General features: G+C 39.3%; 2 protein-coding genes and 2 long non-coding RNA genes across 4 annotated transcripts; all 4 read right to left on the bottom strand.

The window, feature by feature from the left end:
- Positions 1-39,709: 39,709 nt before the first annotated feature.
- LOC122009139 (glucose-6-phosphate/phosphate translocator 1, chloroplastic-like) lies at positions 39,710-44,095 on the bottom strand. Its single transcript, XM_042565158.1, has 5 exons — positions 43,186-44,095; positions 42,840-43,065; positions 42,116-42,338; positions 41,517-41,730; positions 39,710-40,044 (listed from the first exon to the last, which is right to left on the bottom strand). Exons 1-5 carry the CDS (start codon positions 43,714-43,716, stop codon positions 40,033-40,035), a joined length of 1,206 nt encoding a protein of 401 aa, XP_042421092.1. The 5' UTR covers positions 43,717-44,095; the 3' UTR covers positions 39,710-40,032.
- An 8,740-nt stretch (positions 44,096-52,835) lies between these two features.
- On the bottom strand, positions 52,836-60,019 carry LOC122010823. The gene is made up of 4 exons (XM_042567297.1): positions 59,898-60,019; positions 59,059-59,111; positions 53,095-53,136; positions 52,836-53,022 (listed from the first exon to the last, which is right to left on the bottom strand). Exons 1-4 carry the CDS (start codon positions 60,017-60,019, stop codon positions 52,925-52,927), a joined length of 315 nt encoding a protein of 104 aa, XP_042423231.1. The 3' UTR covers positions 52,836-52,924.
- Positions 54,867-55,241, bottom strand: LOC122009137. Its single transcript, XR_006119476.1, has 3 exons — positions 55,189-55,241; positions 54,995-55,058; positions 54,867-54,918 (listed from the first exon to the last, which is right to left on the bottom strand). It is a non-coding gene; the product is annotated as an uncharacterized LOC122009137 (long non-coding RNA).
- On the bottom strand, positions 55,758-56,242 carry LOC122009136. Its single transcript, XR_006119475.1, has 3 exons — positions 56,148-56,242; positions 55,994-56,081; positions 55,758-55,911 (listed from the first exon to the last, which is right to left on the bottom strand). It is a non-coding gene; the product is annotated as an uncharacterized LOC122009136 (long non-coding RNA).
- Positions 60,020-72,089: the final 12,070 nt, after the last annotated feature.

Raw genomic sequence — 72,089 nt, 5'->3', positions numbered from 1 at the left:
TTCCCACATATATCCATTTGTTACTAGTGTTGATGCAGTTTGCACTAACGGTCTAACTCAAATTTTGATGAATGACAAATGAGTTAAGTTAGGTGTATCTATGTACTAAGTACTTTATCAAGTGTGCAGGAATTGACGGGTCTGAAGGACCTAACCCCAGGCTGAAATCCAGCTAGGTCCGAAATACTAGATAGTTGGTGCGAAGTCCAGATAGGTCAGCAGGCCAACCTGATATCTAGTAGAAAGTCCGGTTGGGTCTGCGGGATTTGACAGCCTGCAGAAGTCTAGTTGGGTACGCAGACCTGACAATTGGCATGAAGACCTAGTGGGTCAAGAGGCTAGTCAACCGACTATAAATTGGTAAGTAAAGGTAAGTCACTAGAGGAGAGTGACTCGGTGAGAACACGTTCCGATTAAGAGATAGTAGGCGTCGATTCAGTTTAGGTCCATTTCAGATCCATAAACTGAGATCTTGACTAGATCCTGATCTCGAGGAGACGAGATCTAATTACTACTTAGAATGACTGTGCTAACACTTGTCTTGCAGGTTATTATTTGGTTTTTGGACTAACACACTTTGCAGGGCAAGAAGAGCTCAAAAAGCCTGGGATGAACAGTATCCGAGGCGCATTCCAGGGGATGGAAGGCGCCTTCAAGCAATGGAAGGCGCCTTAGCACTGTTTATAGAAGGCACCTTTAGTGCATGGAAGGCGCTTTCCAGGATAAAGTTTAGACCTCGTCGCAGATAAGGGCTAGCTTGTTCGGAATCAGGATTGACGCATTGGAGGTGCTTTCAAGGCCTCTGAAGGCGCCTTCCATGGCCTTTATAAGGGCTTCTCGACCTAAGCTACTCCAACAACTTCCATACAAGCTTCTACGTGTCCATTTGAGGTTCTGACTGCTCCGACTTCCTGCTGTGACTCTGCTATGACACTGTTGCGCCCGACTACTGTTGAGGAGCCGACTAACACGAGCCTAAGCTGACAATTTTCGAAGGTGTTGGGTAACGAATTTGTAATTTGTGTACCTAACTATTTGCAAAAGGACAAGTGCAAGGTATTGCACTTGTTCCGTCCTACTGTGTGCTCGATTCCCTTTTTCGAAGGTACCAGAAAATGTATTTTAGTGAATCACCCGTCGATAGGTCCGCAGGACCTAGGTCTTGGAGTAGGAGTCGTCGAAGGCTCCGAACTAAGTAAACCGATCGTGTCTGATTTTATCTTCTAACTTGTGTTTTTTTTTGTGTTTTCCACTGCGCACTTTGCTTTTAAAAGAAAAGAAAAGTTTTAAAAAATCACGTGATTCATCCCCCCTTCTCACGTGCGACTTGATCCAACAGTTAGATGGTACCCAACAATACTCCACGTATGTAGCTCAATCACGAGCTGCATGGTTCATTACTCATGAATCTATAATCCATAAAGAAAAAGAATAAGCAAAGAATACAGAACTAGCAACATAATGTTCACTAAAAGAAGATAAATATGGATCTAACTTTTTTGGCTCGGTACATTCCTGAGCATAATAGCCCTTCTTGCCACAATTATAGCAAGTCAGTTTACTTTTATGTTTCTGTCCATACTTTTTTTCTTTCTTCTTGATTGGGCCTTGTCCAATAGTAGCACCAGCTTCTTTTCCCTTTCCCTTTCCTTTCTTAAATCATCTTTTCTTATTCTTGAAACCAGAACCTTCAGCTGCAAAAGTTAGACTAGAAATCCTTGTCAATTCTATTCTCTCCGCCTCCAGTTCTATATGGCGTGAGACATCAGTGAAAGTCTTGATAGTTTCATTGTTAGTCAGATTTTGTTTCATTATTTCCCAAGAATCAGGAAGGGAATAGATTACTGCTTAAACTTGTTGTTCATTAGTCAACTTATGACCAGTAGTCTTTAGGTCCCGAATCATATTCATCATTTCCCTCAAATATTGGATTATAATAACATTCGAGCACTTTTTGTAGCTGTCAAACTTTATTATTAGCTGACGAAGTTTGCTAAAACTTACTCCACTATACTTCTCTCTAAGAATAAGCCGGACTACATGAGTAGATTGTAATAACTCATACTCAAATACCAGGTCATCTACTATTAAACTAATCAATATTTCCATAGTAGTGGGCATCAAGGTCACATTTGACAACTACAAAAACATTCCCTTTTCTAGTTTGTTAATATATAACATAACATTTCATAAAGTAGTACTGTTCGTACATAACAACAGTTTCTACTACATGATTTTATTAAACTTAATGGGTTAATACTGTTCATACCTAACGGCAGTAACAACAACAATACTCTAATAAGCCAGATAAGTTAATATCACTACCACTAGGTCAAACACTAGTGAAGAGGTCAACACTATCCCTTTCATCTTAGACTCAATTAGGACAATCTCAGATAGACCAATTTCAGGATTCTCTATTGGATCTACATTCAAATTCTCTTGTAGCCCCTCCTCAAATTTTTCAGAATTCTCTTGATCCACATGGTGAAGTAATTCCACATACAGCTGTGCATATGAGTTTCACCCTTTGGAGTGCCCCCATAAATGGTGTGCTACTTTATTGAGGTATATCAATAGCGATCAGACTAAAATTACAAATCCTATAATTATACAAGATTGGAAACTCTTTCTGCTCGAGCTTCTAGAATAGTCGATCGAGCCGTCCAATATGTCCTCTGAGTCTGTAAATCGAGTCATACTAAATCTCCTCACTAAACTCATTGTGTCGCATATTGCGACCGATCATCATGTATATATATCATCCTTGGCATCTAGAATTGAAAATAACAATGTTAGTACAAAACCGACAAACCAATAACAAAATCAGTTCATTTCAATTCACACATATACATAGAACCAATACACAGAATAACTAAGCAAATAAGAAAAATAAATTTTCTTTATTTGAGGAACTTTAGTTGACTAACACATTAGACCAGTTGACTAGGTAATTAGATCCTAAGTCCTCTACCCTCATTAGAATTAATCTAATTGGGATGTTTAGTTGTTATTGTTTAACCTAAGCCCATTTAAGTCTAAACCATATTTCTTGATCAAATCAATGTTTATTTGATCAATCCTAGCCCATTGGACAATTTGGCCTAATTTTGATCAAATCTGACCTAGTAGAACAAATCTAGTCCACTTGATCAAATTTGGAAAGGTCAGTCCAATTAGATTTAATTCGGTCTGATTGAATCAAAGTGATCTGGTTAAATCAACCAATGGTTTGAACCAGATCAGGGTCCAAAAGGACTAACCTGATCTAGTTAAACCAACAAATGGTTTGAACTAGACTGGGGTCTCAATGACCTAATTATTCAAGTACATGCCTAATTAATTGAAATATTAAAAAATAAAATTCAATTTCTAATTTAATTGAACCATGAATTTTAAACCATTTTCTAATTAATTGCAACATACATTAATTAAAAAATTACACTAACCCTATCAGCGTTGGCATTAATTTCAACATGCATAAGTTTCAAAAATTTTTTTTTCATGTATTAATAAACCTTAGTTTAATACATTAATAATAAAATTAATGGTTGCCAAAAAAAAATTTGTTGAAACATATGCACGAAACTTAATGCTTAGTACAAAACCTAATGCTTTGGTTTTTGTTCGTAATCACCCATGACACTTTTCTCTTCTCCATCACCAGTACCTATGCTGCCAGCACCTCCGACCCCCTTTGGCCGCTGATCATAATCGAAGGACTGACCTCCTAATCATCCACCAACCAGAAATGGAGACAAACTTTATGGTTATTATTTGCTACTCTCGGGGTTCGGCGATGGGTGCAGATCGCGATTGTGCCCAACGACGGACCCAACGACAGAAGAATCCAATAGAGTAAACTCTGTCGATGATTCCTCCAGCGATGAATATGTGCATACCATTCAAATAGATCTACTAGCATATCTTGCACAGATCCTTTTATAGAAACATGATCTACAAGCATAAGAGATCTCATGCTTTCGCGGTAACATGATCATATAGCAAGCAGAAAGATCTATCATGCATTCAGCGTCTGCTCTAATACCAATGTTGATCTAAATGCATGAAATACAAAAATATTAAATTTGTAAAACTCACAGTGATCTTCCATAGTAGATGTTGATCTTCGCTTGTCGTCGGAAGAATGATTACGAATGAATTGAAAAGCTCTTCAAAATTCCACGCACCAAAGACCTCTATGAATGGATGAACCAAGATATGTTCTTCTCATTTTCTCCTATCTTTTAGATTGCTTTGGATGACCTTATATAGGTGTAGAAGGTCTCTTCCCCTCTCTCCGGAGACATCCGAAAAAATTGGAACGCTACAGAGAAGGTCTCTTCCCCTTCCTTCATTGATGGAGGAAGGTGAATGGAGGGGAAGGGGCACCTTCTCACCTTCCTAACTCCAACACGGCCGGTCATAAGGTCATCTGAGAATATATTCGTCCGAATCTCAATGATCTAACATTCCACTCAGAGCATAACTTAATATACAGTTGGTCAGACTATGTATGGGCGGACGAGTATTAAGATGATCGAAGTTACAGGGCTCCATATTCTCCTTGCAAGGTAAACACATCTCGGAAGAAAGCCGACCAAGTTCATACAACTCAGGGCATTGCTTTAGGGATCAGGGATGGGCCTCTAGATATAAGGATGATCGACTAAAAGCACCAATCAAGTCTCTCGGGGTTCAGCTCTCCATTATTAATCAGGAATAGTATCCCTACATATGGCTGGTCGGTCAGATAACCTCTTAGACCTAGGGGACTTGGTTTTCTGAACTTCACAATTAGACCTCCTGCGTCACACGATATCTACCAAGGCATCCTTAAAAGTCGAGCGTCCCTACGGGACCCAATATCTTGTTGAGTTTTTCGAGCCGCGAAAGCCGCTTTTCCGCGTCGCGAAAACCCTGAAACTCCCTAGCCAACGGGTCCGTGCGAAGAAAATTTTGAAAAACATACGAGTACGAGTTTCTACCTAGATCTACTCCTAGATCTACATGAAGAGATTTATTACCCTCGTTGCGTGCCTTTCGCGAATCCCGCTGGTCTAAGGTGCCGGATTTCGAGAGTGTCAAAGTAGACACTCCTCTAGAAGTATCCACACAAACAAGTAGGTGGAGAAAAACCACACAAAAGGTGTGCTAGCACCTTTGGATGGTTCGACCAAGAGAGGAGAGGGAGAGCAAAATTGGAGCAAGGAAGAAGATGAAGGAATGAATGAGATTAGTTCACAAAATGAAACTCTTCAACCCATTCATGTGGCCGACCACATTAAGAGGGTGTGTAACTCCCATGGAATGCCAAGAGTCACAACTCTTGGTAACTCCCATGAGGTGGCATCCCACTTAAGTAACCATGATGATGTGGAGCATCATCATTGGCCCACTCAATGCCAACTCACCAATGAGGTGGCATAAAGTCAAGTCAAACTTGACTCTTCATCTTCCTCTCAAGTCAAGTCAAACTTGACTTAATCTCTCTCATGGTTGATCTAATCCAATCATTTAATTCAAGCCAATTTAATATAATGAATCTAATTCATTTAATTAAATTGATTCAATGAGTCATAATCCAAATTAGACTCATTAAACACATGAATCAACTTGAGTCTAACTCAATTAGCCCAATTAGGATTACTCTTAATCCAATTTGATTCATCAAATGAATCTAATCCTCTTGGTTCATCATATGAACCTAATCTCCATCTAATTGTCCTTAGTGTGTGACCTTATAGGTTAACGTTGGCAATGCCCCTAAACCCATTTAGGAGCATAAGTAATGAGCGGTATCTAGCAACACATCATTACTACCTAATGTTACAAGAATGTTGAGATCCAACATCACCTTGTGACTACTAATTGTGACTCCTCACAAAATATGACAAGTGTCCTTCTATCTTAGACATCTAGATTGATCAATCTGAGGCATAGATCGTGTCATCCTCTAATAAATCTAAATCTTGAACTCCAAGTAGACTCACTCAATCAAATGAGCTCAATATCTCATATTGACTCATTTGGGCATGACCATGCACTTCGTGGTCTCACTCTATCAAGAATATCGATGTCTCTCTCATCATATAGGAGGGATAGATCCCATCTACATCACTCACATCCCTCTGCATAATTTGTTACATACCCAATAATCGTCTTTATAGTCCACCCAGTTACGGGTGACGTTTGACGAAACCAAAGTACATAACTCCTTATGTAGGGATCCATGGTGACTTCAGGTCCAAGGACTAGTAGTCATACTAATAGTCACATGAGAAAGTATATGACACTCATATAACGATCCATGATACTTTCTCATGGCGGGTCATTCAGTATACATTCTCTAATGCATACCCATGTGTCAACTTGATATCTCTATATCCATAACTTGTGAGATCAAGTCATCGAGTTGACCTACATGCTAGTCTTATTGCATTAACATTGTCCCTGAATGTTAATACTCGACTAGGAATGATTAAGAGTAGTGTTCCCTATATCATCTCACTATCGATTCAACTAATCGATTGATATAGGTAAGAACCTTCTACTCAAGGACGTTATTATACTTAGTTTATCTGGCACTAATACAAGTAAACATAATAACCAAAAACCAAATGCCTTTATTTATATAGAATATGATACAACAAGTCCAAAATATAATTATCAAATCATTGACTCTAGGACTCTAGCTAACAATCTCCCACTAGCACTAGTGCCAATCAGTGTAGGCTCTAAGCCCCAATGACCTAGTGTGACCATCATGCTTCCTCTGTGCCAAAGCCTTGGTCAAGGGATCTGCGATGTTAGCCTCTGTAGGTACTCTGCAAATCTTCACATCTCCTCTCTCGATGATCTCTCGAATGAGATGGAAGCGCCGTAGTATGTGTTTGGTCCGCTAGTGTGAGCGAGGTTCCTTCGCCTGTGCTATAGCTCTATTGTTGTCACAATAGAGCTCAATAGGGTCAGCAATGCTAGGAACCACCCCAAGTTCAGTGATGAACTTGCGAATCCAAACTGCCTCCTTTGCTGCCTCTAATGCAGTAATATACTCGGCCTCTGTCGTAGAATCTGTTACTGTGTCCTGCTTCGAACTCTTCCAGCTCACAGCACCACCATTAATGCAAAACACGAACCTCGACTGCGATCTATAGTCATCCTGGTCGGTCTGGAAGCTAGCATCACTGTAACCCTTTACAGCTAGCTCATCATTGCCTCCATATATCAATAAATATTCTTTAGTCCTTCTTAAGTACTTAAGAATATTCTTGACCGCTATCCAGTGACTTTCACCTGGATTTGATTGGTATCTGCTCGTCATGCTCAAAGCATACAAGACATCAGGTCGAGTACATAACATGGCGTACATGATAGATCCTATGGCTGAGGCATAAGGGATCTGATCCATGCGGTCTCTCTCCTCTCTAGAAGAGGGACCTTGAGTTTTTGAAAGACTCACGCTATGTGACATCGACAGAAATCCCTTCTTGGAGTTCTGCATGGCAAACCGAAGGAGTACCTTGTCAATATATGTACTCTAACTTAGGCCAAGCAATCTCTTAGATCTATCTCTATAGATCTGTATCCCTAGAATGCGGGATGCCTCACCTAACTCCTTCATTGAGAAACATGTCCCTAGCCAAGTCTTGACAGACTGTAGCAAAGGGATGTCTTTCCCAATGAGAAGTATGTCATCCACATATAATATGAGGAAGACAACTATATCCCCTACAACCTTCTTGTAGACACAAGGCTCATCTTCGTTCTTGATGAAACCAAACTGCTTGATTGCATCATCGAATCAAAGATTTCAGCTCCGAGAAGCTTGCTTTAGTCCATAAATGGACCTATGCAGCTTGCATACTCTGCTAGTATGCTGTGGATCTACAAAATCCTCAGGTTGTGTCATGTACACATCCTCAAGCAGGTTTCCATTCAGAAACACGGTTTTGACATCCATCTGCCATATCTCATAGTCATGGTATGCTGCAATAGCAAGCATGATCCGAATAGACTTAAACATCGCTACTGGAGAAAATGTTTCATTATAGTCAATACCATGAATCTGCTTGAAACCTTTAGCTACAAAGCGTCCCTTATAGATAAGTCCATCCATGTCAGTCTTTCTCTTAAAGACCCACTTACACCCTATGGGTTTTACCCCTTCAGGTGGATCAACCAAAGTCCATACTTGGTTGGTGTACATGGATTCCATTTCGGATCTCATGACCTCTAGCCATTTCTCGGAATCTGGTCTCATCACAGCTTCCTGATAGGTGGTAGGCTCATCATCTATGAGCACAACGCCATCATGGTCAGACAAGAGAAATGAGTATCTCTCAGGCTGACGACGTACCCTATCAGACCTGCGAAGAGGTATGTCTACTTGAACTGGTTGTTGTTCCTCAACTCCTTGTGGAACAACATCATTCACAACACTTTGTGGTTCCAGTTCAACTTCCATCGAGGCTTCAGTGCTATTGTTCTCATCTTGAACTTCTTCAAGATCGAACATGCTCCCACTAGTCTTTCTAGAAATAAAGTCCCTTTCTAGAAAGATCCCAGTCTTTGCGACAACTACCTTGTGCTGACTGGGAATGTAGAAGTAATATCCCTTATTTTCCTTGAGATATCCAATGAAATAGAACTTGTCGGATTTAGGTCCTAACTTGTCTGAGACTTGACGTCGAACGTAAGCCTCACAACCCCAAATCCTCATGAAAGACACCTGGGCATCTCTCCCAGTCCATATCCTATATGATGTCTTTATCACGGCCTTGGATGGAACTCGGTTGAATATAAAAGCTGCCGTGTCTAGAGCATAGCCCCAAAGGTATGTCGGAAGATCTGTGTGACTCATCATAGATCGTACCATATCTAATAGGGTATGATTCCTCCTTTCGGATACACCATTCCACTGTGGTGTTCCAGGAGGAGCGAATTGGGATAGAATCCCACACTCAGCTAGATAGTCACGGAACTCATGGCTAAGGTATTCTCCACCTCGATCGGATCGAAGTATCTTAATACTCTTGCCAAGCTGGTTCTGTACTTCATTCTTGAATTCTTTGAACTTTTCAAAGGATTCTTACTTATGTGTCATCAAGTACACATAACCATATCTACTGAAGTCATCAGTAAATGTGATGAAGTACCTATAACCGCCTCTAGCAGTGACATTGAAAGGGTCACATACATCACTATGTATAAGTCCTAACAAATTAGTCGCACTCTCGCTGTGCCCACTAAAGGGAGTCTTGGTCATCTTGCCTCGTAGGCATGACTCGCATATCTCATATGATTCTAAATCAAATGAGTCCAGCAAACCATCCTTATGGAGCTGGGATAAGCGCTTGTCATTTATATGACCTAAACGACAGTGCCAGAGATAGGTTTAGTTCAGGTCATTTGACTTGAACCTCTTGGTATTTATGTTATAGATAGGGCTTTCAAGGTCTAGAATATAGAGTCCGTTTATCAGAGGTGCACTACAATAGAACATATCGTTAAAATAGACGGAACAACATATGTTCTTTATTGTAAACGAGAAACCTTTCTTGTCCAAACAAGAAACTGATATAATGTTCTTAGTTAATGCAGGCACATAACAACAATCGACTAACTCTAGTACAAGCCCAGAGGGCAGAGATAGAAAGTAAGTCCCTACAGCAACAGTAGCAACCCGTGCTCCATTGCCTACTCGTAGGTCCACCTCACCCTTTGTCAATGTCCTGCTATTTCTCAGCGCCTGCACATCAGTACAAATGTGAGAAGCACATCCAGTATCTAATACCCATGATGTAGAAATAGATAGATTGACTTCTATAACATATATACCTGAAGTGGAAGTCTCACTTCGCTTCTTCTTAAGATCCTCCAAGTATACCTTGCAATTCCTCTTCCAATGCCCGGTCTGACCGCAGTGGATGCAGGTAGCATCCTTGGCGACCCCTCCTTTAGGCTTCAGTGCCTTGCCTTTGCCCTTGGCTTAGGACTTTCCCTTGCCTTTGGGCTTGCCTTTGCCCTTATGTTTCTGAACCATCAGAACAGTATTGGGCTTAGCCTTCTTAAGGTTCAGCTCAGCAGTTCGTAACATACTAAGCAGCTCGGGCAGTGACTTGTCAATCTCGTTCATATTGTAGTTTAGAACGAATTGACTGTAGCTATCCGGCAAGGATTGCAAGATCATGTCAGTGGCCAGCTCTTAGCCAAGTGGGAACCCCAACCTTTGTAGGTTCTCTATGTACCCAATCATTTTGAGTACATATGGGCCTACAGGAGCCCCGTCTGACATCTTGCACCGAAATAGTGCCCTTGAGATCTCAAATCTCTCATGCCTCACTTGACCTTGATACAGTTGACGAAGATGTTCAACCATATCGTAAGCGCCCATTAACTCGTGTTGCTTCTGAAGCTCAGAGTTCATGGTCGCGAGCATTAGACAAGACACATCTAATACATCATCTTGATGCTTCTTGAAAGCATCTCGGTCAGCTTGCGAGGCAGTGGAAGGAGGAGCCTCCGGAATGGGCTGCTCCAGAACGTACAGTTTACGTTCCTGAGTGAGAACTATTCTCAGGTTCCTGTACCAGTCCAGGAAGTTTGCTCCGTTGAGCTTGTCCTTCTCGAGGACAGATCGCAGGGAGAAGGTGTTCGTATTCGATGTCATGGTAATCTACAACAGAAATAAATGCAGAAATAAATATCATATTCTTAATCATTTAATTAGGCCTTTAACTAAATGATGCTCCCACTGAATTCTATAATTCATGTGGGACAAGATCCACATCATACTAACCCTTGAGTTAGCTTTGGCTAATACGCCCAAGACTTAGTATGATCGGTAGGTAACTAATTACCAATTACATCTCTATGTAACTCTTGTTTATAGGAGCAAAAATCTACATTTATATTAAAACTCGAGTTAGCTTTGGCTAATACGCCCAAGAGTTAATATAAACGTGATTTTGACCTATCTACCAACCATTGGATAATGCCTATAGTTAAACTCGATCCAATTGAGTTAACTAGTTACTCAATCTAATTGAGTTATACTCACCCATGCGTTGATAGGCGGGACCAAGATTGTCCCTCCGTAGCCTACCAAGATAGTATGTGTTGCTCTGCTTTGGCAGATTCAACAACAACATGCGATCGAGGTAGTGGTAGGTATCACGACATGGTAGGTATTACGAGTTGTCACGATTTAGATCTAATCTAAATGATGATGTGTATCATATACTCGATAGATCTAATCTAATCGAAGGGTGCATCATGTGCACGACTTAGATCTAATCTAATCGTTAGGCACTAATTAATTACTTAATTAACTAGCATGCATCACATACACACAAAAGAAATTAATTAAATAATTTTGTGATTATGTCATGGCCCTACTACGATCTTCTCAAGCCAATGAGAAGATCGGATGGTCAACCTAAGGTCAACAGGTTCTCAAGCACCTTCCTTTTGACCACCTTGTGTTGCTCGCGCCTTCCTCGTAACTCCGTCTTGAGTGGACCTTCCACCGCTTCAAAATTTACATTACATTTTGAAACTCGAGTTACATTCGAGTCTAAATCTAATTTACAACCAGAATATAAATAGGGAGGCATGACTCGCAGGTCACGTATCAAATACAACACACGCAAACACACAAAATGGCACGCAGGCCATATTTTGAATTACAACACAAATTATCCAATCAAATTAGGTCTTTGGGCCATGACTATCACAAAAATAATATATAATTCGAAATTATATATTTCTATAATTTTCTGTAATTTTTCCTATAATTTTACAATTTTTACTAGTACAATTTTCTGACGGTTCCGTTTAGCGATTTTTGGGCGCAATCGCGGAACGAATCCCCTTGCGGGGCCAGGGGCAGCGCCCCTACCCGCGATCTAACCATCGCGAGGGTTCCTTTGCAATCTAACAGCACCTTAGCCCGCTGTCCCAAAAAGTTTTGGGGCGAAACATGACCGTTTTGGGAAAAACTTCTCAGTAGACGAAGCCTACAAGTGTCGAAACACTTGTGTTTCGCTTCTATGAGAAAAATACCCATAAAAACTATAAAAATCATAAATTTAAAGAATATTACAGAACTGAAAAGTTTTCATAAAACACAAAATAAACTTGCATTCGTCTTCGCACGTAGCTCTGATACCACTGTTGAGTTTTTCGGGCCGCGAAAACCGCTTTTCCGCGTCGCGGAAACCCCGAAACTCCCTAGCCAACGGATCCATGTGAAGAAAATTTTGAAAAACATACGAGTACGAGTTTTTACCTAGATCTACATGAAGAGATTTATTACCCTTGTTGCGTGCCTTTCGCGAATCCTGCTCGTCCAAGGTGCCGGATCTCGAGAGTGTCAAAGTAGACACTCCTCTAGAAGTATCCACACAAACAAGTAGGTGGAGAAAAACCACACAAAAGGTGTGCTAGCACCTTTGGATGGTTCGGCCAAGAGAGGAGAGGGAGAGTAAAATTGGAGCAAGGAAGAAGATGAAGGAATGAATGAGATTAATTCACAAAATGAAACTCTTCAACCCATTCATGTGGCCGGCCACATTAAGAGGGTGTGTAACTCCCATGGAATGCCAAGAGTCACAACTCTTGGTAACTCCCATGAGGTGGCATCCCACTTAAGCAACCATGATGATGTGGAGCATCATCATTGGTCCACTCAATGCCAACTCACCAATGAGGTGGCATAAAGTCAAGTCAAACTTGACTCTTCATCTTCCTCTCAAGTCAAGTCAAACTTGACTTAATCTCTCTCATGGTTGATCTAATCCAACCATTTAATTCAAGTCAATTTAATATAATGAATCTAATTCATTTAATTAAATTGATTCAATGAGTCATAATCCAAATTAGACTCATTAAACACATGAATCAACTTGAGTCTAACTCAATTAGCCCAATTAGGATTACTCTTAATCCAATTTGATTCATCAAATGAATCTAATCCTCTTGGTTCATCATATGAACCTAATCTCCATCTAATTGTCCTTAGTGTGTGACCTTATAGGTTCTTGTAACGTTGGCAATGCCCCTAAACCCATTTAGGAGCATAAGTAATGAGCGGTATCTAGCAACACATCATTACTACCTAATGTTACAAGAATGTTGAGATCCAACATCACCTTGTGACTACTAATTGTGACTCCTCACAAAATATGACAAGTGTCCTTCTATCCTAGACATCTAGATTGATCAATCTGAGGCATAGACCGTGTCATCCTCTAATAAATCTAAATCTTGAACTCCAAGTAAACTCACTCAATCAAATGAGCTCAATATCTCATATTGACTCATTTGGGCATGGCCATGCACTTCGTGGTCTCACTCTATCAAGAATATCGATGTCTCTCCCGTCATATAGGAGGGATAGATCCCATCTACATCACTCACATCCCTCTGCATAATTTGTTACATACCCAGTAATCGCCTTTATAGTCCACCCAGTTACGGGTGACGTTTGACGAAACCAAAGTACATAACTCCTTATGTAGGGATCCATGGTGACTTCAGGTCCAAGGACTAGTAGTCATACTAATAGCCACATGAGAAAGTATATGACACTCATATAACGATCCATGATACTTTCTCATGGTGGGTCATTCAGTATACATTCTCTAATGCATACCCATGTGTCAACTTGATATCTCTATATCCATGACTTGTGAAATCAAGTCATCGAGTTGACCTACATGCTAGTCTTATTGCATTAACATTGTCCCTGAATGTTAATACTCGACTAGGAATGATTAAGAGTAGTGTTCCCTATATCATCTCACTATCGATTCAACCAATCGATTGATATAGGTAAGAACCTTCTACTCAAGGACGTTATTATACTTAGTTTATTTGGCACCAATACAAGTAAGCATAATAACCAAAAACCAAATTCCTTTATTTATATAGAATATGATACAACAAGTCTAAAATACAATCATCAAATGATTGACTCTAGGGCTCTAAATAACAATCTCCCACTCGCACTAGTGCCAATCAGTGTAGGCTCTAAGCCCCAATGACCTAGTGTGACCATCATGCTTCCTCTGTGCCAAAGCCTTGGTCAAGGGATCTGCGATGTTAGCCTCTGTAGGTACTCTGCAAATCTTCACATCTCCTCTCTCGATGATCTCTCGAATGAGATGGAAGCGTCGTAGTATGTGTTTGGTCCGTTGGTGTGAGCGAGGTTCCTTCGCCTGTGCTATAGCTCCATTGTTGTCACAATAGAGCTCAATAGGGTCAGCAATGCTAGGAACCACCCCAAGTTCAGTGATGAACTTGCGAATCCAAACTGCCTCCTTTGCTGCCTCTGATGCAGCAATATACTCGGCCTCTGTCGTAGAATCTGCTACTGTGTCCTGCTTCGAACTCTTCTAGCTCACAGCACCACCATTAATGCAAAACACGAACCCCGACTGCGATCTATAGTCATCCTGGTCGGTCTGGAAGCTAGCATCATTGTAACCCTTTACAGCTAGCTCATCATTGCCTCCATATATCAAGAAATATTCTTTAGTCCTTCTTAAGTACTTAAGAATATTCTTGACCGCTATCCAGTGACTTTCACCTGGATCTGACTGGTATCTGCTCGTCATGCTCAGAGCATACGAGACATCAGGTCGAGTACATAGCATGGCGTACATGATAGATCCTATGGCTGAGACATAAGGGATCTGATCCATGCGGTCTCTCTCCTCTCTAGAAGAGGGACCTTGAGTCTTCAAAAGACTCACGCCATGTGACCTTGAGGGATCTGATCTATGCAGTAAAATAATAATTTTCAAAAATAATTTTTAAAAATATTCTATTTTTATTAATTAATCTTATATTTAATAAAAATAATTTTAAAAATTAGTTTTCAGTTTAAAAAAATCCTGTAACTTTTTTAAAAATATAAAAAAAATAATTTATATGACTAGAAATATTTTCATAGAAAAAAATTAGTTTAACAAACAAAATTGATTTATTTTATGAGAACAACTAAATTTTTGAAGATAAATCTTTAAAAAATATTTTTTAACTTTGAAAATTATTCTAAAATTTTTTGGATGTGGAAAATATATTTTAGAATATTAGAAAAATCAAAATTCCTAAATTTCTATTTCCTAAATTTTTAATATTAAAAATAAATTTTTTAAAAATAATTCGTAATAATTTAGATAAAATTCAAAAAATATAGAAAACATTTATTATTATAGGAGACATTATAATTTATCAAAGAAAAATAAAATTTTTCAAAAATAAATCTAAAAATATTTGAAAATTTTAAAATATCATTTTTATTAATAAATCCATAGAAAATAATTTATCGGTCAAAAAATTATAAAAAAATATTTTATTTGATAGAAAATATTATATTTTATCATAGAGAAATAAAATTTTCAAAAACTAAGTTTGTAAAATAATTTTAAATTTCAAAATATAATTTTCATTAATAGTTTTATAAAAAAATAACTTATTAAAAAAACAATTTCAAAATTTTTTTTTAATTGAAATAGTGTTGTACTATAAGTATACAAATTTTGAATAATAAATTTGAACAGAAAAATTATTTAAAAATATTTTTGTAATTAAAACACTTTTTATCCTCCGTAATTCTAAAATTTGAGAATTTAATCTAAAAAATATTTTGTGACCTAATATAGGTTCCTACCTATTAGATTTATTAAAAATTTTGGAGGTACATAATTTCTAGGGATTTTTATAATTGATCCTTAGTGATGTCTTATATACCAATTGATTCTATCATAATTTTTAAATTTTAATTTCTAAAAATTATTTGAACATGCATGGTCATTTTTCAATTTTTCTATTTGTACTCTTAATTTTTTTATTTTTTACTTTTAAATTATCAAACATATCTAATTGGCATGAATTTGCTAAGTTTAATTTTAACTTAGCATTATCTTTTTCTAGTTGTACTATATTCTTAGATAACATCTTGACAAATTCAAAAGATTGCTTGGGAGATAGTACACGTATCTCACTTACCTTGTATTCTGATGCTCTCCCTTCGTTGCAGCTTTCTTCTGAGGATCCTCCCCCTTCATCGATGCTTATCTCTAACCTGCTTTCATCTTCTCCTTGATGGTCTACCAATAGGGCTAATCCAGCGTACTCTTCAATTTCTGACTCTAATGATGACTCATTCCATGTTACTTTTAAGTTTATTTGGCTAGATATGGCTTGCTCTTTTTTCTTCTTCTTCGTCCTTAGCTTTGGGTAACTATCCTTGATGTGTCTTTCTTCATTGTAGTTGTAGCATCGGATCTTTCACTTGTTTCGAGATTGTTTCTTGGCCCGTGCCTTATTAAATTTATCAGGATTTAATAAACTTACTGAGTTTTCTTACCATTAGGGTAGATTCGTCTTCATTGATTGAAGCTTCAGAGTCTGGATCATCCGTTCTTGCCTTCAAGCAACGTTCTGACTGGGCTCCTTTTTCAATTCTACACATCTAGATTTGTGAAGTTCTAAAATAGAAAATAAACTCTCTAAAGTACTTACCTCTAGATCTTTTAAAATATAATAGGAGTCTACTATAAACATCCAATCTTATGTCCTAGGGAAATCATTTAACACATACCTTAAAGAATCTTGATTTGTTACCTTTTCTCCGAGATAACTCCTTCAGCTTGGCGTGCAGTTGTGCTATTGACTCTTCTTTTTTCAGCCGGAGGTTGGTCAGTTGGTTATGGAGTAGATCCTGTTTTATGAGCTTGGATTCGGACATACCTTCATGTAGCTCCAAGAACTTCTCCCAAAGTTCATTTGCTAATTCATAGGTGTTGATTCTGCTGACTTCTTGCGGAGGTACCACACTTAGCAAATGGAATTTGGCTCGTCCATTTGCTATGAAGTCTGCTTGCTCCTTCTTGGTCCATTGGTATTCCTCTTTTTCACCTCCTTGTGGGTCCTTGGGAGCTACAAAACCGTATTTAATTATTAAAAGTAATTCAAAGTATGTTTTAAAGAATACCTCCATGCGTTTCTTCCATGTCACGAATTCTCCCTCGAATTTCGGTGGGTAGATACTCGGCCCGACCATCGTCTCGGTGCTTCAGTCGGAGGTTAGTCCTTTTGAGGCGTTTTGGCTATGATACCACTTGTTGGTGCAGCGGGACCGACAAGAGAGGGGTGAATTGCCTATAAAATAAAATTAACTCATTCTCAGACTTTGGACTTGATTAGTAGCACAATTAAAATAATAATAATAAAACTGAACTAAACAACTTAAAAGAAAGATTAAGAGGCCAAGGTTTTACTTGGTTACAACATAAGTAATTGTTAATCTAAGACAGTGAAAAGCACTTAAAGATCTCCTTCATTGCAAGTGGAGAATCCTTTTACAATCATTGAAAAAGCTCAATAGAATGCTAGGAAAGTGTTACAAGAGTTGTATTTCAAGTTGTTGATTATTTCCTAACTCCAGGGGTCTTTTTATAACCTTTGAAAAACTCTATCTGAGACTGAAAGACACCTCCAAGATGGTCCAAAGCACCTTCTATCAAATAAGTTTTATCTATCGAAGATAAAACACTATCTTTGCCAACGGTGCCTGGAAGGTGCCTTCACATTGTTCATCGAAGGTACCTTCCATAAGGCAAAATAAACTCAATAGCTGATCTCTTTGCGTGGGTGATTCTCTAGTTAACCGGAGTTGAGCTCACATGAACCCAACTCCAACTTTCTCCTCGAGCAGGCTTCCTCCCCGACTTCTCGACCCTCGAATGTCGTGCACGTCTTTCTCATCCACCGGTGTATTCTTCCATAGCATCTCGTCCTTTGGTTACACCGAGCCCGTCGGCTCCTTTTCTCGTGTCATCCTTCTCGCTAGCTGCATCTCGACATCTTGTATTCCTAAGTTCCTGCATACTTAGACACAAGGATCAAATATACATGACCTAACTTAACTTGGTTGAATACATCAAAACTACCACGGGGTACTTATAAACATGACGCTAGGCTGAAATCCAGGTAGGTCTGTGGGACCCGATAGCTGGTTTGAAGTCCAGATAGGTCCGCAGGACCAGACAACTGGCCGAAGTCTAGTTGGGTCCGCGGGACCTGACAATTAGCAGGAAGACTTGGTGGGTCAAAGGCAAGTCAAGCGACTACAGTTGGTAAGTAAGAGATAAGCAACTGGAGGAGAGATCTAATGAGGACGTGTTCCTGGTTGAGGAAACAATAGGCGTCTATCCAGCTTAGGTCCAATTGGGAAACCTAAGCTAAGACCTTAACTAGATCTTGGTCTCAGGGAGACAGGATCTAATTACTACTACTATCATGTTATATTGTGCTAACTTTATTTTATAAGATAAACTTATTTTTTATTGCCTGGACTAATCTTTTTTGTAGGGAAGGAGCTGCTGAAAAAAAGGAGTTCAGGTGCTTGGAAGGGATCTGGGCTCCTGGAAGGGATCCGGGTGCCCGGACTAGCCTCGCCCGGGCAGCCTAGCCAGGTACCTGGGCGGTCTGGGTGCCCGAAGCTGGTTCAAGTGCTCAGACTAGAAAAATCATCAAGAAGTTGAGTTGGAGCGCGATGAATGGTCAAAGCCACATCAGTGGTCCAGGCGCCTGGAGGTAGATAAACTTGACAGATCAAGTTTCGATGAGAAATCGCCACATCAGCAATGGTCCAAGCGCCCGGAGGCGTTCCAGCGCTCGAAATGGACCTATATAAAGGCCTTCCACTAGAAGCTTTAGAATAACATCTACTACAACTTTCGTTCTTGTGCGCTAATCCGAGAAGGCACCGACGATCCTGAAAAGTTGCTCCGACATCCGACGATTAAGGAACTCGATTCATTCTTTCTTCTTGTCGGTAACTTTTCAGTTTACAATTTGTACACTAAAACTTTGTGATTCAAATATTCAAATTGATAGTGATTGCCTAATAAAAGCGATTGACGATCGCGGGCCTTGGAGTAGGAGTCGTCACAGGCTCCGAACCAAGTAAAACTTGGCCTTGTTAGCATTATTTTTGTTTTCTTTATTCCACTACACATTCTCAATTTTTGAAAAAGGCGAAGAATGCTATTCACCTCCCCCCTCTAGCGTCTTAACAATCTAACAAGTGGTATCAGAGTCTAGTTGGCTCTAAATTGATGCAACCACCAATCAGACAAGGGGTGATTTTCAATTTTTTTTATTATTTCTTTTCAATTTTTAAACTTTTAGATATAGTTCAAATTGGTACAATTGCCACCTTTGGACAAGTTTTTTCGTTGCAAAATACTCTAAATTGGTGTAACACCAATTGAGTTTTAATACTTTTATAATCTCCTACATTACTAATCCAAGACCTAGTCTTGATTTCTTTCTCCTTTTCTTTGTGTGCAAGGTTCTATCTTAATGGCCAAAATGAGGGATACATCACCATTTGCCCCTCCCCCCTCCTCTTCATTGGGGATGACTTCCCGTATTGGAAGAAGTGGATGGAGGTGTGCTTGAAGATCGACATCGATCAATAATTCACCATCTGACGAGGATACAGGGCATTGGTGGATGAAGCAACAAAATTACCGCTTGATCCAGAAAGATGGAGTCCGGAAGATAAGAAAAAAGTCTAGATTGACTCAAAGGTAATGAACACAATCTAGTACGGACATACAAAGGATGAACTGAACCACGTCGGTCCATTCGATAATGCCAAAGAGCTCTGTGATAAAGTGATCGAATTGGACGAAGGCACAAGTGATGCAAAGGTAACGAAGCGTGACTTATTATTAAATAATTTATTTAATATTAAAATGTAGAATGGAGAAATAGCTACTGAGCTACACGCAAGAATCAAGGATATTTTAAATGAGCTCCACCTAATCGGTCACTAACTAGAGAACAAGGATGTAATCAGGTATGCCTTGAACTATTTTTCTTGAAATACACTCTGGACATCTGTAGTAGATGCCTATAAAGTTTCAAGAAACTTAAATAAATTAAAGTTAGATGAACTATTTTGTAAACTTGAACTCCACAAATATGCTAACTCAAAGCAGGTTGAGAAAGGTATTGCACTTTTTGTATGTTCCTAAAAAAAAAATCAAGAACAAGAATAAACCAGAGCCAGAATCTGAATCTGACTCAAAAATCGACGAAGAACAATTAGTGAGAATGGTCAGAAAAATATTCACTAGAAGAAAGAACAACTTCATGAAGGACCTACAAAAGGTGATCAAATTAAATGACGTGAAGGCAAAGATCACATGCTATGATTGTAACAAAAAAGGACACTACAAGCACAATGTCCAAAAATGAAAGAGGACAAAACGAAGACAACCAGAAGAAAGAAGGCACTCAAAGTGACTTGGGATGAGTCGTCTTCGGAAGAATCAAACAATGATGTATCAAACCATCACAACTACCTCACCCTGATAACATTCGGACCAGAATCAGAAAGAGAGACAGAACAAGATGACGAGTCTAAATACAAATCAAGCCATGAGTTTACACTTGTTTTCGAAGGTTCGAGTGAGGTATCGTCTATTTTAATTGCTGAGTTTTTTAAAATAATTGCATGTCTCAATAAAAAATTAATAAAATCTGAAAAACAAAATAACTCACTCCTTAAGGAAAACCAACACCTTAAGGAACAATTAAACTCCCAAACAGAAAACACTTACTCAACTCAAATTGAAAGACTTGAAGAAGAAAACTCTGAGTTGAAAATTGAAGTAACCAATTTAAAAAATTTGTTAGAAAAATTCACAACCAAATCCAAGTACCTAGATATGATATGTGGATCATAAAGAGGTGTGTATAATAAGTTCAGACTCGGATACAAGTCCAGCTTGACTAACAAAACCTTTATATCTCTAGTCATTTTAACTAAGAATCAAACTAAAGCCTGGGTTTCAAAAGCGTATCTAACCACACAAGTAGGACTCAATCAATTCTATGTGCCTAAAAATAAAATACACTACCTAAAATCAAACCAAAATAAATCAAATAACTCAACCTTAATCTCAAAAATTAAACCTTCAAAGCTAAATTCTAACCTAAAGAATAAAATCAAATCAAATAAATTAAAAAGTAAACCTTAATTAAATAAATATAAAATTAATCTACACTCAAACTATAACCAAATCTATTATAACTATAAAGTAAATCGACAGAAATCTAAAACCCAGATTCCAAAATTCAATAATTCAGGGGGAGACTCCAAATTAGTTGCCACCTCTAAAATAATAACTTACACTTCCGAGGAATTAGGACTAGGTTAAATAGGGACAAAAGTTTAACCTAACAAACAACATTGGATAAGTTTTGGATGATAGTAGATTAGGAAAACTCTGTCTATGCATGTCTTAAAAGATATAGCTTCGACCTGATGCATTTGACTTAGTGGAATCAACTGAAACTACTCCTTACTAATCCTAGCTGGTTAGACTAAAGTTTTGTAATAAGTTCAGTGGACGAGACTATTTAAAAATTTTTAAAGGCGTGGTTACTCTAATGATGCCCAGGTAACTCACCACAGCTTAGAAGTTTATCCAAAAAATATCTATTTGTTAAACCCAATGCTAAACTTGAATCTAACACAAGTTAAATCAAACCCTGAAATTCAACTTAATTCATCTCATAAAACTATAGGATCCCTTTGTCTAAAAACTTAGACTGGTGAGATGAATAAGGTTAAATTAATTCAAAATAAATTAAATTAAATTAAATTAAAGCATGATTAATTCTAATTAATCATTCTTAAATTCAATAATCAAATCCTTTAAACTTAACATATTTGTAAATAATTATAAGTATATTATTTTTTTAACTAAGACCTTAGGTTAAGGGGAGGATATTTATATGGATAATTTTTAAATTATAGGAAAATTATTTACTTATATTTTCTAAAAAAATTTTATTTTCTTAGTGTTTCAAAATTATTTTGGCCTTATCCTAAATCAAACCCATAGAAAGCATGATCCTATAAATCTAAAAATTGAGCATCTCATAAACACACTAGGTTTATCTTAATTGTGTATTCAAAAACATAGAATGGCGTGAGATGCGTATACCTTTTGCCTAGATTTTAGATGTTTATATCAGTATATCAACATAAGTCTGGGCAAAAAATATAACAGTATATTGATCAAGTTAAGTAGTCCTTTTTCAGTAAATATCTAACTGGCTAATATTATTTAACTTAACTAACTAAGTAAAAACTACTATCTTCTGTATAGCTAGCTAGTAAGTAAAGGTTAGACATTTAAGGACCAATTTTAGATGAGTATTTTTAAACTAAGTTTTTTTTAATTAACAACTTATCTTTTTAATATAATTAAAGTTTTTAGTAACTTAACTAAATCTCTAACAATTTAATTCTATAATTAAAATAAAATTAAAAATTAAAAAATAAAAATAAAAATAAAAAATTAAAAAATAAAAAATAAAAAAAATAAAAAATTCAAAATAAAAAATAAAAAAACTTAATTCAATGTTTTCTTAAATTAATCATTTTTAATTTTAATTTCTTAACTTAAATTAATTTTTCAACAACTTAATTAATTTCTTAACTTAAATTATTTTTTCAACAACTTTATTAATTTTAACTTAATTAATTTCTTAACTTAAATTAATTTTTTAACAACTTAATTAATTTTTAACCTAATTAATTTAACTTAAATTAATTTCTTAACTTAAATTAATTTTTCAACTTAATTAATTTTTTTATCTTAAATTAATCTTTAAACAACTTAATTAATTTTTAACTAACTAATTTTTAAATAACTTAGATAAATTTTTTAGCTTAAAATAATTTTTAATAACTTAAATAAAATTTATTTTGACCTAAAAAAGTCACTCGAACTTGGGCGCCTGGACACCGTCTAGGCGCCCTGACTCGCCTCCAGAGACCGGCCCTTGGTTTCGCTGGGGGGCCTCGGTATAGGGGTCCGAGCCCCCGGACCTTGTCCGGGCACCTCGCTCCGCCTCCCGATCCAGGCTTTTGGACACAGTCTAGGCATCCGGACCACCCTATAAAAGGAGGCCAGGGGCGCCCCCTTAACTTACCCATCTCCTTTTTGTTTTTGCCTAAAGTTCACCGAACTCTTGAAAGCAAAATAAACAAAATAAAGGAGCAAAATTAATTTTTTTTTTAAGTGTTTCACCCACAAATCTTAAAATTTTTCCCCTTTTGGTTTTCGAGCCACATTGCTAGGGATCAATCGAAGTCATCACTTCTTTATAAATATTCACAATGTGTCGATAATATTTTAAACTTAAACTTTTCTTTTTATTTGTTTAATTTAGAATTGTATTGTTAATTAGGAAAAGGTCAAATACTGGTGCTGCTCCTTAACCCCTAGCATGGACTCTAGGTTTCCAATAGAAGAACTTAGGATTAGATTTTCTTCCATTATATATGTTTCATTGCATTCTAGATATCTAGATAGGCATTTCTTCTTGCGATCATGCATTCCCTGCATATAAGTCATTGACTATTATAGGTTGTAGAGTTTAGTGTATTGTTCTTGTTCCATAAACATAGGTCTGTGTGCTGAACTATATAACAACTTAGTGAAAGTTAATAATGTTACATACACCTCTAAGGTCTCCGGTATGGACCTTATGTTATCTCCTACACTCATTAGAGACTTGTCATGATTGCGACCCTCTGCATATCCTTTTTTCTGCTACCCACCTAGGGATCTACCATTTGATGATCATTATTTAGATATCACTCTAGATACGATATATTTGTATTTTTTTAGGAGACTGTGTACCTACTATGATCCAGTTTTGATTTGTCATCTTTAGGATCTAGGATTATGTCCTATATAGGGTCCTAGTTATGTGCATTTTGCCTTTGACCACCCGGGATGTAGCCATGATGCGCTCATTTCATTCATTTCTTCTTTATGCATTATGTCAGAGGTTAGACATAGGCATTAGTTTGCATATATTTCATACTATCATTTACTCAGCATCTATTACCACTAGTCGACGGGTTCATATGCCTTATTGTCATATTTTAATGTCCTACTTAGCATCATTGGGTATTAATGTCACCGCGGGTGATGTTAGAGTCCTAAATGAGTTTGACATAGTAGGAGTTAGGAACCTGTCCTTAGCTGGTGTTCATATAGATGATCAGGATGTCCTATCTTGGAGGAGAGGGGCCCAACATCAGCTTGACCCGTAGCCCAGCCTCAGCCTGACCTAGCTACAAGAGAGGAGGTAGAGATACCTGATATCATTGCCAAGCTTTTTGGACTCCCCACCTCCAACCCCTCCTACTTTAGACAATAGAGTTACAAGACTTGAGGAGTCCATGACGAGTCTTTGACAAGAGGTCTCCAGTCTTCGACAAGATATTTCAACTCTTCGAGAGGGGAGGACTCGTCATACTGAGTTGATGGACATGTTACAATCTTGGGGTTCATACCCCTCTTCCCTGTCTTCTCAGTAGTTCATTTTCTGCTATGTTTTCCTAACTTATGTTATTGGATCTTCACTTTGGTTACTAGATTTTTATTTCACTTATCACATTATGCTTGATATTTCTTATCTTCCACTTCAGCTATTATGCGTTTATTATGTTAAATAATGATATCAGATTCAGGAGGAAGATCTAATCATTTATAAAACATTCTAAAATATTTACTTAAATATTTTTTTAAAAAAGCTTTACCCAGAAATTACTTTGGAAATCCTTCTTAGAAAATTATTTTTTTTAAAAAAAATCTTTTTTAGACAATTATTTTATTAAAAATCACTTTAAAAATTTTAAGTAGAAATTTTTGTTTCAAATTAATTTTCAAATATTTACTTAGAAAATTTGAGAAAATTTCTTTACTTAGAATTTTTTTGAAAAAAATTATTTAGAAAATTTTGAGAAAGTTTACTTACATTTTAAGGTCTTAATTGGAATATAATTTTGACTTCGAAAATGCATTTAAAAATATTTGTAAATTTTTTCAAACATCTCCCTCAATCTAAGATATATAAAGAGTTTACTTTCAGATATATTTATGCATTAATGACGGGCTTTACTTGATCATATCTTATGCTTGTATTTCTTTTATCTTACTTTTTTTTTTATGAATGTCAAAGGAGGAGGGTAACTGTTAATATAGAAAAAAGAAAAAATAAATTTAATCAAGTAAGCAAATTCAAAACTAACTTATATCATTTATTTGCATTTTGAATATTGTCTTTCAATATTATTTTTTTCTAACTTTAACTCAGGTTGTCATTACATCAAAAAGGGGAAGATTGTTGATGCAATTTGCACTAATAATCTAACTCAGGTTTTGATGAATGACAATTAGATTAAAGTTAGAGTGTTTATAGTCTAATTATTTTACCAAGTGTGTAGAAGTTAACGGGTCTAGAGGACCTAACATCAGGTTGAAATTCAGTTAAATCCGCAAGACCGGATAGCTGGTGCGAAGTCTAAATAGGTTTACGAGGCCCGATATATAGCGGGAAGTTTAGTTGGATCCGTGAGACCTGACAATCGGTCGAAGTCCAGTTGAGTCCACGGGACTTGACAACTGATGGGAAAACCTGGTGGGTCAAAGGCAAGTCAAGTGACTGCAATTGGTAACTAAGAGGTAAGCAATTGGAGGAGAGATCTGATGAGGATGTGTTTCCAGTTGAGGGAACAATAGGCGTCGGTCCAGGTTAGGTCCATTTGGAAAACTTAAGCTGAGACCTTAACTAGATCCTGGTCTCAAGGAGACAGAATCTAATTACTACTACTATCCTGCTATATTGTGCTAACTTTATTTTGCAGGATAAACTTTTTTTTTTGTCTGGACTAACCTTTTTTTTTTAAGGAAGGAGCTATTGAAAAAAGGGAGTTTGGGCGCCCGGACCCGCCTCGCCCGGCGACATGGCCAGGCACCCAGGCGGTCCGGGCGTCCGGAGCTAGTTCAGGCGCTTGGATCAGAAAAATCATTGAGAAGCTGAGTTAGAGAGCGACGAGTGGCTGAATCCACATAAATGGTCCAGGCGTCCGGAGGTGGATAAACTTGACAGATCAAGTTTTAATGAGAGATCGTCACGTCAGCAGCGGTCCAAGCGCTCGAAGGGATTTCAAGTGCCTAAAATGGGCCTATATAAAGGTCTTTGACCAGCAGCTTCAGAATAACATTTGCTACAACTTTCATTCTTGCGCGTTGATTCGAGAAGGCACCGAGGATCCTAAAAAGCCGCTTCAACATCCGACAGTTTAGGAACTCGATTCATTCTTTCTTATTGTTTGTAACTTTTTAGTTTACAATTCGTGTACTAAAACTTTATAATTCAAATATTTGAATTGATACTGATTGCCTAATGAAATCGATCGATGATCACGGGCCTTGGAGTAGGAGTTGTCACAGGCTCCGAACCAAGTAAAGTCTGGTATTGTTAGCGTTGTTTTTTTTCTTTATTCCGCTGCGTATTCTCAATTTTCAAAAAAGGTGAAGAATACTATTCATCCCCCCTCTAGAGTCTTAACGATCCTCAGAGGGTGCACACGGATAATGGAAGATTCCTCGGACGATGGCTACTCACCTCCTAAGCTGTACATATTCCTTTACCCAACAACTTCTGACACCTGACATCTTCTACCACCTCATTATTACGGAGGTTATGAGAGATGGTATATAAAGGGAGGGTTCTCTCTGTTAGCAAGGTACGCTTGTAGCATATATTTCACTACACGCAAGCTCTCATTGTTCGACTACTATTCCTCTTCCCGCTCGAGCACTATACTGATTTAAGCATCAAAGGGTCTTCGCCAGGAACCCCCTCCCTGGTCTTCTCATTTTAGTGTATGTAGAGAGGATTTTTCATTCCAATGGGAAGGATATCCTGCTCAGTTTAAAGTCTTCGCATAGTCAACATTCACGTCATTTGCCCAATATGTCATCTCTAGCTTTCAGACATGATCATCATGTAAGAGAAAAAATATTTTCCATTTGCAGACTAAGATGCTATTCTCCCCCTTCTATCTTTTCGGTAGGTCATCTTCAAACCTCACATTAATAAGTGGTATCAGAATGAAATCTCTCTCAAAGGATCAACAACTACTTGAGAAAATGTAACTAATGCATCGGATCCCATTAAAATTTTGAAGTTAAATGTAGTTGGACGAAAGCAGTTCTAGCATGAGTGCTCATGTTGCATCTATTTTAAATCATCAAGGCTATGGTGTGATGGTAATAAGTAGGATGGACTCTCTAGACAATGAGAGTTCGAATCTCACATAGGGCACATTACACTTGAGGAGTTCTAATTACTTGTGATGTTGGGTTGCCCGCTAGGATCATTTGTACTTTTCGATTTATTCTAGCGATCGATGAAAATTTTATATGGAGCCAACCGATTAATTGGATGAGTTGAATACTCTGTCATCACTCTCTTTCTTATAAAAACTAAACCATTACTAATAAAGAAATTAATGATGGCTATTGTTTTATTTTCCAAGTAGTTTACAACTAATAGTAGAAAAGAGTAAGGTTGCAAATGAATTGAATATGTTGGCGATTTTTTTTTTGTAGTTTTTTTTGTAGTTGACTCAAAAATATTTAATTTATATTTTGAAATTATCAAATTCGAGTCGAATTTTTACATGTTTGATATTTTTTTAAGCTAAATTCGAATATAAAATAATAATATTTTATTTGAATATTCACGAGTCGAACTCGAATCATTATTTTTATAAATTTTAATTTAAATATACTTAAATTAAAATACAAATAATTTAAACTAAACTCAAATTTAAATCATTCAAACTATAATCAACTTCAATCAAAGTTTGAAAAATTCAAACTAAACTCAAACTTAAATTTTATTTCAAAGCTAGCTAAGCCAAATTATTTATTTTTTCAAACTGTCAAATTTAAATATCATATGTATATTTCAAACCCTGCTCAAATATTAATATTTTTATATAATTTAAATATCATATATATATATATATATATATATATAATCCTGCCCTGAAGCTGAGTAGATGGCCACCGGGAAATAATGCTGAGCTGAGTCTTCGTCTGCGGTGAAGGTGCTCCTCTCCTGCAATCACAAGTCGTTAGTGCCAAGCCGGAAAGGGGTTCCCGGCGACGACCCTCCGACGGTCAAGTCACACACCAGCAGAAGGAGAAAATAGAGCAAGTAAAGAAGTGAATAGTGGTGCCAAAAGACGTCTCTGCGCGTACCTCCGCGGATGGCCACCTCTCCCCTTATATAGAGCTTCGGTGGGCTGACTGCACACTTCTCGGGCAGACACACATTCCCAAAATTTCCCCAAAAGCTATCATCGAGAAAGGGCCCCTGACATCTTACTATAACGGGGCGAACGCATCCCTGTCAAGGCTGCGGAATCTTCTCCCGTACGATTTTCTGTCCATCAGTGCCGTAAGCCAGCGGCATTGGCTCCCAAAAGGATGTTGGCATGTATCCCCCGCCTGATTTGTCGGTCGTTAGTCTGATTGAACTTCCCTAACCTCTTACGGGTACATCAGAGCCGAGCGGCGTGAGTGACTTTGGTTTCAGTGCGTTGCAGGCTCACCCAACCCTTCTTGAATTCTTCTGGTCGATCGGCGAATTCTTCCGGTCGACTGGCTTGTAGCGACTTCTGCTCGGCTAGTCCCTTAGCTGACCAACTCTTGACTTTGACGACCACCTAAGCGAAGCACTTCCTTGGAGGTGGGCCCTCCTAGATTATCACCGGATCACATGCCTCCCCTTTAAGTCTAGTCGAAGGAGGCTGTAAGTCCGACTGACTGGACAAAATGTTGTGAAGATGCGATTTCCTGTGAGCGTGTAGGTCACCTATGCCGGTCGACCCACCTTCACCGAACTCTTTCCCTTTTTTGAAGGGATGCTTCTGGCGAGCCGGTCGGTCGGCATGCAGGATTGTCTATCCACGAGCTTTCTATCCTTGCTCGGGTGGCTCCTGGAGCCGTTGCCAGGGCACTCTTCGCAAAGCCTCTTGGAACCCGCACCAACCCGAGGCATTGATTTGAAGCACGCTTCCTTAATTACTCTGACAACCGCCTTATCGATGCACGCCACGCATCGCCACCTGTCGGCGCACGTTTGAAGTGATAGGTTGGGATGTGACCTTTGGGTTATTTGAATTTTAACGGCCGGATCTGCCTCTAGGTGTTCGCGCCGTCGATCGGACGGCTAGGCGAGGTCTTTTGATGTTTATAAGCTCGTCGCCGCCGTCTTCTTTCTTTCGTGCTTTCATTTCCGGCGACTTCATCCGTGTTCTTTAGCGATTTTCCCCATGTTCTCCGGTGAATACTTCGTGCTCTCCGGCACATCCTTCGTGTTCTTCAGCAAATCCCTCTGCTTCCCCTGTTATTCTCATTTCGGGTGAGTCTATTGTCTTCTTTTGTGGCTCCCTACTGCTCTGTCTTCTGCGATTGTCCAGCGAACTCCTTCTCTTGCCCTTGCCCCTTTTTGCTTTTTGCACCTCCTCCCGACTCCTCTCGTTTCCTTCCTTCTGTCATGGCCGCCGCATCGCAGCCTTCGTCCTCTGCCTCGGGCCCTTGGTACGATACTATGGAGTCCCGGTTCGACAAGGATGATGCCAGAACCCTAGCCAATACCTTTGAACTCCCTCCTGGCTATGAGATCCATCTCCCGCTAGCCACTGATTGGCCGTCCGCTCCGCCGATCGGCTGTGTCTGCTTCTTCCACGACCAATTTGCTGCCGGTCTGCGGCTTCCTCTTCATCCCTTCATCCTTGATGTTTGTAAATACTTCGGTCTATCCCTTTCTCAGCTAGTCCCGAATTCCTTTCGCCTTCTATGCGGGGGTACTTATCTTATTCCGCTTACATCGCATCCCCCTGACCCCTTCGATTTTCCACTTTTTTTATTACCCCAAGCTGTCCGATCAGCCAGGCACCTTCCTCTTACAAGCTCGACCGACCTTGGTCTTTTTTGACAGGATGCCTTCCTCCAATAAGCATTGGAGAGAATACTTCTTTTTTGTCCACTTCCCCGACCGGCCTTCCTTCCAAACCACTTGGCAACTTTTGCTGGGGCCTCAATCTTCGTTGCCTCGCTACAAGAACACTCTCGCCTACTTGCTTGCTGCCTCCATGCTAGCTGGCCAGAAGTTCAATATTCACAAGCTGCTGGAGGAAGGAGTCTTGGCACTTTTTGGCCTTAGTCCGATCAGACCAGACGAGCCAATCAACCTAGGTACACTATTAATTTACCTCTTTTCTCTTTATCTAACTGATTTCTTTTTTTATTTTGCAGCCGACATCATGATGCGAGCGCGCTTGGTCGGGCAATCGAAGCTTACCACTGCCGAGGTTGACCAAGTAGTAGTTAAAGTTTTGGCCGAGCGGGGGTTTCAGCCAGAAGATCTTCCCGGACCAATACTGCCCGAACAGGGGCCCACTCAGGAGGTCGGTGGGGAGTCGAATCTGATGCCAGTTGGAGCAGCAGCAGCGGGACCGCCGATCGCAGAGCTTCTGGCGGATCAATTAGCTCCATAAGAGGGCTCGCAATCGGAAGCGCCACTTGAGAATATGCGCAAGAGGCGTCGAGCGAAGAAAGCTGCTCGCTCCGCGTCTTCAGCAGCGAGGGTCGCCGATCAGACTGGCGCTTCCGGCCAGATATTGTCGGAGGCCGCCAATATCTCTTCTGATCGGAGACCTTCCGCCCCTCTCGTTGCCTCTCCCGTCGCTATTCTGCCGCCACTATCGGCTCAGGGCCGTATTCTAAGGTCAAGCATCAACCCCGTACCCTCTTCTTCCCACGCCGGCCGATCAGCCTCTTCCCATTCGGCCACGACCCGTCGGAGACACGTCACAGCGACCCTCCACCTTCCTACCGAAGACCTTTCAACGCCGGGAAGCTCGGCCGATTAGACTGAACATTGGATTATCATTAGAGGACATTTGGCCGAGATATGGGAAGATGCACGTGCCCGGGCGGCGGTCGCGCCTCCGGGTGTATTAGCGAACAGCTATACTAAGCAGATTACTGGCGTGAGTTTTTCTTTTAGCTTCCATACCGATCAATTTGGCCTTGTTTCTGATCCCCTTCCAATCATAACTTTCGCAGTTTTGGGTGGACGGCCTGGCTATGAGCCAGAGGCTCACCTTTGTGGAGGATGAGCTGAAACAGCTGAAGGAAACCCCCGGCCAGTCAGGTACCACTCATGGTTTAAACGACACTCAGGTGGCTCAGTTGCAGGCCGACTTGGCCAAGAGTGAAGAGCTGCTGGTCGCCGAACGGGGTAAAAGCGCTAAGCAGGTCGGGTATATTGACCGACTCAAGAGAGAGATCTCCACCTTCGAGGGCAAAATCACTCTGGCCACCAACCGCAAGCAAAGGGCTGTTCAGGATTTGGAGAAGAAAAATGTGGAAGCCCGGGCTCTCGAGCAGAAGTTAAAGCAGATAGAAGACAAGTTGAAAAATGTCGAAGGTTTGCTGGTGTCCGAGCAACAAGCCCGCGAGTCCGAAGAAGCCACTCTAAGAAGCCAACTATCCGACAAGGACGCCGATCTGGCGGTGGTTAAAGCAGATCTGGAGAGCGCCCGGTCGGCCTTGGAGGCCCATAAAGAAAGTGAGCCTAGCCGATTCAAAGAGATGAAGGTGGCTTACATCCGGTCCGACACCTTCGTGGATAAGTTCGTTGCCCGAGTTCTCCGACTCTTTGGCTGCGCCGTGGACAACATTTTTGATCATCTCAAGAAAAAGGGGCACCTGCCTGCCGATCTGCCCGGCTCTACGATTGATTGCGACCAGCTCAACGACTCTATCCCCGACGATGCCCTGGCTTATTTGGATTGAACCCTTGAAAGTGTTTCTTTTTGCTCGGTTGGCTAAATGATCTTTTGAACTGTACTTGTCTGCCACCGTGTGTATCCGATCGACATAAACTTTTAAAGCGTAATTTGATCTTGTCTTATCTTTGACGATTTTCTTTGATATTTCGATGGTCTTTGGATATGGTTGGGCAATCGTCTTGTCCTTACTTGTCGATCGATCATACGAGGGCATCCTTTACGCCGCTCGACCATCGATGACGCGAGGGTTTAAGGTCGCCGCTCGACCGTCGATGACGCGAGGGTTTAAGGTCGTCGCTCAACCGTCGATGACATAAGGGTTTAAGGTCGCCGCTCGACCGTCGATGACACGAGGGTTTAAGGTCGCCGTTCGACCGTCGATGATGTGAGGGTTTAAGGCTGCCGCTCGACCGTCGATGACGCGAGGGTTTAAGGTCGCCGCTCGACCGTCGATGACGCGAGGGTTTAAGGTCGCCGCTCGACCGTCGATGACGCGAGGGTTTAAGGTCGTCGCTCGACCGTCGATGACACGAGAGTTTAAGGTCACCGCTCGACCGTCGATGACGCGCTTGATAAGAAATGCACTGGGGGGAATCGAATTATCTTGTTCTACTCCTGCGTTCAACAAGAATACATACATGCCCGGGTACATGAATTCATTTGCGCACCTCTCATCCAGCTCTATAAGGTTGGAGGTGGTTGGCGCTCCATGGTCGATCCAGCCTTCTTCCTTCCGTATCTTCTAAATAGTAGACGCCCGATTGTAGCCTCTCCACGACTTTGTATGGGCCTGCCCATGGGGCCTCCAACTTTCTGACGTCGCGACCGGCTTAAGCCTTTTCCAAACTAGATCGCCCACCTGAAAAGATCTGGGGATTACTCGCCGATTATAATTTTACCGCATTATCTGTCGGTATGCTGCAAGCCAAACGGCCGCCTTGCTACGAATTTCATCGATCATATCGAGTTCTATCTATCTACTTTCGTCATTTCCCTCGCCATAATGCACCACCCGATCGGACTCGATGCCAATTTCTACGGGGACAATAGCTTCCCCTCCATACACCAAATGGAAAGGAGTAAAGTCGGTTCCTTCTTTGGGGGTCGTTCGGATCGACCATAATACGCTAGGCAGCTCATCCACCCAACTACCTCCCAGATGGTCCAGCCACACACGTAGTATTCGGAGGATTTCCCTGTTGGTGACCTCAGCCTGTCCATTACTCTAGGGGTAGGCCACGGAGGTAAAAGCTTGTTGTATGCCGTAACCATCACACCATTCCTTTAACTCCTAACCTACGAATTGTCTTCTGTTATCCGAGACGAGCCAGCGAGGAATGCCGAATCGGCATATGATATTCTGCCATATGAACTTCTTCACAATATTTTCTGTTATCCTTGCTAGCAGCTCAGCTTCCACCCACTTTGAGAAATAATCCACCTCTACGAGCATGAATTTTCTTTGGCCAGTTGCCATAGGGAAAGGGCCGACTATGTTCATCTCCCATTGGTCAAACGGGCATGCGACTGTGGACGCTTTTATTTCGATGGTCGGTCTGTGTGTCAAATTGTGATACTTTTGACAGGACAAACAGGTGGCCACCATGCGACTCGCACCCTCTTGGAGAGTCGACCAGAAATATCCTGCCAGAATGATCTTCCTCGCCAGTGATCGTCCGCCCGGATGTCCCCCGCAAGAACCTTGATGCACTTCTCGAAGGATGTATTCAGCATCTTCAGCATTCACGCACTTGAGCAAGAGACGCAAGAACGCCTTTTTATATAACTGCTCACCCACTAATGTGAATCGAGCAGCTCGCCTCCGAAGAATTCAATCGGCCTCTCGACTCCCCGGCTGACTACTTGACTGGAGGAATTCAATGATGGGCGTCCGCCAATCTTCCGAAAGTAGTATCCCTCTCGTTCGGTCAACCTGAGCCACCAGGGAGACCTATTCGATTGGGCCACTGGCGACGACCGGAATTACTGCGCTGGCGAGCTTGGCCAGCTCGTCTGCTACTTGTTTCTCTGACCGAGGAATCTTCTGTATAACAACCTCTTGGAAACTCCCCTTGAGCCTTTCGAAGGCCTCCGCGTATAGCCTAAGCCGCGCGCTATTGATCTCGAACATTCCGTTTAGCTGCTGGGCCGCTAAATGTGAGTCTGAGTGTAGGAGTACCTTGGTGGCACCGACATGTCGAGCAGCTTGCAGACTGGCTATGAGTGCTTCATACTCAGCTTCGTTGTTGGTGGCTCGGTAGTCTAGCCGAATGGATAATTGCATCTGATCTTCTCTTGGAGATATGAGTAATATGCCAATTCCGCTCCCCTAACGAGCTGACGATCCATCCACATATATATTCCATGAGGTTTCTGGCTCTGGACTTTGCACTTCTGTGACGAAGTCCGCCAGCGCTTGTGCTTTTATGACCAACCGGGGTTGACACTGGATATCAAACTCACTAAGCTCAGTAGTCCACTTGATTAGCCGACCCGATGCCCCGGGATTGAGCAGTACTCGGCCCAAGGCGCTGTTGGTCATTACAATTATGGAGTGGGCCAAGAAATAAGGCTAGAGCCTTCGGGCAGCCAGAACTAATGCATAAGCGAGCTTTTCGAGACCAGTGTAATGCAACTCGGCATCTTTTAATATGTGGCTCAAAAAGTACACTGGTTGCTGTATTCCTTCCTCTTGCCTGACTAATGTCGATCCAACCGCGTACTCGGTAGATGATAAATAAATCCAGAGAGGCTCTCCTACGATCGACTTGGCTAAAATGGGTAAGGAGTTGAGATATTGCTTGAGTTCTTCAAAAGCCCGGTCACAGCCTTCATCCCATTGGAACTTGGTTGCTCGCCGCAGAATTTTGAAGAATGGCAGGCTCCGGTCGGATGATTTGGAGATAAATCTTGACAAAGCTGTGATCCTTCCGGTCAGCCTCTGCACCTCTTTTAAATTGCGAGGCGGGGGCATGTCTTGGAGTGCTTTTACTTTGCCCGGATTCGCTTCGATCCCTCGCTCGGTGACCATTTAGCCCAAGAAACACCCGCCTTTAGCGCTGAACAGACATTTGGCCGGGTTGAGTTTGATCCTGTAGTGCCTCAGAGTCTGGCAGGTTTCTTCTACCTCTGCACATAGGTCGACAGATTGGAGTGACTTAATGAGGATGTCGTCAACGTATACCTCAAGATTTCACCCAATCTGCTTCCTGAACACTTTATTCATCATCCGTTGGTAAGTGGCGCCGACGTTCTTTAACCCGAACGGCATGTCCCTATAGCAGAACGTCCCATCGGCTATAACGAAGCTGACTTTTCGTGGTCCTCGCGCGCGAGAGGTACCTGATGATAGCCCTGATAGGCATCGAGCATGCAGATCAGCTCGTACCCGGCTGTCGAGTCCACCATCTGATCAATCCGCGGTAAGGGGTAGGAGTCCTTGGGGCACGCCCTGTTCAAGTCTCTGAAGTCAATACATACTCGCCATTTGTTACCTGGCTTGGAGACCAGCACAGCATTGGCGAGCCATGCGGGAAACTGGATCTCCCTGATGTGTCCGGCTTCTAGCAACTTGTCAACTTCGGCCCGGATGATCAGATCTTGCTCGGCGCTGAAGTCGCGCTTCCTTTGTTTGACGGGGCGAGCATCCGGCCCGACATGCAGTTCATGCTGCGCCATGCTTGGATCGACTCCAGGCAACTCGTGGGTTGACCAGGCGAATACGTTATGGTTCCTTCGAAGGCAGGTGACCAGCTCCTCCTTCTGCTGGTCTGGTAGGTCGGATGCTATGAAAGTAGTGGCCTCCGGTCGGCTTGGGTGTATCTGCACTTCCTCCTTGTTGTCGTAGGTCAGCGTGGGGGGCTTCTCTCGGATGGCATTTACCTCCAACCGGGGATATTTCCGAGCTACTTTAGCTCCCGCCTTGACCATTTCAACGTAACAATGTCGGGCCGCCCCTTGGTCTCCTCTAACCTCGCCCGCCAGGTTCCCCACAGGGAATTTGATCTTTTGGTGATAGGTGGATACTACCACCCGGAATTCATTGAGGGCTGGCTGACCCAGTATTATGTTGTATGCCGAGGACGCATCAACCACGATGAAATTCGTGGTGCGCGTCCTAACCAAAGGCTCTTCTCCAAGTGAGATGGCTAGCCTCGCCTGCCCGATCGACAAGACTTCATTACCCGTGAAGCCATATAGCAGAGTTGCCATGGGTCAGAGTTCGGCCCGATCAATTTGTAATAAATCAAATGCTTGTTTAAAAATGACATTTACCGAGCTTCCCGTGTCGACAAAAGTCCGGCGAACGGTGTAGTTGGTGATCACCGCCTTGATGATTAGCGCGTCATCATGAGGAACATCCACTCCCTCCAAGTCTTTTGGGCCGAAACTGATCTCTGGCCCTTCTGCCCTCTCCTTGCTGCATCCCACTGCGTGAATGGATAACTGCCGAGCATGGCTCTTTCTGGCTTGGTTGGAGTCCCCTCCAGTCGAGCCGCCCGAGATCATTCCAATCTCTCCGTGGGAAGCGTTTCTTCTGTTTTCTTCTTCTCGTGTAGGATGTCTGTTCCGCTCAGTAGAAACTCGAGCGGGGCTTCGGTCTCACGGATGCTGCTCCTGCCGTTCGCGCGTCCTCTGACCACTAGCTCTCTGATCGGTCTTGCGCTCGGGATGTCGATTAGGAGTAGGGGACCGATGTCGATATTCCTTGGGCTTGGGCTAGTGAACCATGGGGTCACCACGACATTCCCAGGTGTTGTGTGTCCCCGACTGGTGGAACTTACAGAACATTGGTGTCCATTTCTTGCCCTTCTTTTGCCGATTAATCTCCAAGTGCACCACATTCGTCCCTTGCTCGGGGTACTGTGGCGCTCCTGCGGCTCGGGGCCCTCTTGGGGGCTAATGGCAGCTCGGTACTCTCCATTCGGACGACGCGTGGGGCTCGGTGGGCGATTCTTTTCTGCGGGCCACCTGTGCTTCCTCCACATTGATATACTCCATGACTTTTTTGTGCAGATGAGCGAAATCCCGTGGTGGTCTACGGATGAGCGACCTAAAAAACTTGCCTTCCACCAGTCCCTGGGTGAAAGCATTCACCAGTACATCCGAGGAGACTGCGGGTATGTCCATCGCAACTTGGTTAAAGCGCTGGATGTAGACCCTGAGCATTTCTCGCTGGCCTTGCTTCAGGGAGAACAAGTTGACACTTGTCTTCTGGTGTCGGCAGCTGCTCGTAAAATGATGCAGGAAAGCCACTCAGAAATCTTTGAAGCTACGGATGGACCCACTCGGCAACCGGCTGAACCATCGCTGTGTCGGTCCCGATAAGGTTGTCAAGAAGACCCTGCACTTAACCCCATCAGTGTATTGGTGCAGTGTAGCTGTATTGTCGAACTTGGCCAAGTGGTCGTCTGGATTGGTGCTCCTATTGTATTCTCCGATTGCCAACGGAGTGTAGTGTCGGGGTAGGGAATCCTCCATGATTCCTCTTGAGAATTGATCGTTGATCCTCTCAGGCGAATCCTCCCCCCGCGGCGCTTTCCCCTTCCTAGCGTCCCTTTCGGGCGCCTCATCTGACGAGGAGCCCCTGTCTCGTCGCTTTCGAGCGCCTCATCTGACGAGGAGCCCCTGTCTCGTCGGGCTCGACCCCCTTCCTCCGAGGGTGTCCGGAACAGGGCTCGGTGAAAGGGGATCGACGCATTGGGCGCTGGTCCGAACGTGTCTGACTTTTTGCGAATTTCCTGGTCAGCCACAGGCTCCGCTTCACGGCACGGATCTCCGGGCTGGCCAGATCCTGAGATGGCTGGCTCTTGCGCTGGGCGTTCGGCCAAGACTCGTTGTTGTTGCTCCATCGCCCTTGCCACTCCGGCTTGAATCAACTTTTCCAATTCTTCTGTCGTTAGCGTTACGAGCGTAGGTCGTCCGGCTTCTTCCATCTTCTGCTTCTGGGTTCAGGTTGCAGTTCCCACAGACGGTGCCAATTTGATCCTGCCCTGAAGCTGAGTAGATGGCCATCGGGAAATAACGCTGAGCTGAGTCTTCATCTGCGGTGAAGGTGCTCCTCTCCTACAATCACAAGTCGTTAGTGCCAAGCTGGGACGGGGTTCTCGGCGACAGTCCTCCGACGGTCAAGTCACACACCAGCAGAAGGAGAAAATAAAGCAAGTAAAGAAGTGAATAGTGGTGCCAAAAGACGTCTCTGCGCGTACCTCCGCGGATGGCCACCTCTCCCCTTATATAGAGCTTCGGCGGGCTGACTGCACACTTCCCTGGCAGACGCGCATTCCCAAAATTTCCCCAAAAGCTATCATCGAGAAAGGGCCCCTGACGTCTTACTATAACGGGGCGAATGCATCCCTGTCAAGGGTGCAGAATCTTCTCCCCTACGATTTTCTGTCCATCAGCGCCGTAAACCAGCGGCATTGGCTCCCAAAAGGATGTTGGCACGTATCCCCCGCTTGATTTGTCGGTCGTTAGTCTGATTGAACTTCCCTAACCTCTTACGATTACATCAGAGCCGAGCGACGTGAGTGACTTTGGTTTTAGTGCATTGCAGGCTCACCCAACCCTTCTTGAATTCTTCCGGCCGATCGGCGAATTCTTCCAACCGACCGGCTCATAGCGACTTCCGCTCGACTAGTCCCTTAGCTGACCAACTCTTAACTTTGACGACCACCTAAGTGTTGCACTTCTTTAGAGATGTGCCCTTCTAGATTATCACCGGATCATTATTATTTCATGTTATCATGATGGGTTAAATAATTGAATTTAATGGTTACCGCTCTGTGTTAGAGGAGAAAATTTTATTTTCTTTCCTTTTTTTTAATCGAATAAGCTTACGCATAAAATCTGCATAGTGGCTTAGGAAAGAGAGTGGAGCTAGAATCCCGTGGTTAGTAATAAGTTTGCAAAGATAGAGAATCCCTTTCTTAAGTGCAAACAAATAGAATAATATTCGAAATCTGTTTTTCGAAGGTGCAAACAAATAGAATAATATTCGAAATCTTTTCTAAGGACGAATAATATCAAAATATTTGAGTTTGAAATATATATATATATATATATATATATATATATATATATATATATATATATATATATATATATATATATATATATATATTAATCCGGTGATAATCTACGAGGGTCCACCTCCAAAGAAGTGCAACGCTTAAGTGGTCGTCAAAGTCAAGAGTTAGTCAGTTAAGGGACTAGTCGAGCGGAAGTCGCTATGAGTTGGTCGGTCGGAAGAATTCGCCGATCGGCCGGAAGAATTCAAGAAGGGTTGGGTGAGCTTGTAATGCACTGAAACCAAAATCATTCACGCCGCTCGGCTCTGATGTACCCGTAAGAGGTTAGGGAAGTTCAATCAGATTAACAACCAACAAATCAGGCAGGAGATACGTGCCAACATCCTTTTGGGAGCCAATGCCGCTGGCTTACGACGCTGATGGACAGAAAATCGTACAGGAGAAGATTCCGCCGCCTTGACAAGGATGCGTTCGCCCCGTTATAGTAAGATGTCAGGGGTCTTTTCTCGATGATAGCTTTGGGGAAATTTTAGTAATGCGCATCTACCCGGGAAGTGTGCAACCAACCCGCCGAAGCTCTATATAAGGGGAGAGGTGGCCATCCGCGGAGGTACGCGTAGAGACGTCTTTTGACACCACTATTCACTTCTTTACTTGCTCTATTTTCTCCTTCTGTTGATGTGTGACTTGACCGTCGGAGGGCCGTCGTCGGGAACCCCTTCCCGGCTTGGCACTAACGACTAGTGATTGCATGAGAGGAGCACCTTCACCGCAGACGAAGACTCAACTCAGCGTTATTTCCCGATGACCATCTACTCAGCTTCAGGACAGGATCAAATAATATTAGTTTTAAATCCCCACTAAACAATTTGTCTTCTTTTTAATACAAAGGAAAGCTTTAATATATTGAAGGTAGCTAAGCAAACATTCTGATAAAGGGTTTTCCCAACAATACAACTTGCCAAACATGTATTATTGTAGCAAACTATTGAAACTGGAAATTAAAGCAATTCAACAACTGCCTGATGAGAAGCGTCAGGAGCATAAACATGTTTTAAAAAAATAAAAAATAAAATAGCATAATTAATATGTCCAATCCACAAATCTAGATATATTCGTAGTATAATCTAAGAGGAGGCTGCTATCGAACTCATCACAAAATCTCCTTGACCAAAGCCTGTTACTACTGAAGCCGCCCCCCACTTTATATCCATGCCTTGTAATATTTTACTGCTTCGCCTGGAAAGCAATACGGAAAAGGATTTTATTTGATAACATATAATCTTCTTAATCACCTAAACAAACAATGGTGAAGATAAATTATAAACAGAGTGCATTTCTTGCTTGTGCTTCCATCCTAACCAGCAAAAGAAGCAGGCAACTTAAAGCATTCGTCCCAAAGAAGGAGGTGTCTTGATATTTACAGAGTAACCACAATGCTTAAGACAATCCTATTCAATTACAATTAATCCCATAGTATCGTGATGGTTGCTAAAAGTACTAAGCTTATCCTGAAATGCCTCCAAAACTACATTTTTAATTGAATGATTGAGTTTGCATTGACCGTATTTAGTGGCAAAAAAGAGTAAGAAATCATATCCAATTTTTTAACACGAGTATGGATTTCTCTATACTAAATTTAGAAGAGTAGAACAATGCTCAATTTCATATTTCATAATCTGAGAGACGTAGTTTTCAGTTCAATCTTTGAGGATGGTATAAAATCATCCTGAGCATGCCCAGTTGCAAGTTCAGAATAGTTTTGTTTCATCCCATGCATGCAAGGTTGTCAAGATCTAAATTAGGAATAGGGAAAGGATTATAGGTTCAGATTGTATGATTGAAGCATAGGAATAAAACCCTAAGATCCTTAAAATTATCAAAATATTTGTAGGAATAAAATCCTAAGTTCCTTAATATTACTAAAATATCTCTAGAATAATATTTGGTATTCATAATTTATCATATGCATCCCCTTTATTAATATCAACACTATATTTTTATCATTCTAATATCAAGAGGAATAATTAAAATTACTAATCTAGTAAATGTGTAAGAATGCAATGTATAAGTAACAACAATAAGCTAATAATTATATGATAGATAAGTGAAAAAGAAAAATTAAAAGAGATTATTTTAGTTAGGAGTTAAAAAGGATCTCATAAAGTGAACTTTTCTAAATGATATGATGGGGAAAAAATAAGCTATTACACGTTAAGCTTTAAAAAGTCCAAGTGAATGCCAGTATATCATCTAGTCAAGGTTGTTGAGATCAAAATACTACATAGAAACAATGATATACCAAAGGATATAAATGTAGATTTATAAAATCCTAGTCTAGTTCAGATCTTGGATCAGAATCATTTAGGTCAGTTCAGGTTGTAAGATTCCAAGGTCAATTGTTCAGATCTTGGATCTCAATCTTGACCGGCAGCCCTCATGAGCTCATCATCTTGGAAAGGAGAATCCATTGCTTGTATGCCTTAGTTTTTAAAGTGGCAATAAAACTAAAACTACGAAAAAATTGTTTAACCAAAATAAGCACAAGCATAAAGACATGCCTGTGCTAAGAAACTATCATTTTCCTAGATTTCAAGAACTTTTTCTACATTATTTATGTTGTTATGCAATCAATTATTATTCAACCTTTTTGCTTCCATGACCTTTTGTCTGATCTCTGTGCCACAAGAATAACACATTATGAACTTTACCTGGGAATACAAGAAAGTTCCAAGAATGGCGATGGCAGCTCCCAGTGCATTGACAGGTTGGACAGGAGTATGGAAAATTATGATGGATGAGACAATGACAGATATTCTCTTCATTGTGTTGCCAATGCTAAACGTCAGAGGAGAGATCTCATCTAAGGACATGTAAGAGACTTGGTTGTATAAATGGTAGAAGACACTTTGAGCAGCTACCCACCTATGATGTTAGAAGAAGTTCATAGCAACATAAATTTCAGATGTCAGACAGAAAAAGGAAAATGAAACAGTTGATAGTTCATTAATTGGGTAAATAACCTTCAGGGTGCATGTGATTAGACTAAGCAGTCAGTAGAGAATACGCAAGCTATAGTCAAGGGTAAAAATGACATTATTGCATGAGTGAAGAACTAAAACAGTTACATGAGGGCATGATTACTCAGTAGTTTCAGGAATTTTAGGAGTAATGTCTAAAGCAATGTAATTCATACCACAATATAAGTTTCATTTACGCAGAACTGTGAGAAATAACAATGGGACAGTAGTCTAGGTTACCGCCATAATTAGATGTTAACAATGGGACAACAAATCAAGAGGTTTCTCACCAAACAAAGTTGGGGCCAATCTGGGAAAGTGCTGTCTGCCAACCTGCAGCCCACATCTGGGGTCCCTCAACTGCGATAGCAAATGGTGTGAGTATCAACAGTGACAGGATAGAGAGGCAAGCATAATAGTTCATTCCACTAACAGACGTCCCCTTCATCCCCCTTTTTGAGAAGATGTTGCGAAAGACGAACGCAAGGTTTGATATCATCGCACCCATGAAACCTGAAACCAACACGAACACAATTGCATCACCTACCATTAAAAAAAAAAAAAATTGCATCACCTACCAACTCTTAAAGAAAGTCATCTTATTATCATACTAAAGTTCCGTAGCAGCCCTTCAACCACAGAGTGGTCAAATTGCACAAAGGAAAAACACAATCCAATTATTCAACAACGACGGCTTGAAAATTAAGCCAAAAGTAATGTGATCAAAAAAGAGAAGGTAGACTGAGACAATTCTTTTATATATATACTTCGCCAACTAAGCAGTTCATTATGTAAAAGTTTGTTCTGCTTCAAGGACGAGGGGGGAAAGCGGAATATTTCATCTTTGCCACATCTTTGATATTTTGGCATAAGAAGAAAAGAAAAGGAAACGAATGATCAAGCTGTCGACAATATTTATGGTAGCCATCTACTAACCAATCATATTCAACAATATTATCCGATTGAAAAAAAATTGACCGTTGCAAAAGAAGTGATATTAATCCATCTACTAACCAATCATGTTAAAGTTGAGCTCTGTCACAGCAGCTAGAGCACATCCACCAATGATCGGGACTAGAGAGAGGTAAACCGGCACAGGGAAAGTCTCTCCCAGCAGAAACCGTGAGACCAACACGCTGAAAGCTGGCTCCCCGCTTTTGATTATGTGGGTGAACGAAACCGCCACCTTCGACATGCTTACCGTCGCCGCCACATGCCCGATCGTGTGTGCCACCGCCACCTGATCCATGAAAAATTGCATATACATCGGAACGCCTTAAATCGATAGCACATTGGGGAGGGGGGAAAGAAAAAGGAAAGAAAATTAGAAGAAAAAAAATGAATATTTTATCTCTCTCACCGGTGCAAGGACTTTCCAGAAATTGAAATCGGTCTTGGGGGGCTGGGCAATTCTGGTCGCCCAGGAGATAAGCATGATGAGGGTGCCCGTGGCGAGGGAGAGGGTGGACGTTAGCCATGGGTAAGGGAAGGCGTTGAGGACCTTCTTGTTGTAGATATTGAAGACGACGTTGAGAGCCCACCAAGTGGCGAAGTAGATGCCGATCTTTACCCTCCGGGCGGCAACCGAACGAGCCTCCCCAGCGGAGATCTCAGGGACCTCCGATCTATCAGCTTCGTGAGCCTCGCACTTGAAATGGAGACCCCGGGGCTCCGCAGCCGACGAGGCTCCATCTCTCCGGACGAAGCCAAGTCCAAGCCCCTTGGGAATCGCGAGATAAGGGGGTTTCAGGGAGGAAACTGACAAACCAAGGTTTGTGATCGCAGATACGGGATGAGCGGACGCGATCCGAGGTCTAACACAAGGCACCCTGTGCCGGACGAGACCAATCACGCCGATCCCGGCGGTGGAGTGATTCACAGAGGCGATCATCTTCACGAACGACGCAATCCCTCGAGATGATCAGAGAGGGATCTTTAGGGCACGCGGAGGCGGAGAATCCGACAGAAGAGGCGATGATTCGGACGGAGCCCTCGCGTCGATAACAACGAAGGAACCGACAAAGCAGAGCCTGAAAAATCTCACGGACTTCGATCCTCGCCACAGCCTAAACACTCCAAAACCCCAGAAAAAAATCTGACTTTCTTTATCTGCTTCCGCCACGCCCACCGTAGACGTCGCCGGAAGCGCAATCAGCGATCGATTTGGCGGAAGTGGAGGAGATGTACAAAAGGAACGGACATAGTTTTACGGGGGCAGGTGGGAGAGGAGGGAGAGAGTGTTTGGTGAAAGTGATGACTTTGGTGGCGACCGGCCAATAACGCTCATCCGCTGCCGTTCAAATCCGTTCGCACTCTTTTTTTTTAATTTGGTCCATAATTAATTACGAATCGCATAATAAAGATTTAGGTGGTATATTTTGTAAATTTTTGATGTTTTCAGAAAATTGTTTACTTGCACGCGTCGCCCTCCCCTCCCGTTACTTTATAAATAAATTATGACGTTCTTTTATACTCAGCAGTCAAATGGTACGATAACGCCGTATAAATCCGGGCGGCAGTCCTAATTATGCGACTGAACATGATAATATTCTTTTATTCGATCACTAAAATGATGGAACAGACCTCAGAGCATTTAAATCTCACTTCAAATATATTTAAAAATCTTATGCATAATTTAAAATAAAAAATTATTTTATTAAATTTAAATATTTATTTTTCAACGCACAATTTTTTTTTATTTTTTTCCTTTTTATAATATTTAAAAAATAAAATTTTATTCATAAATATGTAATTTAAAAAATAAATAGAATAACTGATATGATTCGATACTTCTTAATTTATTCAGATAACTGATAATTTTTTATTAAATTAAAATAATTATTTTATTTTTTTATAAAATTAAAATAATTATTTTTAAAATTAATCGGCTGATAAAAATTAAATACTATATTATAAAAAAATTAAAAATAAAATAAGATCGTTACCTGGATGCCCTTCTAAGATGACTAATTTCAAGATGACCATCCAAAAAAGGGGTTTAGAGAAAAAAATATTACAAAAAAGTTGGGGTAGAGGATGGTGAATTGTTCACTACATCATCCCATCTAACTTCCAATTCCTACAGAGTAATGAATTGTTTAAGATTTTTCATTAGATTAACTGGAAATTGTAATTAATAGGTATAATAAATGTAGAAGGAAGTTGGCATTTAATAGGGAATATCCAAAATTGACATTAAATTCATACTTATGCAAGCAATCTTGTTACAAAATCATTTGCTAAATTTAGAATTCAATTATAATGCCTTCTAATTCCACTTACTAATTTAGATTTGTTTCTTTATTTTGAATTCCTTCATGTAAATAAGACAAATGACAGTAAATACAAGTAGATAATCTTACATCCTTCTTCTTTTATCTAATTAAATTATTTTATTTTTCACCTTTTCACCAAGTGTAAGCGGGAAAGAATATAATTGAAAAACAAAAGAAATTATTGTTAGGACACTTTGGGAGTTTAGGGGATGATTAGCTCCAATCATATCATTGATGATGATTTATAGCGAAAAACTCAAAGCAATCGCTAATACTAGAATTTACTTGATACCCACCTCCTTGAGGTGACTAATCCAATAATTCACTCAGTGCACACACTCCACTATAAAAAATACTCACTCTCGAAAATAATCCGAAGGTGGAGAAACCCCGTACAAACTCATATACAAGCATACAATGAAATAAGATATAAATATATAATACAATTGAGAACCTTGCTTCTTTAATCTCTTGTTACTTGAAATGTCTCTTGTAGACTTAAAAATACAGCAGCACTTCTCTCAGAGTCTTCCAAGAACCTGCGGTGAAGAGTGGAGAAGAAGTTCATTTGAATCCTTGTGAACGTTTTTATATCCATGGATTAGGGCTCTCAATCGATTAGCCTTACCCCTAATAGATTGCTACGTCAGATCCGAGCAAATCCACCCATCCAAACCTCACAACGACTCTTTTCTGTTGGAACCCCAAGGTTATTTTGGTGTGATCAACAAGTTAAGTTAGATCCTGTCGGTTCTTAAACCTTGTGTCTAAGTGTGCAGGAACTTAGAAGCATAGGTAATCGAGCGGAAGACGCAGCTAGCGTGAAGGACGGCACGCGGTGCGTCCGAGTGACGAGGCACTGCGGAAGAGTACACCGATGGACGAGAAGGAAGCGTGCGGTGGTTCCGAGGGACGAGAAGCCGGAGCGGAAGACTGCTCGGGGAGTAAGAGACGCAGCTAGCGAGAAGGTCGGCACGAGGTACTACCGAGGGACGAAGACTGCGGATGAGTACGTTGGCGGACGAGAAGGAAGCACGCGACGATTCCAAGGGACGAGAAGCTGGAGCGGAAGCCTGCTCGAGAAGACTGGAAGTTGGGTTCGGGTGAGCCCTATTCTGGATGGCAGAGATCACCCAAGCGAGCGGAAAACTCGGATTGAGGCGAACAGAGCCGGAGCAGAAGGCCCGGGCTAAAAAAGTCAACGGAGTTGACTTTCCCACCCGGGGCGCCCGGACAAAAATATATTCAGATCTCGGTAAAACCGAGATCTATGCGTTGGGTATAAAATTTTATCCCCCCAGGGCATCCAGAACACTTCGGGGCGCCCCAACTAAGGCTATAAATACAGCATTAGTCCAGAAGTTTTTTCATCAACTCAGAAATTGTGTATTCTAACACTTGTGTGCTTTTAGTTGTAGTTTAGCTTCTATTTCTCTGTGCGTTATTGTTGTAAGAGGCTTATCCACCTAAAGGAGTACTAGTGCGATATTTTCCTTGGATTAACAACCTCCCCGATTGTAACCAAGTCAAATCTTTGTGAGCCTCTTCTTTTACTTTCTGCTTATTTATTTTATGCAAGTATTAGTTTAAGAAAAGTCGAGAAGGGTTTCTTGTTATTTTTTTTTGCAGGCTATTCAACCCCCCTTCCAGCCAGCCGTCATGGTCCAACAAGTGGTATCAGAGCCAAGGTGCTTCAGGAGGACTGACCGTCGAACGAAGCAACGAAATAATGGTCGGACCAAGCATCTACCTGCGAAATTCGAAAGGGAATTTGCTAGCAGGAAAAATCGAATACAGGTATTTTTTTAAGACTGATTTCGATTTATTATTAATAATGGAATTTGGTTTTACAGCATCAGAAGACAAAGAAAAATACCAATGGACGAAAAAGGAGCAGGCTGTGGTATCAGAGCCAAGGCGCTTCAGGAGGACTGACCGTCGAACGAAGCAACGAAATAATGGTCGGACCAAGCATCTACTCGCGAAATTCGAAAGGGAATTTGCTAGCAGGAAAAATCGAATACAGGTATTTTTTAAGACTGATTTCGATTTATTATTAATAATGGAATTTGGTTTTACAGCATCAGAAGACAAAGAAAAATACCAATGGACGAAAAAGGAGCAGGCTGACTATGTGACAAACGGCAATGTGGAATTCCATCTGCTAAGTGTTCTCCCGTCACAAGAAGTCAACCGGATCGGCAACTACGACTCCGCGAAGGAACTTTGGGAAAAATTCCTTGAGCTCCACGAAGGAACGTCCGAAGCCAAGCTCGCAAAACGAGATTTACTCCGTAACCAACTCACCAGCCTATGACTTGGGGAAGACGAGATTGTTGCGCATCTGCACTCAAGAATAAAGGAAATCATCACCGAACTTTCGAATCTCGGAGAGACGGTAAGTAACCGAGATTCACTAAGGTACGCACTAAATTCCTTTCCTATAAATTCAAAATAGGTTCACTGGTAGATGTCTTTTATATTTCAAAAGACTTAGAAAAAATTACATTAGAAGAATTCTTTTCCACATTTGAAGTGCACGAATCAAGATGTGTAGATACGAAGGAGCCCAAGAACAACGTCGCCTTCAAAGCATCGAGAGACGAACCTGAGTTAGAGTCTTCTCTCGACGACGAGGAAATGGTAATGATGGTAAGACGATTCAAAAATCTTTGTAAATCTAGAAAAAGTAACCATCCGCGGGGTAGAAAGAAAAAGATCATCCGCTGCTACCACTACGATGAAGAAGGGCACGTCAAGGACAATTGCCCCAAGCTAAAAAACAAGGACAAAGATAAAGGTAAGAAGTCTGTCCAAAAACGCAAAGCATTAAAAGCGACGTGGGACGATACGTCGTCCGAATAGGAAGTCGAACCCTTCTTCGGACTTGCACTAATGGCAAGTCATCAAGATGACAACTGCGAGTCAAGCTCTTCTGAAATGAGCATCGAGAGCATCGATGAAGGGAGAGCTACGTCGGAAGAAAGCAGCAGTTCAAGGGGAGAGACGGACAACGAGATCGACAAGGTAAGTCAGGTACGATCTCTTCCTCCCGACAAACTATTTAAGTTTATTAAATTGTTAACTAAGGATTGTTGTAAATTAAAAAAAGAAATTAAGAATTTAAAAATAATATTAGCTAAATCTTTCCCAATAGAAGAACTCGACAAAATTAAATTAGAAAATGAAAAATTAAAAGCAGAAAATGATAATTTAAAAGTACAAGTAAATAACTTGAAAAACCATGCATGCTTATCTAATACCAATGTTAGAAAATTTAACAATGTAAATTGATATTTTAGATATCATAAGGGACAAATTAGGAACATTTCAAAAAGATATGTCTCTAAGAAATTTTTAGTTAATCCAGTTGGTTGGAACCTATATTGGGTTCCTAAGTCTTGATTAATCTAAATTCTAATCGGATTTAGCGCTTTTAGCCAGAAAATTAAATAGTGAATTTCTTTATGAGGCTTTGTCTAAGGAAGTGGTTGTTGCTCCAATAACCAAGAAGACCTAGTGTCTCGTCACAATCTGAAAGTCAAAATATTGAAATAAAATATTTAATTAACTTTCTGATAAAACATTAAGGTTGACATTTAATAATGCTTTAAAAAGTCTTTTAAACATTTTTTTTACTTAGAATTTTTTTCGTAAAACTTTTACTTAGAAAAAATAAGTTAAAAAGTTCTTCTGAAATTAGAAATTTTTGCTTAAATTTTTACTTAGAATTTTTTTTCAAAAATATTTTTGCAAAATTTCCTAAGTCAGAATTTTTTTTTACTTAAAACTGTACTTAGAAAATTTTCTTACTTAAAGTTTTAGTTAGAAATCTTTTAATTTAGAACATTTTTTTCTTTTATTGCAAAATTTTTCAAAGTTACAAATTTTTCCCGTAGAGTTTTTTTCTTTAAACCCCATTTTTTTTATGTGATCAAAGGGGGAGAAGGAAAAGTATAAGTCTAGGGGGAGGTAGACCAAAATTTAAATTTTCTATCTTTTTGCACTTTATTATAAAATTAGTTAGTTTATTTTTTTATGTCTATTTACCCTAGCTTAACTTGGGTTACTCACATCAAAAAGGGGGAGTTTGTTGAAACCCCAAGGTTGTTTTGGTGTGATCAACAAGTTAAGTTAGGTCATGTCAGTTCTTAAACCTTGTGTCTAAGTGTGCAGGAGCTTAGGACAACAAGTAGTTTAGCGGAAGATGTAGCTAGCGTGAAGGACGGCACGCGGTGCGACCGAGGGATGAGGCGCCGCGGAAGAGTACACCGGCAGACGATAAGGAAGCGTGCGGTGGTTCCGAGGGACGAGAAGCCGGAGCGGAAGACTACTTGGGGAGTAAGAGACGCAGCTAGCGAGAAGGTCGGCACGAGGTGCGACCGAGGGACGAAGGTTACGGATGAGTACGCTGGCAGACGAGAACGAAGTGTTGGTTAATCCTATGAAAACGTACCGGTTCCACTGTACAAAAATTTTTGTACAAGTGTCGAACCTTTCCTTAAATAACCTATTGTGTTCTTTAGAAGTTAAATCAGGAATCACAGACGGAACTTAACATCATTGATTCTAAATTTAACTTATCTGTTCTTAATGATTTAGATTTGAATCGCAAGCGGAACTTAACACTATTGATTCAAATCTACCTAAGTTATTAATTTCATAAATATTAATTTCCAAAATTGGCTTCCAGGACTGCATGGCGAGGCACATGACCTTCTTGGATATGGGAGCAACCACCACCGCCTAGGCAAAGCCTTTTAAGGAAAGCTAATATTTATTTCCTTAAATAACTCTAGGTTAACCAAAAAGAACAATCGAATCACAAATTCGAAAAAGAAGAAAACACAAAATTGAAAAATAAATTCGATAAACTAGATCTAATTGCCTCTTGTATTTAGAATTCTTACAAAGAAAATAACTAGTATGATGCGGAAAAAAATTACTAGTTGTACCTTCTCTTTGTAAGCTAATGACCTCGAGATCTTCTGCCATATTCCTCGCCTCGCCTTGGACGTCATGTGGGCAACGATCCTCCAAGATGAACACCACCCAAAAGAGTCCTTCCTCTTCCTCTAAGATTCGGCCACCACCACCACCAAGGAGAAGAGAGCAAAGGGAAAGGGAGAAGGGAGAGGGTCGGCCACCAAAAGACCTCCAAGCAATAGAATAAAAGTTGTGTCTCATGAAGCCCCCTTACCCCTTCTTTTATATTACTTGCCCAAGGCAAATAAGGAAAAACTTTTTACAAAAAATAAAATCATCCAAGAGTTTTTCCTTTTCCCTTTTAATTTTTCCTTTTCTTTCCTTTTGATTGAATCAATCACCAAATTTAATTTTGTGATGATTTTAAATAATTTAATATGGCCGGCCACTTGCTTGGGCACCAAGCAAGGTGGTCGGCCACCTCATCAAGGGGAAAAAGGAATTTTATTTTTATAAAATTTTACAAGAAAAACTCTTATAAAATTTTACATGCTCTCTTTCCTATAGTAGGAGTTAAAAAAGAAAAGTTTCTAAAAATTAAAACCATGTTTTAAAATTTAAAAACTCTCTTATAAAATTTCATTTTTTAACATGATGATAAAAAATTTTAATTTTAAAACTTATCTCCCTTTTTTCTTAAACCATGAGGATGGTTAAAAAAAGAAAGTTTTAAAACTTTTAAAACTCTCTATTAAAATATGTGGCCAAATTCAAATAAGGAAAGTTTTAAAATTAAAATCTCTCTTTTAAAACTTATAGTTTTCTACAAAGAGAAGATTTTAAAAATTCAAAACAACCCTCCTATTTGAATTAATATTGGTCGGCCCCTACAAGCTTGGTCACCAAGCAATAGGGTCGGCCCCTATAAGAGGATGTGGCCAGTCATTGCTTGGTCACCAAGCAATTGTCCAACACCCCTTCTTGGACACCAAGAAGAGCCTTACATTTGGATGGCCTTGAGGCTATAATGAGGCTACGACAGAGACCTAGAGGAGAAATTGGTTTTGCCCTTCCGATGAGCTTGAGTATCCCGTGTTCGCCCCGAACACACAACTCAAGTTCATCGATAATAACTCATTCCACTAGAGAGTTATTACCGCACTACCGCACCAATCCCAAATTACATTATGGGCTCCTTCTTATCATGAGTGTGTTAGTCTCCCTGTGTTTAAGATTACGAATGTCCACTAATTAAGTAAGTTACTGACAACTCACTTAATTAATATCTAGCTCCAAGAGTAGTAAGTACCACTCAACTTCATTGTCATGTCGGACTAGGTCCACCTGCAAGGTTTAACATGACAATCCTTATGAGCTCCTCTTGGGGACATTCTCAACCTAGATAACTAGGACACAGATTCCTTCTATAATCAACAACATACACTATAAGTAATATCATTTCTCAACTTATCGGGCATATTGATTTATCGATCTAAACCTTACCCTTTGATAACACTACAAAAAAACTGTCACTTAGGGACAAAATTTGCAACAAATTTTAGAAAAAAATTCGTTGGAAATTGGATTTGGGACGAAAAATGCAACAAAAAAAATTCGTTGGAAATCTGCCGTCCCAAAACTTTGCGACGAAAAACTAAGATTTCGTTGGAAATTTTGCAACGAAAATCATATTCGTTGCAAAATTCGTTAGAAACTTTGCGACAAAATTAAAATTCGTTGCAAAATTCGTTGGAAAACTGCAACGAAAATAAATATTCGTTGGAAATGTCAGCAAAAAAAATCTCCAACGAACCCTAAATTTGTTGCAAATTAGCAACTAAAAAACGTATTCGTTGCAAACAGATTTGCGACGAATAATTATTTGTTGGAAAAGTTTAAAAATGTAATATTACCAACGAAAATGTACATTCGTTGGCAATTGCCAACGATAATACAATTTCGTTGGAAATTTCCAACGAATCCATATTTTCGTTGGAAGTTTCCAACGAATCAATATTTTCGTTGGAAATATCCAACGAAATTTATATTCGTTGGAAATTTCCAACGACTCCAAATTTTCGTTGGAAATTTCCAACGAAATTCATAGTCGTTGGAAATCACCAACAAAATATAAATTCGTTGGAAATTTCCAACGAATCCATATTGTCGTTGGAAGTTTCCAACGAATTATAAATTCGTTGGAAACTTCCAACGAATCCATATTTTCGTTGGAAATTTACAACAAAAATCATAGTCGTTGAAAATTTCCAACGAATTTAGAATTCGTTGGAAATTTCCAACGAATCCATATTTCGTTGGAAATTTCCAACGAAAATAGATTCGTTGGAAACTTCCAACGAATTTATATTTCGTTGGAAATTTCCAACGAAAATATGGATTCGTTGGAAATTTCCAACGAATTTATATTTTTCGTTACAATATTCTGATAAAATACGATATTTCCAACGAATCTAAATTCGTTGCAAAATTTGTCCCAAAAATAAAAAAAAATATCCAGCCCTATTTAATTTCAATATTTTTTCCTATTACAATTTTTTTCAAACAGATTCAACATATATAACACACTAAACAGATTCAAACAGATTCAACATATCCAGCACTATAAACACATTAACAGATTCAACATATTCACCACTAAACACAATAACACAAATATAAATCAACAAACATATTAATGTACAACAAAATAAATTCAAACATCAATAATATAAACCCAAACACATGCACCATTAAAACATGTTGTTCCATATACAACCTAAACTAAGAGCATAAAACTAACAACACAACACATCATCATCCAACAATACAAACTACAACAATATACAACTACAACTAACACCCTAAACCAAACACTACAATAAAGTTATAACAAACATGTCATAGTATCCAAATTCCAATATCATACAAGAACATGAAAAAGATAGAGTTGAAGATAATCTTATGGAGATCCTTCTCGGTCCAAATCCTTCTTCTACCTACATCAAAAGATAAACAAAGAAAAAGAAAATCTTATAAACCAACACAAAAGTAAATAGGTAAAGACTTACATATTTTTACATCAATACCACCATCATCTTCACCTACCAACCCTGTTTGAAACAAAAATAAGAATACTAATCAAAATACAAAAATTAAGAATTTATAAAAGCGATAAAATAAAAGAAGTCAAAAATTCTAATTACAAACACTCATGCATCATCATCAACATCATCGGCGGCATCATCATCGACATCATCATCGTCATTAGCATCATCACCAATACCAGGAGGAATATAGCTTGAACCCGATCTAAATTGTTGAAATTGTTGTAAAAGAAAGGCTTGCTGTTTACGCATTTCAACCATATCTAGATCTCTTTGTGAATTTTATTTTTGAATTTCTAAAATTTGCTGATCCCTTTGAGATATTATGTCTTTCAAATTGTCAACCTCTTCAGTTAAGCTATGAATCTGTGCTGTTACTGCGGGTCGGGTAGAAGAACATAAAGATCTTCGAGGAACATTATGGATTCTACTCATAGAACCCATACCTATTATCCTTCCCCTTTGACACCCCACTGGCCTCTAACCATAAATCTAAATTATTAGTAACAGACGGCTCAGATCCCTCAATATTATCACCATCACCTGAACTTCTTTGAGATAATGATAGCTCATCATATCTCTCCTATGAAAAATTAAAACCTTAATTAGAGCAAATAGATAAGTAATAAAATCTAAGTTAAAATTATGATTAAAGATTAAATCAAACCTTAATTATTCTAGCTCTTTCTCCACTCCAAGTCTTGTCTTTTTTTTGAAAAGTGCGGACGAAAGTGTCTATAAAATCGGGCTCTTTTCCCAAATCCCTAGACTAAAAATAATACGATTAGAAATAATATAATAACAACAAATATATTAAAAATCTAATTGTAGAGTTGAAAATTTACCAATCTACGTGAATGCTCCTCGATATTTATAGATCCTCCTGCATATATTGCACATGAGTCTCCAGAATTATAAGCTTGATTTATTTTATTCCGCAAACTCCTTTCTTTGCACTCATCAGTTTGCCAAAAATTACAGATCCTAACCCAATTGTCCGTCGTGGTAAAGGGAGGCTTTTTTCCAATACTTTTGGCATGATTTAATACATGCCGAATGTGATCACCACATTTCTTTTTGAAAATTCTTTTAACTTCCATCTCAAAATAAGGGTCCCAACTAAATAATCGCTGAAATGAAAAAAACAATAGATTATACATGAACGTAAATGTTTTATATATAAAATAAATTAACTATACCTTAAACTCGCACCACCAGAGTTCTTTTGTGGGTGCTGGAGTGCTTGAGTATGACATTGAGTCTCCTTTCCAAAAGTTATTCACAATTTGATTAATCTCACGAACAACAGTTACTGAATTTTCAAATCTATCATAAAATTACAATAAACAACGTTAAATAATTAAGATAGTTAAAATATAATAATTTTAATACTTACGAGTCTCCAAGAGGGACTATATGCAGTCGAGCGTCGGCAATATCAACGGTTGAGTGTCTGGCAGGTATCGGCGACTCAAGTGGGGAAGGTGAATGGCCATGTGAAGGTCCTGCCGGTAACTGGCCACATGAAGGTCCTGCCGGTGACTGGCCATGTGAAGGTCCTGCCGGTGACTGGCCACATGAAGGTCCTGCCGGTGACTGGCCACATGAAGGTCCTGCCGGGGACGGTCCACGTGAGGGTCCTGCCGGTGATTGGCCATGAGAAGGTTCTGCTGGCGACTGCCCACGAGAAGGTCCTGCCTGAGGGGAGGGCGTAGGTACCATCCTATCAGATGGTTAATCAATCTGGCCAATGCTTGAATGGTGTCGTCTATGGCGTGCCCGTCGAAACTGTCAACCAAAAATCAAAATTAGAATAAAAGAAATAAAAAACTTAATGCTTGCTAAAGAAATATGAAAAACTTACAATATCCATAATATAAAAGTCAGAGAGCGAGAATCTGCAGTGATAATGTCTCACCTCTAATGACCTATAGAACAAAAAACAGCACAAATATAACATATATAAATTTAACAATGAGATATTATGTAGACAATTAATTAAACTATGAATTTTATAAATTTACAAATTAAAATTAAATATAAAAAAACTTATCGTACATGTTAAAAATCAAAGTTGTCGTCGTCCTCCTCGTCCTCGTCCTCGTCCTCTTCCTCTTCCTCCTCCTCCTCCTCCTCCTCATCATCATCATCTTCATCATTATCATCAACCTCATGAAATTCACTGGCATCCACATTTATCACTACTCCGCTAGGATCTCGTAATGTTGGAATAATATATTCCTCGGTCCGAAATGTATTTACAACCTCCTCTTGTTGATATGCAATGTCTTCCCAATGTTCCTCTATTTTTTTCCATGCTTTAGTTTTACAAACAGCCCACCAATCCATTTTATCACGTTTCAAGCTAGGGTATGAAGCATAAAACACTTGAATCGCTTGTTGTGCCAAAACAAAAGGTTCATATCTCTTATATAATCTTTTATGATTTATTTCAACCAAATTATAACATGGATGCACCTTCATCCCTCTGATAGGATCAAACCAGCGACACATAAATAAGATAACTCGCATTTCTGGACCAGGGTATTCTATCTCTATAATTTCATCCAGTAGACCATAAAAATCAGTGCTTACACCTCCATCATTGGATGATTGAACACATACCCCACTATTCATTGTAGTCTTCCCTTTTCCATATTCTTGAGTATGAAAATTATATCCATTTATAAAATATGCTGGCCAAGTGCGTACCATTGCTTTTGGACCCCAAGATAGATGAAATAACATTTGATGTTCGAGATGAGCTTGATTATCATAAACCTAAACTCAAATGAATATGTTATTCAGTTAAAATATACTATACCAATACGGTAAATTAGAATACAAGGTAAAAATTACTTACATATGATTTGAACCAAGGTGCAAATTCTTGATCGCAGAAACGATCAAACTCTAGTGTTGGCATATCAGAATACAAGTTTTGAAAAATCCTATCATAAAAAATTGAATTATAATAACAAAAAGTTACGATAAAAAAATAGGAAAGATATACTAACTCGAAATATGGTGATACTTCTGGACAATTAAGTAAAACATATGTCTGGGCTGCTCGCCATTCTTGATCAGTTAAATATCTTTGCTTACATTGTCCACTCGATCGACCAAGATAATTAAAAATTGAGAATATGTTCGTATTGGGATCAATAGGACCTTCATCATTTCTTCGGTCTTCGTCTTTTGGTCAGAATGTGAGGCTCAAAATAATACGATGCAAAGTTGTTACTTCCTCCACAATGTATGCATTAACAATAGAGGCTTCAACATGTGCCTTATTTTTTACTTTTTTCTTCAAATGATATAAAAATCTGATTGAAATATAACAATTTGTATTAGAGGAATATATATAAAAAAGTTATAAATTTACAATGCATTAATAACGAAGTATATAAGATAAAACAAAATATACCTTTCAAATGGATACATCCATCGAAAATGGACTGGTCCTCCAACTTTGGCCTCGTATGGCAAGTGAACCAAAAGATGTTCCATTGAATCAAAAATGAAGGTGGAAAGATTCTTTCTAAATTACACAAAATAATTGGAATGTCTCTTTCTAACTTCTCCATCTGTGAATATCTCAAAACTGTTGAGGAAATATCATGAAGGAAAATGCTTAACTCCGTAATTGTACCCCATACAAAATTTGGTAAGAGTTCCTTAAAAGCAATTGGAATAAGTCTTTCCATAAATATATGACAATCGTGACTTTTCAAACCAATCAATTTGAATTCCTTCATATCGACGCATCTCCCAAGATTAGAGACATACCCATCAGGAAATCTCAATGATTTCAACCATTCACAAACAACACGTCTCTGTTCTTTATTCAATGTATAAATTGCCTTTGGCTTTGGTCCCCTACTACTTTCATCCACATCAAGAGTGGGTCGTTTACAAATTAGTCACATATCTTTTCTTGCATTCAAATTATCTTTTGTTTTTCCGGTAATATCCATCACTGTATTTATGAGATTATCAAAAACATTTTTCTCAATATGCATTACATCCAGATTATGATGAATTAAATTACTATACCAATAAGGTAAATCCCAAAATATACTCCGCTTAGTCCATTTATGAGTGCTTCCATATTCATATGTTGTACCATGTGGTTCTTCAATAACAGATGGAAAGTGACACACTCTATACCAAATATCTTGACCTGTCAATCTTAATGGCGGAGGTGTTCTTTCAATTCTATTCCTAGTGAACTCATCTTTATTCCTTCTGAAATTATGATTTAATGGTAAAAATTGCCTATGACAATCAAAATAACTCGGCTTTCTTCCATATTTCAATCTGATTGACTTTGATCTCTCCATACATATTGGGCAACCTAAGATTCCCGCAGTACTCCAACCAGATAGCATTCCATAAGCTGGAAAGTCATTAATGGTCCAAAGAAGAGCAGCCTTCATAACAAACATCTGATTAGTATGGACGTCATATGTAGGAAACCCTTCATCCCATAGTTGTTTTAGCTCTGCAATCAGTGGTTGCATATAAACATCTATTAACTTCTTTGGATTTTGCGGGCCAGGCACAACTAATGTTAAAAACATATACGGTGTTTTCATGCACATCCCAGGTGGAAGATTATATGGAGTTAATATAACTGGCCAACAAGAATACTGTCTTCCTGATTTACTAAATGGAGCAAAACCATCAGCACAAAGACCTAACCGAATGTTTCGAGTCTCCTTCGCAAATTCAGGATATGTTCTATCAAAAATTTTCCATGCCTCTGCATCTGATGGATGACACATTAATCCCTCCTCTGTTCGATGATTTGCATGCCAAGTCATGTGTTGAGCAGTGGTCTTTGATGCATAAAGTCTTTGTAACCTAGGAGTTAATGGCAAATAAAATAACTGACTGTATGATTTACGTCGTTGTTGACTCCTTCTAGAGATCTTGTACCTATCTTGATTACAGAATCTACAAACATTTGCATCTGCATCATCTCCCCAATATAGCATACAACCGTCTCTGCAAACGTCAATTCTTTCCACCGGAAGACCTAATTCTTTCGTAAGTTTTTTCATACTGTAAAAATCATTAGGCAGTATATTATCTTGGGGCAATGCCTCTTCAATAGCTTGAACAACCTTATTGAAATTATCTTCCGACAAATTAGACTCTGCCTTGATATTCAACAGTCTTGCAGTGAATGATAATTTAGTATGCTTGTCACAACCAGTCCATAAAGGTTCATCTGCAGCACTTAACACTTCCTGAAATTTAAGATATGTTTCATTATTCACAATTTCATCAACACCTGGCACTTGTACCTCTTCTAATGGTGATGCATATGTTGTAAACATTTGCTCAACTGTTGGAGGGCAGCTAGAACTGGCACCATGTGGTTCAGGAATTAAATTCGGAGCCGCTGCATCAAATATCATTCTTTGATATGGATTTAATTGATTATAATAACTTTGATCCCTAGAGACTTGTATGTTGTGTCCATAACAATCCTCATCAGATATGAATGGTTCACCATGACATGTCCAATTATAATAATTCGGAGTAAAACCAAATCTACAAAGATGCTCTGAAACTTTATTAGATGGTAAAAATTTTCCATTATGACACTTTCTGCATGGACATCGTATCTGATTACCATCCATAAACTCAACATTACTAGATGCAAAATTTAAAAACTGTCTCAACCCAGTAATAAACTCATCAGTTAAACCCCCACGGTCAGGTAAATTTTTATTATACATCCAACTTCTTTCATTCTGCATGTTGCCTGTTTCAAATAAAATATAGTAATAAAAACTCCTAGAACACAAATACTAATGGTCAATATTACTTAGCTCACATACAACTACAAATAAAATATAATATAGGAAAATAAAAGCATGCAATCATTATTAAAATATCAGGTGTAAAAAAATATACCTAACAAAGGTAAATAAAACCGAAAGTCTCTCCCAGCCACGTCAAATCCAAACCTGCAAAAACAATAATATTAAATTTACAATAAAATAAAAAAGTCTAGAAATTATCAAATATATTCTTGGCCCCAACGGCAAGGCATTGACCCCCGGACAGTTGTGCCACTGTAACGCACAGACAGCCCACGACCAATCAAGATTGAGAACAACTAGTTGACATCAAACAATGATCTGTCGGTTTACAAACAGAGGTCACCCAATGCTATCAGCAGCTGGCGGACAGCATCAGTCGCCAGTGGCCAGCCTACGCCGCCAGCGGGATCACCAACGCCAAACAACAGCTAAGTGAGGCCACCATCAGTCATCCTATGCCGACAGTGGACAGGGATGCTGCTAGTGGCCAACCTCAGCGCCGTTGAGAGCAACCAGGAAGCTGCGAGAGCGGCCAGGCAGCGGCGCTAAGGCCAGGCGCCAGCGCGAGGGGCTAGACGGCACCTTGAGCTACCAGGGACCGCCGTGAGCTGCCATTCGCCGCTGTTCGCAGCCACTCACGGCCACACGCGACCAGGCACCAGTCGCGGCCAGGCACGGCCAGGCACGGCCGGTCGCGTCGGTGAGCCACTGGCTGAGATTGTGCATGGGCTACGATAGCATCGGGTGGAGCTCTAAGAGCACCAGATTGTTTAAGCGCTCCGGTTTCGCCGTCACGAGCAGAGCGGTGGCGATGGGAGTGAGGGCGTACGCTTCCTCTCCCTCGCCGGATGCGCGACGCCGTGAGATCGGGAAAAAAGGAGACGCCGGGAGAACGGGAAAAAAAGAAGGGCTAGAACGAGAGTGGCTTACCAGTCCAGAGAAGGTGAAAAAATTGCCGCAGCCGCCGTAAGGAAAATTAGGTCAAGAGAAATGTGAGGAGAAGAAATCGGGCCGGAGGATATGTAATTAGGGATCTTCCAACAAATTTCCATCAAAAATATTATTTGTTGGATATTCGCAATTCCAACGAATTTCAGATTCGTTGGAAACCCTTCCTATTCTTAAAATCACGGTTGACCGACCTAGAGACCTCCGAATTGGATGAAACTGGTTCCTGTGTGCTCCTCTATTTATCCTGACTTCATATGTGCCCTCAAATATTTTTTTTACTTTATATATTTTTTCTTTTATTTTTTCAACCCCCAATGTGTTAATTGGAAAAATTAAATTTAAGTTTAAAAATTCACAAATCAAAATAAATTAGCTCCGTAATTATTTTTAATTCATGGATATAATCACGAGAACCTTACGCTCCCCAACAAACTGATTTCCTCTCGTTCTGAGCACTCGAACATCATTTATTAAATCCACCAAGTTCAACTAAACTCCATTTTGATTTAAAACACTAACACATTCATGATCAAATTCGAATTCATCCAATTGACCTTGATATAAAAAGTTTATCTTAATTCAAAAAAAATATTTGAGGTCATTTATAGAATCAGGAGACCAAGAGGAGCACATAGGAACTTGTTTCATCCGATTCCGAGGTCTCTAGGTCGGTCAAATGGATTTTTAAATCATAGCATACTTTCCAACGAATTGGCAGATTCGTTGGAAATGTTTCCAACGAATCTGCCATTTTGTTGGAAATCTCCAACGAATTTCAGATTCGTTGGAAATCCTTCCTATTCTTAAAATCACGGTTGACCGACCTAGAGACCTCCGAATTGGATGAAACCGGTTCCTGTGTGCTCCTCTATTTATCCTGACTTCATATGTGCCCTCAAATATTTTTTTTACTTTATATAATTTTTCTTTAATTTTTTCAACCCCCAATGTGTTGGAAAAATTAAATTTAAGTTTAAAAATTCACAAAGAAAAATAAATTAACTCCGTAATTATTTTTAATTCATGGATATAATCACGAGAACCTTACGCTCCCCAACAAACTGATTTCCTCTTGTTATGAGCACTCGAACATCATTTATTAAATCCACCAAGTTCAACTAAACTCCATTTTGATTTAAAACACTAACACATTCATGATCAAATTCGAATTCATCCAATTGACCTTGATGTAAAAAATTTATCTTAATTCAAAAAAAATATTTGAGGTCATCTATAGAATCAGGAGACCAAGAGGAGCACATAGGAACTTGTTTCATCCGATTCCGAGGTCTCTAGGTCGGTCAAATGGATTTTTAAATCATAGCATACTTTCCAACGAATCTAGGATTCGTTGGAAATTTCCAACGAATTGGCAGATTCGTTGGAAATGTTTCCAACGAATCTGCCATTTTGTTGGAAATCTCCAACGAATTTCAGATTCGTTGGAAACCCTTCCTATTCTTAAAATCACGGTTGACCGACCTAGAGACCTCCGAATTGGATAAAACCGGTTCCTGTGTGCTCCTCTATTTATCCTGACTTCATATGTGCCCTCAAATATTTTTTTTACTTTATATATTTTTTCTTTTATTTTTTCAACCCCCAATGTGTTAATTGGAAAAATTAAATTTAAGTTTAAAAATTCACAAATCAAAATAAATTAGCTCCGTAATTATTTTTAATTCATGGATATAATCACGAGAACCTTACGCTCCCCAACAAACTGATTTCCCCTCGTTCTGAGCACTCGAACATCATTTTTTAAATCCACCAAGTTCAACTAAACTCCATTTTGATTTAAAACACTAACACATTCATGATCAAATTCATATTCATCCAATTGACTTGATTTAAAAAATTTATCTTAATTCAAAAAAAATATTTGAGGTCATTTATAGAATCAGGAGACCAAGAGGAGCACATAGGAACTTGTTTCATCCGATTTCGAGGTCTCTAGGTCGGTCAAACGGGTTTTTAAATCACAGCATACTTTCCAACGAATCTGCGATTCGTTGGAAATTTCCAACGAATTGGCAGATTCGTTGAAAATGTTTCCAATGAATCTGCCATTTTGTTGGAAATCTCCAACGAATTTCAGATTCGTTGGAAACCCTTCCTATTCTTAAAATCACGGTTGACCGACCTAGAGACCTCCGAATTGGATGAAACCGGTTACTGTGTTCTCCTCTATTTATCCTGACTTCATATGTGTCCTCAAATATTTTTTTTAATTTATATATTTTTTCCTTTATTTTTTCAACCCCCAATGTGTTGGAAAAATTAAATTTAAGTTTAAAAATTCACAAATCAAAATAAATTAACTCCGTAATTATTTTTAATTCATGGATATAATCACGAGAACCTTACGCTCCCCAACAAACTGATTTCCTCTTGTTATGAGCACTCGAACATCATTTATTAAATCCACCAAGTTCAACTAAACTCCATTTTGATTTAAAACACTAACACATTCATGATCAAATTCGAATTCATCCAATTGACCTTGATGTAAAAAATTTATCTTAATTCAAAAAAAATATTTGAGGTCATCTATAGAATCAGGAGACCAAGAGGAGCACATAGGAACTTGTTTCATCCGATTCCGAGGTCTCTAGGTCGGTCAAATGGATTTTTAAATCATAGCATACTTTCCAACGAATCTGGGATTCGTTGGAAATTTCCAACGAATTGGCAGATTCGTTGGAAATGTTTCCAACGAATCTGCCATTTTGTTGGAAATCTCCAACGAATTTCAGATTCGTTGGAAACCCTTCCTATTCTTAAAATCACGGTTGACCGACCTAGAGACCTCCGAATTGGATGAAACCGGTTCCTGTGTGCTCCTCTATTTATCCTGACTTCATATGTGCCCTCAAATATTTTTTTTACTTTATATATTTTTTCTTTTATTTTTTCAACCCCCAATGTGTTGTAAAAATTAAATTTAAGTTTAAAAATTCTCAAATCAAAATAAATTAGCTCCGTAATTATTTTTAATTCATGGATATAATCACGAGAACCTTACGCTCCCCAACAAACTGATTTCCTCTCGTTCTGAGCACTCGAACATCATTTTTTAAATCCACCAAGTTCAACTAAACTCCATTTTGATTTAAAACACTAACACATTCATGATCAAATTCGAATTCATCCAATTGACCTTGATGTAAAAAATTTATCTTAATTCAAAAAAAATATTTGAGGTCATCTATAGAATCAGGAGACCAAGAGGAGCACATAGGAACTTGTTTCATCCGATTCCGAGGTCTCTAGGTCGGTAAAATGAGTTTTTAAATCATAGCATACTTTCCAACGAATCTGGGATTCGTTGGAAATTTCCAACGAATTGGCAGATTCGTTGGAAACGTTTCCAACGAATCTGCCATTTTGTTGGAAATCTCCAACGAATTTCAGATTTGTTGGAAACCCTTCCTATTCTTAAAATCACGGTTGACCGACCTAGAGACCTCCGAATTGGATGAAACCGGTTCCTGTGTGCTCCTCTATTTATCCTGACTTCATATGTGCCCTCAAATATTTTTTTTACTTTATATATTTTTTCTTTTATTTTTTCAACTCCCAATGTGTTTGAAAAATTAAATTTAAGTTTAAAAATTCACAAATCAAAATAAATTAGCTCCGTAATTATTTTTAATTCATGGATATAAACACGAGAACCTTACGCTCCCCAACAAACTGATTTCTCCTCGTTCTGAGCACTCGAAAATCATTTTTTAAATCCACCAAGTTCAACTAAACTATGTGTTGATTTAAAACACTAACACATTTATGATCAAATTCAAATTCATCCAATTGACCTTGATGTAAAAAATTTATCTTAATTCAAAAAAAATATTTGAGGATATCTATAGAATCAGGAGACCAAGAGGAGCATATATATAGGAACTTGTTTCATCCGATTCCGAGGTCTCTAGGTCGGTCAAACGTGTTTTTAAATCGTAGCATACTTTCCAACGAATCTGTGATTCGTTGGAAATTTCCAACGAATTGGCAGATTCGTTGGAAATGTTTCCAACGAATCCTAAATTTGTTGGAAATCTCCAATGAATTACCAGATTTGTTGGAAACATTTCCAACGAATCTGCCTTTTTGTTGGAAACATTTCCAACGAATTTAAGATTTGTTGGAAACTCTACCCTCAAATTTTTGCTATAAACTTGCGATGAATTATATATTTGTCGGGAATTTCCAACAAATAATACTTTCGTTGCTATATTTGCGACGGATATACTATTCGTTGCAAAAATTTGCAACGAACAAAATATTCGTTGCAAAATTTGCAACGAACAAAATATTCGTTGCAAAATTTGCAACAAATTTTATTTTTTGTTGTTAACTTGCAACAAAATTAGCGACAAATTATCTTTTGTTGCTAATTTGCAACGAATTTATTTTGTTGGTAAATTTGTTGCTAATTCGGAACAATTTATTATTTTGTTGCAAATTTTGTTGGAAAGTTTGGAACAAATTTTAAATTCGTTGCAAACCGTCGTCCCTAATAGACTGTTTTTTTGTAGTGTAAGTCAAAGAAATAAATATTAAATATATGTGCTTGTTATTATATTAGGATTAAGAGCACACACTTCCATAATAACTAAGGTCTAGTTCTTTTACTAAGTCAGTACAAAAGAACTTACCTAAATGGTCCTACTCAATACACTTAAAGTGTATCAGTGTAATTTATTAGTCAAGATAAACTAATACTTAATTACACTACGACTATTCTAATGGTTTGTTCCTTTCTATCTTAATCGTGAGCAACTTGTTTATAATTTATAGAGAACCGACAACATGATCTTCTGAGTGTGACACCACACTCCATGTTATCTACTATATAAATTAATTGAATAATTATATTTAACAAATAAATGCAGATATTGACCAATGTGATTATTTTATTTCAACAAATAATAGTTTACAAAAGCTAGGCTTTTAGTATACACTCTAACAATCTCCCACTTATACTAAAAGACTAAGCTGTCATATCTGTTGCCTTAATCTGATTCTCATCCCCTCCACATGTCGATCAAAAGCTTTCGCCGGAAGGGCCTTTGTGAAAGGATCTGTTAGGTTATCTTCTGATGCAATCTTAGCGACGACAACTTCTCCTCGCTTGACGATGTCCCGTATCAGGTGGTACTTGCGCTCTATATGTTTACTTGCCTTATGAGCTCATGGTTCCTTCGAGTTTGCAACTACACCGCTATTATCACAATAAATTGTGATGATCTTGGGCAAACCAGGAATCACATCTAAGTCCATTAGAAAGTTCCTGAGCAATACAACTTCTTTGGCTGCCTCAGAGGCTGCCACATACTCAGCTTCCATGGTTGAGTCCGAGACGCATTTCTGCTTAACACTCCTCCATGCAATGGCTCCACCTGCTAGAGTAAACACATAGCCTGACGTAGACTTACTATTGTCTCTATCTGATTGGAAATCCGAATCCGTGTAACTCATAGGGAGCAAATTGTCTGCTTGGTAAACTAGCATATAATCTTTAGTCCTTCTCAGGTACTTCAATATATGCTTTACCGCAGTCCAATGTCCTTGTCCAGGGTTACTTTGATATCTGCTGACCATGCCCACGACAAAACAGATATTAGGTCTCGTACACAGCATTGTATACATAAGGCTTCCTACAGCCGAAGCATAAGGGGCTGCCTTCATTTCCTCCATCTCCTTTGATGTCTTCGGAGGCATCTCTTTAGATAAGGCTACTCCATGCCTAAAAGGTAAGAAACCTTTCTTGGAGTTCTGCATGCTAAAACGAGCAAGAACTGTATCTATATATGAAGCTTGGGATAGACACAACATTCTTTTCTTGCGATCCCTTATAACTTTGATCCCAAGAATGTGTGCACATTCTCCTAAGTCCTTCATATCAAATTGTTTGAACAACCATACCCTTGCGTCCGATAATACCTTGACATTGTTGCCAATTAACAAAATATCATCTACGTATAGTACAAGAAATACCACCACATTTTCGTTACACTTCTTGTATACACAAGACTCATCGGGACACTGAATAAATCCATATGACTGGATTACTTCGTTAAACCGGATGTTCCAAGATCTTGAAGCTTGCTTCAATCCGTAAATGGACCGATTAAGCTTGCATACTATATGCTCTTTACCTTTTTCAATGAACCCTTCTGGTTGCTTCATATGGATGTTTTCTTCAAGACTTCCGTTAAGGAAAGCTGTCTTGACATCCATTTGCTAAATCTCATAATCCATATGAGCGGCAATGGACAAGAGTATCCGGATAGACTTAAGCATGGCTACTGGCGAAAAAGTCTCCTCTTTCAGAGTATACCCCTTCGCAACAAGCCTTACTTTAAAGGTTTCTACCTTCCCATCTGTCCCTCTTTTCCTTTTGTAGATCCACTTGCATCCAACGGCTTTTACACCATCAGGTGGTTCTACAAGCTCCCAGACCTTATTAGAATACATATATTCTATTTCGGAATTCATTGCCTTTTGCCAAGATACTGCATCTATATCTTGGAGTGCTTCGTCATATGTTTGGGGATCAGGTTCATGTTTACCCGGGATCAAGTCCGAAGACTCTCCCAAAAACATGAATCACTCAGGTTGCCTTACAACCCTCCCACTACGACGAGGCACCGTCTGTGGTTGTGTATCATGTGTGACATGTGTTGCAGTTTCTTGTGGTACTTCATCCTGTACTGTTGGTACCGAAGTAGACGTGCCCTCTCTAATTTCTTCTAGAACTATTTCACTCATGGGCTTATGGTTCATTACATAATCTTCTTCTAAAAATCGAGCATTGGTGCTAACAATGATATTCTAATTTTTAGGATTATAAAACAAACCACCTTTCGTTCCCTTAGGATATCCTACAAACAAACAAACTTCTGTACGTGATTCCAACTTGTCAATATCTCCCTTCAGCACATGTGCTAGACTACCCCATATCCGGATATGATTCAGACTAGGCTTACGCTCATTCCATAATTCCATGGGAGTAGAAGGAACTGTTTTAGAAGGTACCATATTCAGAATGTACACTGCTGTTTCTAAAGCATATCCCCAAAACGAATTTGGTAATTCTGAATAACTCATCATCGATCTAACCATTTCCATAAGAGTCCTATTCCTTCGTTCTGCCACACCATTCTGTTGGGGTGTACCAAGTGCAGTCAATTGGGATTGAATCCCGACTTCTGATAAGTAATTCCTAAACTCTCCAAAGAGGTATTCGCAACCACGGTCAGACCGTAGTGTCTTGATACTTTTACCAAGACGTTTCTGCACATCAGCCCTATATTCTTTGAACTTGTCAAAGCATTCAGACTTGCGGCGCATTAGGTAAATGTATCCGTATCTTGAATAATCGTCTATAAAGGAGACGAAGTATTCATAACCACCTCTTGCCTGGATAGACATAGGACCACACAAATCAGAATGAACCAATTCTAACGCATCTTTGGCTCTATACCCCTTGGCCTTAAAAGGTCTCTTAGTCATTTTACCTTCCAAGTAGGATTCACATGTTGGAAAGTTTTCTAACTCTAATGAACCCAATAGTCCATCGGCTACAAGCCTTTGAATCCTACTTAAGTTAATATGTCCAAGCCTTAGATGCCAAAGATATGTTTGGTTCATTTCCGAAGGTTCTTTTCTCTTATTAGAGTTAGAAGATGTGTTATTAATTTCCATATTTTGCTTTGTGGGAGAAATTGGATTCAAAGTGTATAAATTGCTAACCAATGCACCAGAACAGATAATCACCTTATTTCTCTTTATAACGACATTGTTACTAAAGAAACTGAATATCCATCCATATACAGTTTAGAAACTGAAATTAAATTCTTTCTAAAACTGGGTACATAAAGACAATTTCTTAAAATCAAATTTCTATTCCTATCAAAAGATAAGTAGACGTCTCCCATTGCAACAACCGTCACCTTAGTAGCATTGCCCATGTAGACAGTTATCTCTCCATCAAATAGTCGCCGGGTTTCCTGGAACCCCTACAAAGAATTGCAGACATGATCAGTGGCTCCCGTATCTACACACCAGGTGCTGGTAGATAACACCGCTAAACATGTTTCAATTACTAGAGTATGAGATATACCTTTATTGTTCTGGTTCCTACGAGGACAGTCCGCTTTCCAATGTCCAGACTGCTTGCAGATGAAACACTTGCCCTTCGGCTTCTTCATTCCAGCTTTCTGTCCTGTACTCTGAGGTTTATTCACCTTCTTTACTGAAGAGACCTATTTCTTCTTCTTCTTGCCTTTCGACTTAGAAGTAGAACCATTTTCAGCATAGTGAATCTGAGAACTGTGACGAATATTCCTTCTGCTACCTATAGTTCTGTCAGAAGTTCCGCCAACGTATACTCTCTTTTGTTCATGTTATAGTTCAGGCGGAACTTTTCAAAACTTCTGGGTAGCGTTTGGAGAATTATATCGACCTGGGTTTCCCCATCAATTTCTCCTCCAAGGACTTGTATTTCATTCAGATAAGCCATCATTTTAAGGATATGGTCCCTTACGGGTGTCCCCTCAGACATGGAGGATGTCATTAGCTTTCTCATTGCCTCTTGCCTAGCAGTCCGACTCTAGTGCCCAAAGAGTTCTTTGAGATTGTTCATTATATCATAAGCTGTTGGTAAATCTTGATGCTGATGTTGCAATACATTTGACATTGATGCCAAAATGTAACACCGCGCCATCTCATCAGCTTTTACCCATTTCTTATGATACTCAATCTCCTCTGTGGTAGAGTCACCGTCAGGTGCATCAGGGCAAGCCTCAGTCAATACAAACTTATAGCTTTCAGCAGTAAGATCAATGTCCAGGTTTCTTTTCCAATCAATATAGTTGGGGCCAGTAAGTTTGTTCTCTTTCAGTATAATGGCTAGTGGGTTGAAAGTCATCCTAAGAATAAAAAAAATAAACTTTGATCAAGACTCTAAATTTAGAATAATATTGATTTCTCAAATAATATTAGTTTAAATTAACCAACACCTCAAATCACCGTGAATATTACATGCCATGTTAGTGTGGACGTATACAAATTCATCATTTGTAAGAGGAGGGTGTGACCCATTAATTTTATTATCTTGTCATCCTAACTTTATGACAAATAAAATTAATAGTTGGTTTCACTTTGGTCACACAAGACAATAGTAGTGACTCCGTTGGGGAGGATACTATTGAATGTGTCTAAGTGTATACCATTACTCGATACTAAGTCCATTAAATATGATTGTGCCCTTTCAGTTGGAGAACATCACACGTTCCTAAATAATTTCCTATAACCATCCATAAAAGGAAGTTTGATCTAGTGATATGCAACAAACTCATCCGTTGTGGAGGGAGGCACTCAGAGCCAACACACAAGCTTGTTGCATCACTTACAAACCAGTAATGGAGACCATGAGATTTATTAAAATCCCTCTCCCACTTAGTTATTTAAAAATGAGGATTTTTAACCTATCCTAGCATACATCACATGCATATAAACATCACAGTAAATAAAAGCAATAAATTTGGATATTAATTTTCCAACTATTATGGTCTTTTCCATCACTGTCTTCAGTATGCTCCAACCCTAGCTGCTGTCATCTTTAGCCACCACCATCGGGTCGAGTTGTCATATCCATCTTGCTTATTATTCCGCTGCGCCTCTGGTGCTCCAAAAGTACCACGTCTCGCAAGAATCCAATCCGCAACAAAAATAGAATTTTACATATATCGATCCTATATTCCACGAAGGAATGTACATGTATTCTAGATTGAACAAAAATAAAATTCTAAAAATAATACAGCTCCTGCTGTATTTTATACACACAATCATGCACACAAATAATGCCCTTGACATGTCCAAGGGTCCAATCACACACAATATCAATAAGTCATAATAGTTGGAGCCTGCAACCAAAGAGTTAGCACATCTTACTATTTTCCTGCCTAAATTATGCATGACATGTGCATAACCTATTTGAATTCTAAAAATACACAGAGGCAAACCCTAGCTCTGATACCAATTGTTGGTTAATCCTAGGAAAACGTACCGGTTCCACTGTACAAAAATTTTTGTACAAGTGTCGAGCCTTTCCTTAAATAACCTATTGTATTCTTTAGAAGTTAAATCAGGAATCGCAGACGGAACTTAACATCATTGATTCCAAATTTAACTTATCTGTTCTTAATGGTTTAGATTTGAATCGCAAGCGGAACTTAATACTATTGATTCAAATCTACCTAAGTTATTAATTCCATAAACATTAATTTCCAAAATTGGCTTCCAGGACTGCATGACGAGGCACATGACCTTCTTGGATATGGGAGCAACCACCACCGCCTAGGCAAAGCCTTTTAAGGAAAGCTAATATTTATTTCCTTAAATAACTCTAGGTTAACCAAAAAGAACAATCGAATCACAAATTCGAAAAAGAAGAAAACACAAAATCGAAAAATAAATTCGATAAACTAGATCTAATTGCCTCTTGTATTTAGAATTCTTACAAAGAAAATAACTAGTATGATGCGGAAGAAAATTATTAGTTATACATTCTCTTTGTAAGCTAATGACCTCGAGATCTTCTACCGTATTCCTCGCCTCGCCTTGAACGTCGTGTGGGCGACGATCCTCCAAGATGAACACCACCCAAAAGAGTCCTTCCTCTTCCTCTAAGATTCGGCCACCACCACCACCAAGGAGAAGAGAGCAAAGGGAAAGGGAGAAGGGAGAGGGTCGACCACCAAAAGACCTCCAAGCAATAGAATAAGAGTTGTGTCTCATGAAGCCCCCTCACCCCTTCTTTTATATTACTTGCCCAAGGCAAATAAGGAAAAACTTTTTACAAAAAATAAAATCATCCAAGAGTTTTTCCTTTTCCCTTTTAATTTTTCCTTTTCTTTCCTCTTGATTGAATCAATCACCAAATTTAATTTTGTGATGATTTTAAATAATTTAATATGGCCGGCCACTTGCTTGGGCACCAAGCAAGGTGGCCGGCCACCTCATCAAGGGGAAAAAGGAATTTTATTTTTATAAAATTTTACAAGAAAAACTCTTATAAAATTTTACATGCTCTCTTTCCTAAAGTAGGAGTTAAAAAAGGAAAGTTTCTAAAAATTAAAACCATGTTTTAAAATTTAAAAACTCTCTTATAAAATTTCCTTTTTTAACACGATGATAGAAAATTTTAATTTTAAAACTTATCTCCCTTTTTTCTTAAACCATGAGGATGGTTAAAAAAAGAAAGTTTTAAAACTTTTAAAACTCTCTATTAAAATATGTGGCCAAATTCAAATAAGGAAAGTTTTAAAATTAAAATCTCTCTTTTAAAACTTATAGTTTTCTACAAAGAGAAGATTTTAAAAATTCAAAACAACCCTCCTATTTGAATTAATATTGGTCGGCCCCTACAAGCTTGATCACCAAGCAATAGGGTCGGCCCCTATAAGAGGATGTGGCCGGCCATTGCTTGGTCACCAAGCAATAGACCGGCCCCCTTCTTGGACACCAAGAAGAGCCTTACATTTGGATGGACTTGAGGCTATAATGAGGCTACGACAGGGACCTAGAGGAGAAATTGGTTTTGCCCTTCCGATGAGCTTGAGTATCCCGTGTTCGCCCCGAACACACAACTCAAGTTCATCGATAATAACTCATTCCACTAGAGAGTTATTACCACACTACCGCACCAATCCCAAATTACATTATGGGCTTCTTCTTATCATGAAAGTGTTAGTCTCCCTGTGTTTAAGATTATGAATGTCCACTAATTAAGTAAGTTACTGACAACTCACTTAATTAATATCTAGCTCCAAGAGTAGTACCACTCAACTTCATTGTCATGTCGGACTAGGTCCACCTGCAGGGTTTAACATAGCAATCCTTATGAGCTCCTCTTGGGGACATTCTCAACCTAGATAACTAGGACACAGATTCCTTCTATAATCAACAACACACACTATAAGTAATATCATTTCCCAACTTATCGGGCATATTGATTTATCGAGCTAAACCTCACCCTTTGATAAGTCAAAGAAATAAATATTAAATATATGTGCTTGTTATTATATTAAGATTAAGAGCACACACTTCCATAATAACTAAGGTCTAGTTCTTTTACTAAGTCAGTACAAAAAGAACTTACCT

Source organism: Zingiber officinale, chromosome 8A (assembly GCF_018446385.1).
Source record: "Zingiber officinale cultivar Zhangliang chromosome 8A, Zo_v1.1, whole genome shotgun sequence".
Taxonomy (NCBI): domain Eukaryota; kingdom Viridiplantae; phylum Streptophyta; class Magnoliopsida; order Zingiberales; family Zingiberaceae; genus Zingiber; species Zingiber officinale.
The sequence above is the reverse complement of the archived record's forward strand: the minus strand, read 5'-3'. Positions and strand labels throughout refer to the sequence as shown.

Coding starts and splice junctions, on each gene's coding strand:
- LOC122009139 (XM_042565158.1), bottom strand. CDS start 43,716: ATGATCGCCTCTGTGAATCACTCCACCGCCGGGATCGGCGTGATTGGT. Junction 43,066..43,185: donor TCTGGAAAGTCCTTGCACCG/GTGAGAGAGATA, acceptor TTCATGGATCAG/GTGGCGGTGGCACACACGAT. Junction 42,339..42,839: donor GCTCAACTTTAACATGATTG/GTTAGTAGATGG, acceptor TGTTGGTTTCAG/GTTTCATGGGTGCGATGATA.
- LOC122010823 (XM_042567297.1), bottom strand. CDS start 60,019: ATGGAAATTTGTTGGAAGATCCCTAATTACATATCCTCCGGCCCGATT. Junction 59,112..59,897: donor TTTTCACCTTCTCTGGACTG/GTAAGCCACTCT, acceptor TTGTTTTTGCAG/GTTTGGATTTGACGTGGCTG. Junction 53,023..53,094: donor TGGTATTGATGTAAAAATAT/GTAAGTCTTTAC, acceptor CTTTTGATGTAG/GTAGAAGAAGGATTTGGACC.